The following is a 72,089-nucleotide window of genomic DNA, read 5'->3' on the forward strand; positions in this document are numbered from 1 at the left end:
GTACCTGACAAAAGTTTTAAAGAATGAGCTCACCACATCTGAAAAAGCATCAGAGATTAGTGGATTCTTATGATATTACACTGCCTGTACAGCAATGGATCTCCGTCCCCTGCCTTTGCATGAGAACCACCCCGGTGCAGGAGGCCTACGCTCACAAAGTTGCATGAAACGGACAGGCTACCATCCTATTGAGGCTCTGGTATGAGTGCCAAGGTTGCTTTGATAGATATTTCTCTTTCGATGTCTCTCTTTTTTGGAGAGGAAAGCCCAAAAACTAAAACAGTATCTAAGATATAAAACGTCACTGATCACTGATAGTATCAGAGATTTGATATGTATAGTGCAGACAATGATCAGAGTGAATCTACGGCAGTAGAGATAGATCAGAGACAGTCAGTTCCCAGAAAGATGTATTTCCCTGGGAGTTAATTTTGGATAAATGAAGGAGGGTTGAGTCCATCATACAACATTATCCTGCAGGAAACAAATGTATGGGCCAGAGGTGCATAGGGCATGCTGCCTACTTATCATCCTTGCCAATGAAATAGAAATTTAGAAATGCTGTTTTTTATGATATCAGCTTCCTTTTCCCAGATAGCATTGGTTCCATCAATTTTGCATGATACTGATGGTGTTTGATATCCTTGTATGACGTGGAAAATGATTCTAATTTTGGAAAGCAGAAAAGTAGGCTATATAAGTATGCATTTACACATATAAAACCACAAAGTGTCTGGAGAATAACATGGCATCTTCAGCCAAGAAAGGTATGAACCAATGCTCTTAGAAGAGTCAAATTGCTCTTGTATTTTCTATTTATTGAGACATTGTGATGCAGTTCCTGACAGCAAGCATGACCTAAGGTTGTCAGGAGAAAGAACTCCTTCAGAATCAGGTGCTTAAGTTTATGAATTGTATGTAGAAATGAAGAAATGTATCTTATGAATGAACACAAATGTGTGCTTGAGAGAAAACAAGTAAGCCCTCTCCTGAAGGGTTCTTAATGTCCAAGAAATAAACTTCAATGTAGCTGGCTGGAGCTACACGGTGTCAGAGCATTCTGCACTGTCCTGTGATTTTTGAAGAACCTTTAGAATCAGGAGAATTGGAAGAAAGGCATTTAGAAATCTCCATGACCTGTTTGAAGACTGGAGACTCTGAACAGTTTAAATCTCTAAAGTAGGGTTATCACTAATTCTACTTCCAACCCCACAGAGATCCAAGATGGTCTTACCTTTGTGGGGACATGACTTAGCCAGCAAAGATGGTGGATGCAATATAAATAGTTCCTGCTCCAATACCTGAAATCTACATCATCTGTAACATAAAATTCATTTCAACATAAATAGAATGAGCGGATGCTGTGCTGATATCCTGCGGCTGCACTAGCCACTCAATCGGATACCCTTATGGATGCCACCAATGAGCATAGTTCCTCAAATGGGTCTGGATTGATGAGAGAGGCTGATGACCCGGTCTAGATGTATGGTTGTGGTGCCACACACTGAAAGGGGCTGAAATGGTCTGGGAAGACCAGACCTGCAGGAGAAATCATGGGCAGAGAAAGGTAGCCAGTGGGCACAAGAAACAGGCTATGTGTGCTGGCACGCCTACCTGGGATGTGAGTCCCAGTGGAGGAGCATGTGTAAAGAAGGGCTTGTAGCTGAGTCAGCTACCCTGTCGTGGGATACAATACTGGTGTGGGAGGATGGGGCTTCTTCCTCTCAGGACTATGTGGGTGCTGCTGGGGTGAAGGTAGAAGGCATGTTTGGTCTTCCCGGCACCCTTCAAGGCCTGGGTGCCATCAGCCAAACCACTCCTGGTGATGTTTGGTGAGATATCAGGTTGGAGTCAATGGGACGTATGCCGCACCAGACAGAACAATAATAGTAGAGTCTCACCTGACCTCAACAACAACCACTCCCTCTACCTTTGTTCTTGGCCTTTCCCCTTTTCTGTAACAGCCATTGATGCACCAAGTTTGCACAAGGGTTGACATACTGTGAGGAGAGCCTCCTCATTATGTAACTACTCTTACAGCCCTAACTGGAGGATTGCTTAGTTCCTCTTTCCTCAAATGCCACATCCCCTCTTTTTACATGATGCTTGAAGCCATTCAGAAATATTGATTGTGCCGCAAATATTTCGAACTGCGATGAAATGTATTACCACTTACTACTTTGATGCCAATCCTTAGTATCTTAAATCATGGGGAAAGACAAACCCAACTTCTTCAGTCTTGAATGGACAACCTGCTATTGACTAATTCACCAAACCCACCAGCTCTGAAGAGACCAGTACTGTCAATTAATGAGGGCAAAATGTAATTTGACACCATATCTGCCATCCTGAAGCCATCAAGGACTATCTCCCCTCCTTGAAATCATAAATTGTGGAAAGAAGCACAGATCTCATTCTTTTGTGGAAAGATCTCCACAATGTGGTTGACAGAGTGATGGAAACAGAGTAAGATTACTGATAGAGAAGACTTTGTATGCATCTTACAAACCCAAGTATCACAAATACTCCACACTACAAAATAAATCATGGGTCATGGCGAGGATGTCAAAGGATGCTTTCAGCAGATTAATATATGGACTGTGGGTAAGCCATAGGCAAAAGAGGGATGTCAACCATCCCAATTCATCATGACTGAGCTCCAATCCCGGCTGAGGGCTTGTCACCATGTTTCTTAATGGAGCGAGAATAGCAATTGCTTGTGGCTAAGTTCTTTGCAGGTGCCCCCACAAAACCCTTCATCGTCTGCTTTCTCAATTGCAGGGACTGCGAGGCAGTCCTCCAGGTGGCAAGGAGGAACGGGATCCCCCAAATTTAGGACAGGTACAGACATGTTCTTCCCTGACTGTATTCTTAAGTTTCAACATCAAGTGTTTACAAGTTTCACCCTTTATGGAAGTCAAACATAAACTTTGGACTATGCAACTTACCTATGCAATAGTAGAAGGCCAATATTTAGTTTGAATACCCTTATATAAAGTTGACTGGTGTTATTCATTTCGATTAACTCCACTCTCCCAATAACATTTTTCTCCAAGAAATGAATTTATTTGGTTCCAACTTTAGATTTATTAGATGACATGGCTACAGTAAAGTATGTTATGCGGGGTTTACATCCAGTATGTATGGCACTGCTGTTCTGTTTCATAAGCCAACGCCTTTCAGCATTATTTACTCTGTGCAGACCCCTTGGGCAGATATGTTTTTGTCTCAGGTCTTATGCATGGTAAACGATGGGCACTTGTCAGCATTCACTCCTCCTCAGCCCTTCTTGCTGGCTCTTTACAAGCACTTATTATTACTCTGGCTCATCTAACACGTTGATCACAGGAGAAGATTTTAATGCAGTCATGGACAAACACCATGAGGTTTGTCAGTCAGGAATATCACCTACCCACAGACCTACTTATCTCCCGGGCAATTATCTGAAGCATGGCCTTCATGAAAAGGGGGCATAGCAGGCTTTACCTTTCATGCAATGGCACAGAACAATTTCTCCAGGGTTGATTATTTTTTGTGCTAAGCGCAGAGCTCATGTGCAACTCTTATATAAGGTTTCTCCCCCAGGGTGTGTCTGATCCTTCACTCCTTTTATTGGAAGTGAGTATGGCTGCGTCTAGGCCCATAAGATGATGGCGGCTTAGCCTTTGCCCTGTAGAATCTATGCTAACATTGTGGGAAGCCATCAAGGTTGTGATTGGGGACAGGGCAATGACATATGACAGGCAATAATGCTGCCAACAAGATGCAGCAATAGCGGCGCTAGAAAATGACACTCTGCAGCTTGAACGTGAAGCTCTTGCCTCCAGTGACCTTTAAATTCTGCACAGCATACAAAATACTGGACCTTTGTTGCAAAACTCCATGCTTAACTCGGCTATGTGGACATAGTTGGCTTCACAGAGCAGGCTATACTGGCATGGCAACAAATCAGGTAGACTGCTCTATTGGCGACACACATGAAGTGGGCCATGCCTTATCACGTCCATTAAAGAGAATACAGGTGCCCTTATTACTGGCACTAAGCAAGTGGCAAATGCACATACTGCTTATTATGGGACACTATGCTGCCCATGCACCATCAGAGGGAGAATAATTTAGACTGCTCATAGATGATCTCTCTCTGAGGGGCCTATCTCTTGCAAAATGCGAGACCATGTAGTTGCCCATATTATTACTGAGGCTATTTCATATCTCCAGCAAGGGAATGGATTTCTGACTGAAATCTTCCAAATTTCTCATCTATTCTGACTCCCCCCATTCACATGCCATTTATGCAGAAGCCGCCCATTGTTGATGTCTGCCCCATGATTTGCGGGGAACTACAATTTTGGTCCTCCAAAAAACCTGGAAAGCCTCCAGTCCTATAATCTTCGTGCTACATACTGTCCAATGTCCCTCATTAATGTAGAGGGAAAGATTCTTGCCAGGTTCTCGGGAACCATATGGTGGGATCATAACCAGAGATGGGTTTCACCCATGGAATTAGTGGTATTTGGCGACTCTCCGTTACTCTTATAGGACTGAGTTTTGGAAAAGTTCTGACAATCACGCATGGCAGAAGGCTCCAGAAGTGAAAGCATGAGCAAGATTTGCCATCCCTTTGTGCAATTTTCTAATGTGAGTAGTTGTGGATGATCACGAGAGTTCATGATCTGAGGGCTGCTTCTCGAGTAAATTTTCTGCCGGTCGAGTAGATTTTCTACTCGAGTGGCAGCAAATCAACTTGAGTGGCAGCGGGCTCTTGCACACCATATGGTGCCATTCATACTGATTTTTCAGTGCTGCTTGCACTACTGACACTAAATTTCAGAGCAAGCAGCTCAATGTGCATATTTCTCACCTGTTCATGGAACTCCACAGAATCTCGTAAAGTTTTGATGAAACTCTTCTGGGGAGTGCATCTCAAATGAGTTCCATCCACCCCTAATCATAACATCATTGGTCCACCAAGACGAAAATGGCTTTATCCTAGATCGATGGGCAATGTATCAGACGGCTCTGTCCGTCCTCCCCTTTGCACTGGCTATTTAGGCCCTGGCCACAGGGATATCCAAAGACACCTTGTTTTGGGGATTGGAGTGAAAAGATCCACTAGAAGATTGAGTATCTTTTTCTTGGATGATATTCTCCTATTTATTAGAGCACTTTACTTAGAGGGCCCTCTTGTCTCCTAGATATTGACCCTAAGCAAAGAGGCCTTTGCCTGAAGGTTCATTGGAACAATTCTGCTCTGATACCCTGGACAGATGAAGATAAAGAGGTGCCATGTCAACCATGACCCTGTAGTTTGTGAATCAGTTTTCAGCACCTGGGGATTTACATACCACTGTATCTGCATCCAACATGGACACTTAGGCCCAAATTTAAGAAAAGTGGCTCTGCATTATATTCAATGCCAGCACCTCCCAAATGTCACCATGTGTGCGTCGTATTAAACATCCGGCGCACCATGGCACAGGTTAGGCACAATAGCCTCAATATTTTTGATGCTATTTTAGTACATTGCAGGATTAGTGCCACAAATGTTGGCACAGATCCTACAAGGTACATAGGGGTCCATTATAAATAATGGTGTGCCTCTTTTAATGCCTGCTCTTTGCAGGCATTAAAAATAGCCACTAAAAATGGTACAGTGGGATCTCATAGATTCAACTGTGGTATGTCTGCGGTTCCCCTAAAAGGGGAACGCCCCCTTTGCATACATTATGCCTGGCGCAGGTAGTTACAAAGTGGTGCAATGTATGCATTGCGCCATTTTGTAAATCTGGTGTGGCAAATTTGGCCTCGTTGAAAATGACACTAATGACACTAATGTGGCGCAAGGATGCACTAAGCCTGATTAAATTTGGGACTTAATATCCCCCAACTCATAGCTGAAACTATTAATTATCTTAGAAAACGGAAAAAAAGAGTTGTCAATCATGGGGAAAATTGCATGCGTTAAAATATATAACTTCCTAAGCTTCTATACACTCTCCAAAATGTTCCACAAAACGTTCTAAAGTCCCTTTTGATACCCTCGATTTGTATTTCCTTTCCTTTCTGTGGGAGTAGACAGCCAAAGACATCTGTGGGCAAATTCAGAAAGCGCACATCCCTTTGTGGATTGGGCATGGTCGATGTGTGACTCCCCTGCAGTTCATCACAGTGTCAATTAAGACACTGAGGCCCATATTTATACTTTTTGACGCTAAACTGCGCTAACGCAGTTTAGCGTCAAAAAATTTAGCGCCGTCTAACGCCATTCTGAAGCGCCATGCGGGCGCCGTATTTATGGAATGGCGTTAGCCGGCGCAAGCAGACCGGCGCTGCCTGGTTTGCGTGGAAAAAAACCACGTAGACCAGGCAGCGCCGGCGTTGGGAAAAAATGACGTTAGGGCGTCTTAAAATGGGGCAAGTCAGGTTGAGGCAAAAAAATCGCCTCAACCCGATTTGCGCCATTTTTTTACGACGCCATTTCATGACTCCTGTCTTAGTAAAGACAGGAGTCATGCCCCCTTGCCCAATGGCCATGCCCAGGGGACTTGTGTCCCCTGGGCATGGTCATTGGGCATAGTGGGATGTAGGGGGGCACAAATAAGGCCCCCCTATGCCACCCAAAAAAAAGTAAAAAAATATAAAAAATAATACTTACCTGAACTTACCTGAATGTCCCTGGGGTGGGTCCCTCCATCCTTGGGTGTCCTCCTGGGGTGGGCAGGGGTGGCAGGGGGGGTCCCTGGGGGCAGGGGAGGGCACCTGTGGGCTCATTTTGAGCCCACAGGCCCCTTAACGCCTACCCTGACCCAGGCGTTAAATAGTGGCGCAAATGCGGGGTTTTTTGACCCGCCAACTCCCGGGCGTGATTTTTGCCCGGGAGTATAAATACGACGCATTTGCGTCGCCGTCATTTTCTTAGACGGGAACGCCTTCCTTGCATCTCATTAACGCAAGGAAGGCGTTCACGCAAAAAAATGACGCTATTTGCCAATACTTTGGCGCTAGACGCGTCTAACGCCAAAGTATAAATATGGCGTTAGTTTTGCGCCGAATTTGCGTCGAAAAAAACGACGCAAATTCGGCGCAAACGGAGTATAAATACGGGCCTGACCATTTTGCATTCTGCCCTGAAAGTGCTGAAATTACACTGTAGGGTGAAATAGGAAACCTCCTGTGCCTGGGAGACTGGCTCCTCAGTAGTGGTAGAGCACCAGATTACAGGAGGTGATATACTACTGGGATCTCCAAACTGGGAGATGTCTGGAAGGGAGACCACATGAGTTCCTTCGCGGAATTAAAAACAGACTTTCACATGCAGAAATCGCAATTTGTTTTCAGCAACATCAATTTAGATACACACTGGTCCCCCTCCAAGATTGAGTAATGTAGCTCCCCGGATACAGTCCACTAGAAGCTAGAGTGATAATTGAACCCCAGTGGAAGGAAGTATATTACATAAATTTACCATACGTAATTCGTCCACACTCCTGATCCACAGCTACCCTTGCAAGAGGCATGGAATGCTGGCTTAGGTTCCCTAGATGATGATGACTGTTGTGCAAAAGATACGCCCTGTAGTGTATACTGCTGATGTCCCCAGCTTAAATAGGTTTTGGCAGATCTTTAGACATGTTGGCTTCCGACTAATATATTTAGGGCTGTACAGGTTTTCGATAAATGTCTCACAGAAAAAGCAATAGTAAAAGAAATTCGTACTTCTGGGTTGAGAGCTAAAAGACGTACGAGGCAAGGTTCCCTCTTTCACCAGCACCTTTCCATCTCTTTATGAAGCCATTGGCACAGAAAGTGTTTCAAGATGCCAAGGTTACACCATTGCTATAGTGGGTATAGGATTAAGATATATTGATGACTTAATAGTATGTTCTTTCAATCAACAAATACAAAAATCTCCTGTGCTGACAAGGTACTGTAGGATGATTTTGGTGCAATGTTTGAATATGATGCTATTACACTATAACCAGATGACGTAATGTGAAATTATGCATTTATGTCTGCTCAGCTTTGAACTTAGATAATATACTTAGGGATAATACTTAAATCTGATAGAAAAAAGCTTAAGTGGGGCAACCTAAAGAAGATCAAAAAGTTACTTGAATCCCTATTTTAAAAAAATGGCGTTAATTACCTCTAACCTTGATTGGCAAAATTAATATAGTCAAAATATTATTATAATTTTCCATTTGACACGATTCCACTCGAGTCTGGAAAAAAAAGAAGAAGATTAAAGGGTGCCATTTAGCCGCCTAAAGGGATTATTCTTTCAAGAAGAAGCATACAGAAACTCAGATAAATTATGCAGTCTACTTCATGGACTTCACTAGATCCAATGGTACATGTGGAGCTGGACATGAGTTCACAGGGATGGAGAGCACTAACATCTGGGGTTGGTCAGATCTTTTCTCTTTTAAGGTTGGGCATCAAATTTGAGCAAAAATCAGATAATTGGGGTGAGGCTCAATGCTGTATCTAATCAAACATCCAAAGCTCCAGCGACTTTAAGCGGCAGACCTATGTAAAAAGAGGCAACATTCAGACAAAAGTGCCTGAAGAAAGTTAAAATCTAACTGATTGTCAATTGATTAAAATTGTCGGCAAATAATATTAAATGTATCCATATAATCACATTTCAATGAAATCATGTCAATAAAATAAATAACATTTCTTATTAAACACATTTTAAAATTAATCATTGTGAGCTTAAAAGGTTTCTAAAACAAAATCTATATATTTGATCAACGTGCCCATCATCAATTAAATTTTCACCATTCAGAGTGAAGATTAGGGCTTCTTTCCATGTTCATATATGAAACTCAGTGATCCACTGTTTCTGTGTTCGGAGTTTAGAACTAACAAATTATGTCAATAACGTTTTTATCGCAATTTTAGGTAATATGCATTAATTGTCCTACGATACATGTGCTACCCAGCCAGATCTCAGCTCGTAAATAGAAATTAGGAATCGAAATTATAGAATTTTCGTCTACCTTAATTAATTATCACGTTACTTAGGTAAGTGGCAGAGCCAAACTTCTATTGTTTTCTTTAAGAACATGTGCAAAGTGTTTTGCTCTGGACTCCTTTCTGTACAATAGACAAGAGTTGAGGCGGGCAGAGGACGTCACTGTGTTTTCTGAAAGCTAGAAAGGCTTTTGCCACCCAATAAGCTTCCATATAACAAAATTAATTTAAGTAAGAGCCACCATAATAAAAAACTCCAAATGTTTCATAATTTCCAGTTAAACTAAAATCTGGCAGTCTGCTGAGGCAGTCTTCAGAGGAAACTAAAACTAATGAAACATCTGCATTATGTGTTTTTTAAACCTTTATTTTAACTTTTTTTCTCAGTTACAAAAACATAGTAAATATAAACATAACTCCCCAACAACATGTTGCTCATCAATCTTTCCCCTGCATTCCTTGGGACACACATCAGCATTGTATGAAGCAAGTACAATGGAATTTTTGCATAGACCAGGTCAGGGGTGTCATACAATCATGATGCTTTTAATACTTCTCCTGGAGTCCGAAGCATCACACAGAAGCTAACATTCAGTCATTGCCATTTCACCCTCCTAAGATCTAGAGTCAATATCATAGCTAGATTCACTGTTGCCTTAGCACTGGAATGAGTCCATAACGTTCCTCCATGTTGTGATATCATCCTGGACCCTGTCGTCTGACTTAGATTGCCTAATGTGGTGTTCCTCAGCCACCACCCATTCCAGGACATCCTTAACCAACATGTCCACAGATGGTATGAAGGAGCTCATCCAACTGATGGCAATCCTCTTTGCAAGCAATAAAGCCAATTGCATAAATGAATAGGGCATTTTATTCCTTTGGGTTGTTTTACTATGCCAAGTAGGCACACACATGGTGTAGCTAATAGTGGGAGTGCCACCTCAGTCCCCACCCACAGTATAATCTCCTCCCAGAACCTTCTCACTTCACTGCATTTCCATGCCATGTGTGTAAATTGGGCATTCTCTTAACAGCATCTGGGCCACTGGGCCACTCCTGTCAAATAAATCTTGCTAAGGGTTTGCGGTGTCATACATGTTTGGTGGAGATAATTGAAATGTATGAACATGAATCTTGTTAATGGAGACTCATCAGCCCATCGAGCATGCCTGTTCCCATTCTCCATCCGAAAGGGACTCCACCAGCTCCCTCTTTCAGACACATTGGGCATGCAGTGGGAGTTGGGCACAGTCTCCCCCTAATGGCATTTTAGAAAAGCGTGATTAGGTGTCTCCCCTCTGCCCAATGAAGTAGCCCACCCAGTCCCGGTGAGGGCCTTTGTGGGACTGGGAATGTGTTTCATGCTTCCCGCACTGTGTTCTCAATTTTTGCATAGTGCAGGAACTGATGCGCTCCCAGTTGGAAGGGGTCCTTAACCACCTGCAATGTGATAAACATTTACCTAGGAAATAGGTCTCCGTCTATCTCGCAACTCCCTGCCTTCCATCTGTCCATAGACATACCCAATTCTATTGCAATGAAAGGGGCCAGGTCCCAGAGTATCAGGTCCCTGTCGAAAGGGGCATAATCCAGCATGTTCTTAACAACCTTTTCCAAAACGGCAGCTGTTTGATACACAAGGTAATGTACTGGGAAGTCAGCACTCCCCCTTTTCGTGAGGAGCCAAGCAAGCGCCTGCCCTCCTGTCATGCCTCGCAGTGAGCGTTTTTCTTCTGTTATTATGCCTCCATGATCCACTCAGCTGCATGTCGCAAATGCGATGTGTAGTAATAGTGTTGCATGTCCGGAAGTGCCAGGCCCCCATCCTCCATGTCTCTCTTCAGCACCAATAGAGCCACTCTGCTGCAGCGACCCGCAGACACCAGTTACACCAACAAACTGTCTAGTTTCTGAAAGACTTTTTGGCGTGTGGGACAGAGTGAATTCTGGACAGCATAAAGAAACTTCTGAAGCCCAGCCCCCACTCGTTCTATAATGCATTGAGCCTGTGTGTCTCTGTGTGAGCCATCCTGCTCCCCAGGTATTGAAAACTGTCAGTCTTCCAGCGGAATCACAGGTCCGGTAGGTGATCCTGGGGGAGCACCACCAGGCCACCCAGAGAGAACAGAAGTGTTTTATTTTTATTTAACCTCAAGCCCAACATTTCTTCAAAGGCCTCTAGCTGGTGCATCAGATGCAGGACCTCCTACCTAGGGGATCATATGTTTAGAAGGTCATCATCCGCATAGAGTGATACTACATGTGTTTTGTCTTCGACCTTTATTCTGATTCTTACATGTCCAAGCAAAGCTGAGCTGCCAACGGCGCTAAGACCATGCGAAGAGCATTGGTGAGAGGGGGAAGCCCTTCTGGGTGTTCTCCTGAAGCAGACAACTCTCCAACAACACCCCTGCTATCTTACGAGGGCTGTGAGTGCTGTATATAATACCCTCATTGGGGCTCTGAACTCTAAGTTGAACCCCAGCACCCTCAACACTTCCATCAAGAAAGGCCACTCCACTGTGCAAAGGCCTTTAGAGATCCACTACAACTTAGGCCAGTTCCTGTTACTCCACAACTACTGTGTGCAGGATGTGTGTCAGTCTTCAAATTTTAAGAGCTGTTCTCTGACCCAGGATGACCTGCATTAGTCTTCCTGCACTATGGTCCGAATCACCGTCTTCAGTCTGGTAGCTAACAGTTTGATCATGGTGAGGGGTCGGTATGTGGCCGGTTTGGCATCATGCCCCCCTGGCTTGAGCATCATGAATAGCACACTCCCCTGCATGGATGGGGGAAGGATCTGTCTTTCCTGTGCCTCCTAAAAGACCTCCAGTAGGTGCTCAGCGAGGAGTATGGAGTATGTTCGTAAGAACTCTGCCAAGAAGCTGTAAACTCCTAGAGATTTGGATTGGTTCAGTTCCTTCATTGTGCTCCTCACCTCTTCCAGTGTGAGCTCCAAATCTAGCTCCAGAGCCCCTTCCGAGTCTAGCCCCAGGAGTACCGCCGTAACAAGGCACCTCTCCAGCTCCCCTACACCAACCTACTGCCCTTGCTCTATACTGTCGTAGTTGGACTCTTGCTCAATGCAAGACTGCTGGTTTACGGATGACAGTACTTATGTTTGTAGCTGACTATGCCAGTCCTACAACAAGTTGCAACGGTCGTCCCAACCCTCCGAGCTCACAAGCGGCACCTCACCAAAAACCCAAACAATAAAAGGTGATTTTTGGCAGCCTTTACGCATGGACTCTAGAGTGTGACATCTCAGGGAGTGTTGTGGTTAAATGGAGGTGACCCCTTTCTCACATAAACACCATGTCTCAATCAAACACAGGCAATGAAGAAGATGCAGTAAAGTTTCAATAGGTTTTATTTAGCAAAACTGCAACCTGCAATAAGTTGTATGGGCTGCAATGATTAGGATAATTAACAGTACAAGAAACAGAATGGTAAAGATAAGAGTCATTAATACAAAGACCCCCACCATCTTGCAATGACATGAAGTGACATGAGATATGATATATGTCCTAATATCCTAATAATGTGAACCTAATCTCTAAACCAAAAGAGAGCTAGGTGTGATAAACCTAATCTGCCAATGCCATATCTATGAGAAGGACCTCCAACCCTAGGTACATTGGAATGAGGTCTCTAGCTCAGACTCTATAGGGACACGAAGACTGGGTCAGCGTCAAGGCGACGTGCAGCATCGTTCGCAGCTATGGCATCTGGTTGGAATTCCACTGACTATCTGTTTAAGTGAGGAGTTTTTATACAGATCTGCTTGGACCCCTGACATAGGTCTGTTCCCAAACAATAGATAACAAGACATACTTGGGTTGGTAATTTATATAAACAATTCCCTCGAAAAGCATGAAGAACACCTACAGTTTGTTTAGCTTTGTCGCTTGATATTGACGCCTTAGCACAGTGGCACTGATAACGCAAAACGATACATGGGCCTAACTAAAAACAAGGCAGCCATCTTAAAAGATTTAATTGAATGAATGCTCTAAAACAGAGCAAGCTAAGTGGGGTAAAAGTCACTAGGTGACGGGGGCACGAGTCTGCAAGCCAAATGCTAAGCTAAATCCTGTATACCATTACAACAAACTAGGATTCACTACAATACATCTCCCAGAGATAAGTCCACATGGATGTTACAATGGCACACCTATCAGTGATGATCTGTCCCTCTGGGCCCCTCAGATGTAAAATGCGGAGTACCTTCTGTTCTCTTCGCATCATCCAGGCTAATTGTATCCCTGATTTGTTGCTCTCTCTGTGTAAGCATTGTCTGTAGTGTGTCAGTGCGTATTTATCTAGTGCAGTGGTTCCCAAACTGGGTGCCTCGGCTCCCGGGTGCGCCATCAAAACTAGCCAGGGGTGCCTGTTTAATGTTCAAACTGGACATAGCTCAGTGGTTCACGAACTGTGAGCGGCGCCCCTGGCTAGTTTTGATGGTGCACCCGAGAGCCGCGGCGCCCAGTTTGGGAACCACTGATCTAGTGCATGCAACTGGTCATGCAGTTTCCACTGTGTCTCCATCCCCTCTCTCCCAGCCTCTAGCAAGCCTGCCTCTCCCTTTTGAAATTCTGCCAGTCAGGTCTCCTGCTGGTCCACCACTGCCTCCACCTGACCTTGTGTCCCCACTGTGGACCCTACACAGTAGCTCCAGAACACCACCTTCATGGCCTCCCATTCTGTGGCCCTAGTCTCTGTTGTGCCCCAGTTGTGGTCCAATAGGTCTTTTAAAGCCTCCACCAGAGATTCCCTGCAGACCACATCCGTTAGGGTCTCTCTGGGTAAGTGCCAGACTCTACTGCATATGGACTCCTCTCTCCACCTCACCCACAGCAGTTTGGCACAGTCTGAAAGGAATCTCCCCAAGTGTACTACTATGGTGTGATGCGGGACACCTGCAACCAGTATTCTGTCTAATCTGCTGCTGTGTGTCAGAGTGACTTGTATATGCGTGGACATGTGGCTGTATTAGTCACTAGCTGTTAGAGAGTTTCAGGTTATTCATAACTGTTAGGAGTGACCTGGTCATTCTTGGTTTTGCACCTTCTTTTGGTGGATGTCTATTCGTGCCATCTTCCACATAATTGAATCCCCCGCCCATATGATCTGGGAACCCAAGCAATCCTGTAATAAATCCTGTACTAGTAGGAAAAATCTTTCATTGTCCTGGTTGGGTGAATTACTATAGTAATGGCCCTCCCATCCAGCATGCCCTGTACCAGTATGTAAATACCCTCTATGTCAGCCTCTGAGGACTATGGTGAAAGGACACCCCTGGGACCACCCAGACTGCCACCCCTCTGGTGTAGAAGAAGTACATTGCCACTTATAGCTGACCCCTCCATTTTTTCCTCAGCTTCTGTATTTCACTAGCCCTGAAGTGTGTTTCCTGGAGGCATGGTATGTGTACCTTTGTGCGTTTCAGGAATGGGTGAACCCGATACCTCTTCTTATAGTCTCTCAGGCCTTGGCCATTCCAGGAAAATATTTTATTGGTTGTTGCAATGATGCATCATGTTTCCATACCATCTGATGCCATTCCATGGTGGCCTGTATCCCTGTAGCCTGTGTTTTCCACCCTTTCCCTCTGTAGGGGAATTGATGTTGTACTGTGACTCTGTTACAGCTACTTCTCCAGATCTCAAACACAATATATGCGATAACTGGTCCACCCCCTCCCCGAGAAAACAAAGTGACCAAAAACAACAAGTAATGTTACCCATCATATAAGGCTGACAGGACTTGCAGCGGAAATCACCTTGCATAAGAAAAACAAGGCCTACCACATTTCATGGGAAGGGTACTCCATGGCCCGTGCAATGCTGAAGAAATCCCAGTTTACATAAGGATATTCCGTTGTGATCATTACCCAGTAAACACCAGTGAACGATCAAAGGCTAACTTTGCCTCCCTCCTTGTGACCATACAGCAGGCTCAGTACTGTTAGAAGGGTGAAACACCAAGACTCCTCATCAGCTTCCCTTCTTGTGGTGGCCTGACACCTGACACAACCACACCCCAATACAAAGGATACACAGTTCAAAATGTGGTCCTTCAGATCCTGGAGGTATCTGGCTCAATCTTGGATATCTTCACTGGGGATGCCGTCTCTTCCCCCAGCCCAACCTTGGAGACATCACCCTGGATCACGATTCACTGGGCTCCCCCCAGATACCGGCTCTCTCCTTGCATCTTGGAGCCACCATCCTCATCTCGGCTCCTTCGCTGTTCGCAGTCAACTCCTCGAGGGACCCACCTGCTCCCTCAGTGCTTTGTCCACATCTCCAGCCATCTCCAAACATCATCCGGGCAATCAAAGAAGTGAGACTTTCCATCTGATATCACCAGTAGCCTGGAAGGATACCAGTGATTGCTTTTTCTTCATATTCACATAGGATTTCCGGTCCCCTTGGACCTGTTGTGTGCATTCAGGATAGATGGAGGTTTTATGTTTTTTTTTTACTGAGCTGCATCTGTCTCTTGAGGTGCACGCAGAATGTTGTCTCTGTCCTTGTAATTAAGGCCCGAGGCAATAATCGCCCAAGGAGGCAATCCAGAGGGAGACGGCTCAGTCAGCACCCTGTGTGCTCTTTCAGTAATAAAGAAATGAAAGAGATCTTTTGGTTGTAGCACTTCCTGCAACCATTGTACAACAAATCATTACGTCGGGGGAGCCCAAGTGCCTGAGATTGTTCCCTCTGGATCTCTCTTGATCATCTTTGACCTGGTCCTCTTATGTACCTGTCCATGGCAGCAAAACTTCCAACTACTTCTGTAGTGAAGCCATTTCCAGTTTAAGTCTGCCGAGGGACTCCTTGGCCACATGCACCTTTTCCATCATGTAGCACAGATCAGTGCAGAGTAGATTGACTTCGATAGACACTGTGTTGATTTTTTCTTCCAAATCGGTCGTGGAACATGGAATCGCCAACAGGATGTCTGCCCTGGATGGTTTGTCAGCCTCCCGGTCGTGGCCATACTCACAGTGTGGGCCTCCCTATCGTGTCTGCCTGGCCCTGCCTGACTGCGGTGTATTATAGTGTCCCATGGTGCTGCCCTGGGAGTGGCCTTGGGACCGGGTACTATCCACACTGGATGTCAGATGCAACCGTCGGCCCTTGTCCCCAATGCACCTCTTGCTGGAGGAGTTGGGGGTTGAGTCTTCCTTGTAGGTCCTCTCATTGTTCCATGCTTGTGCTCTGAGAACCGTTATCTTTTGAGTTATACCTCAGATTTGATCTGTCTTTCAAATGGAACTCTCATTGTAACATTTTCGGCCACTCCTTAAGGTAACACTCCTCAAGTATCAATAGATGATTAGCTGCACCTAATCATGTCAGAACTGCTATACTTTGTGTGGAATGCTCACTTTCCATTTTGTAAAAGATTTGAGAAAACAGACGTTGAATCAAATGTATAATACAGGCAACATTCCCAAATGAAGATAAGTGAGTGCAAGTGGAAGAAGAAATATTGAGTTTTGTGCTACTATTTAGTGTTCATAAATTAAATCAAAGCAGGGGATTTAACAGGTGCACTCCATCAGGTTTCACCCTTTGACATGGTGGATAAGAAGAGAGAATATTCCAGTTTTCATCCACTATTAATTTAAATTTACATCTTGTCAGACTAAAATTAAAATTATTAGACCTTGTCGGAAGAAAGTGTCTTGGCTTTCGTACCAAGTCCTAGTCAAACAGAATCACGGCCTTATTTAGGGCCATATGTATGAACACTTTTTCCCATAGACACAGAATGGGTAAAAACCTTTGCTACATCTGGCCCTTAGTTCGGCGGATTGGGACTCCATCAAAAATGTGGTGGATGTTTTGACCAAGGTATTACAAGTTCATTGTAGTCCATGGCACTTGTAAAAGGAGCAAGAAATACCCTCCACAGTTCGATAGGGTGCCCCGTCCATCAAAATCCAAGTAAGCCAGTTAGGCCAATGATCCCATATTTCTTCCGCAGGGTAAAAGAAAGTATAGTAGCAGCAATCTGCTAAGCTGTCTTTCCCAGTCTCGTGTTTCAACAAAGAAACTGAACAAATGGCTGACTACAGAAGTTTTTATCTCTCTAATTCAGAACTTTTGTCAGCAGGGGGTATCACAGATAGTTTTATGCTTTGTATTGGAGCAAGTCACAAAGCAATTACATGACCTAGGCACGCTTCCAATAAACAATCGAATACTCTCGCTATTAGGAGGCCCATCTCGGAAGTGCTAATATATTCAAAACAGAAAAAGATATTAAACAGGCCTCTTAAAAAATCAAACGTTTATGTTTTAACTCTGCATCAACGGGAGAGGTCAGACGTTTAAGTTTAAGGAAACATTACACACAGCAGGGATGGAAAAAAAAGATGGCCTATTCCGAGGGGCAGTGTTTGATAATCACATAAATCTGGAGGTCAGGATGTCCAGGAAAATTTGGGCAATTCATAAATCCCTTGTACCTCTGAACAAAGCTAGATTTCCCTTACTGAGTTGCTATATGTGGCCGCAGGTTTGCATCAAAAAGTATACTCCAGCCAGGCGTCATATTTAAGCTATGATGCTAGCCGGCGGTAAGGTGCAGTTAGTTTCAATGTTATTGATGCTAACTCGGTGGGGGAGGCGTGGGGGAAACTGGAGGTTGTGCGTAAAAGAATGACACTAGTCAGGTTAGAATCAAAAAAATTACTCTAACCTGATTATCATCATTATTTCCATGCACAACCCCCATGGATATGACTCCTGTCTAAGTAAAGACAGAAGTTATGCCCCCCCCAGCCCAGTGGGCATGGCCATTGGGTTCAGTGCCATTTAGGGGGCCAAACTAGCCCCCCCCCATGGCACTTTGCCAAAAACAAAAAGAAAAAATACTTACCTGGACTTACCTGGGATGGGTCCCCCCATCCTTAGGTGTCCTCCAGGTGGGTGGGGGTGTCCTTGGGTGCAAGGAAGGGCACCTGTGGGCTGTTTACATGGTCTCTGACCATGGAAAAAGGACAAGAGGTCCCCTAACCCCTACCCTGACCCAGGCATTAAATAATAACACAAAATTAGCGCCATTATTTAAGGCCCTCCTCCGTGCATGATTTTTGCATGGGAGGATAAATAAGGCGCTAGGGCCTTTGAGTAATTTTTTGCCCGGGAACATCTACCTTGCATCTCACTGACGCAAGGTAGTTTTCCGCAGGCAAAAAATTACTTTAACTCCAATAGTTTGGCGCTAGACATGTCTAGCATCGAAATATAAATATGGAGTTAATTTTGAACCGGATTTGCATTAAAAAATGATGCTAATCCGGCACAAACAGAGTATGAATATGGCATAAATATGCCCCCTAGTCTTTCTACCCTGTACTGTGGTGCTTTTGAAACCCAGATTGCTCTGCCTTCTTGGAAAATATCTATATTACATCCAATATATGAACAATTATATCCAAAACAAACTTGCAACTATATAATGCATGCATTGCTAGATGTGGAAGCTAAATACTCTAAAGTGTAGCTAAAGAAACTAGAGATTTGAGTGGAATAAAACAATGCACTTGTCCACTTGTCCTTTCAATGTTAATTCACAAACACTGAAAGATAAAACATGCAGCATCGTTGTTTGTTTGTTTGGGGGTTATCGGATTCTCTTTATTGGAGTAAATGCGTATTATTATGGACAAATGTATCTAGGTGGGGTGTTTCTGACCGGTTCTTGAAGGCCATCCAGGTAGTGTACTGGAAAACATGGGTTCAGATATATTATTCCTCTTAACTGTGCAACGTCCACCGTGGCCTAATGTTCTAAGGTAGCGGGAAATCACTCTTAATTGTCTCTCATAAGTGTCACATCATCTTTATCTACAGTGTAGTGTCAGCAAATGCCAATAAGAGTGGATTTAAGATTAGAGAACTCTCACTGACGTGAAACAATTACTCTCAATAAATCACTCATCACACCCTCTTTCTCTGAAATAAGAAGAACGTGATAAAAACAGTCAGGAATCCTCCTCAGTTCAGTGTTATCGAAAGATGTGCAGCCACTTCAAAGCACTTACAGAGTAAACAAAACAGTTTCAATATGAGAGTGGTCAGACTGCATGGAATGTGAAGCATGTGGATCAGAGAGAGGGGGTCCAACCAGAAGTCCTGGTGAGGACTGATTCAGCAGTTAATTGTTGGAAGCTCATGATGTCCATTTCATGAATTACAAGCTGAAGTCTTTTTTTGGCAGTTTTATGTAGCACAAACTCCACCCCAAGGTATTGGAGCATTTTACATGAGCACCAGTTTCATTATACAAGGACACATTCATTTTTGTAGGCACGGGAAGATGAAGTGATTTGTCCTGGCTCACAGGATTTTGAGTCAAGGCAAAGACTGAACCTGGTTCCCCTTTTCCAGCGCCAGCAGCTCTCGCCCTTACTCCAAATCCTCTCCCAAATATCATTCTCCAACGAAGCTGGCTGTTTGTTTTTGTTAGTACCATGTTTTGGATGGGTTATATTTTGTAGTGTGGTATTCCAAGGCACAATAAAAGAAGTGGGTTTAGTTGGTGATGCATGACATTCTACTCACTCAGTCGCAAATTGCTTCATGTTAAGAACAATTCCTGTTGTTTTTTTAATATGGTTATAAGCCTGAATGGATACTGTATGTAAACCATGTACCTGTTCAACAACCAGGCAACAAGCAGGGCCAGACTGGTAGATTTAAGCAACCTCAGCAAAAATGTTCAAACCAGCCCCACTCCCTCTCCTTGCTCTATCGCTCTCTTTCCATCCTTCCTTCCTTTCTCTCCCTCCTCTCTGTTTTCCCCCTCCGGTCTCTTTCTTAGTCTCTCTCTTTCTTCTAGAGTCCACGCTGTACCGGCTGCAATTAACATCTGAGAGGTGGAAAAAGTGACAGAGGCACCAGCAGCTGGCCTGAGTCTTGAGAAACTGGCCTTTAATGGCTCCAGCACCCAGGGCAAATGTTCAATGGAATAAATGGCCAGACCGACCCAGGCAATCAGGCAGAGTCTTGGATAATAGATGGCCAACTGAGTCATTGATGAAAATGAGGGTATGGCTGCCAACTATGATATATCTTCCAGAAAGGACCTAGTCCAGTCTACCTCCAGATTTCCAACTTGTGGAATATTTTGTATAGCATGGCAGTAATATCCATTTAATATCCAGAATTAGATTGGAAGCAGAGTGGATTTAGAGCAAGGGGCTTATTGTTTACACACAATAGTTGGGACAACGCTTCAGCAAACTAAGTGAATAACACCCAACTCTTGAAGCCATCCACACAAAGACCCTAACATTGCAGGCAAATAAGATTTCGACCTGTGGTTGGTTAGTTTGAATCAGCTTGTATTTTTTTTCTTGTAGGTGGGTCACGACTGTTCTCTTGAGCAGGACTATTGATAACCAATTTATAAATATCGCTAATAGGGGAAGCAAAAAAGGCCTTTGGTATTGTGTGTCAAATGGATATCTGTGGGTGAACCTGATTGTTCGAACTTAAGGAATGAAGCAGTGAGTTGCTTAGATCATGTAGCACTTAACACCCCAGTTTGATTTTCTCAGGTCACAAGTTGTTTTGTATTGCATTATATTTCATTTATTTAGCGCTTCGTACCCCTGATGAGTAGTGAAGTGCTTACTAGTCTTTTTTTTCTTCTTTTTTTTTCCTTATTCTCCTCAGACTCCAGGTCTGAGCTCCATTCCATAATCTATCGCACCCTCTTGTGTATTGAGAAAAACCTGTGCCAGGGACAGGGAGATCAGTTCTCTTCACCCCAGAAAAATGGGAAGGGGGCCTTGTGTCTTATAGAAAAACAGGTGCATAATCATTGGACATCAACCTTATTACCAGCTCCAGACCCTATGGACACCTCGGATTTCCTCTCCACTTCACCAAAGGAGCCCACAATTTCTCTTTTTTCTTACTTTGTGCACCCGCTTCCAAATCCAATTAGGGACACATGAAAGAGAGCACTCAGCCATTCCCTAAACAAAGGGAGAGATGAGGACACCTATAGATGACAAATTTCTCTTATCACCAGAATAATCGTATAAAAGAGCAGGTTCCTCCCTCCCCTGCTCTCTGACTCACATTCCTGAAATTGTCCGAAAATAATCAAGGGGAGGCTTACCCTAATTTCCCACCCCAATATACTCAGGAGCGTTTCACACTTCTGACCAAAAAGAATAAACCCCAGGGCAATCCATGAACATTTAAATATCCGTAGCATTCTTCATTCTGTATTTAGCACACTTTACCACCTCACCCGTCTTCATTCTAGAAAGCCTGTCTGGAGACAGATAAGCCTTGCGTATGGAAAAGAGGTGTTTTTTCCTTTAGGGGGGTTAGGTTTAACTATACCAAACAGGGTGCTCATTGGCTCTTTCTACCACTCTTGCACCTGGGCCCGCGGCATATAATCACCCCACAAGACGTCGGGCAATTTAAAATCACCGTCCAAAGCTTCTTGAGTTTCCCAATACCAGACCAATATTTTTTGACTAGCAGAATCTCCAAATAACTTATCTTCCAAGGGGTTCCCTAATCCGAACTCTGCTTGCATACTTCGAGACCAACCATACAAATGAATATACTTTATTCTAGAAAGAGACCCCCCCTCTTCTCTCCCATAACTCATCCCATGAGAGCTGGGATCCATCCCTAAAAAGGTCCCCCCAATACTCTATGCTGGCCTGCCTAATAGGTCTGGCTAACACATCCTTCAGACATTCTGGGGTGCCTGGTGAATCCCACAAAGGTGCCCTTTGAGAATGATAACCAATCTTCACTGCTGATCTCAACTGATACCAGCAACTGGCAAGGTCCTGTAATACCTTCAATCGTATTTTTTTAAAGAACTTTGGATCTCCAAACTTGTATAAAAAGGGCTTAGATGCCTCTTTCACAGCATCTACAATTGCTTTAAACATATCCCCTATTGCTGTGGTGTCTGGGTAGGAGAAAAGCATCCTTGAGGATCTAAGTTGAAATTCCAAAGCATAATACTGCAGGTCGAGCAATGCTAACCCACCCTTTTTCCAGGACATTGTGGGCCAATTATACGCCCATAAAAAAGCATTTATAGCTTGCTGAGTTTTACCTAAATATCCTCTGTTCAATTGTAGTGGAATTGTGCTGTGTAAAAAGTTTAATTTAGGGAGAATCACCATCTTAACCAGATTAAGCCTACCCAGGATTGTCAAAGGGAAGTGGACTCAACTTTGCATTAACTTGCCGCACTCTGACAGTAACCTTTTTTGATTCGTCAATGCAGGTTGCTTAATATCCTGTGTGATCTGGATACCTAAATATCTAATCTCCTGCTTTCCAAGCCATTGCTCCTTCGTCAATTCCAGGGTAATATCTCTGTCTTCCTTGCATTCACGCGATAACCGGATACTTTACCAAAACTCTCTGCTAGCTCCAAAAGCACGGGAAGGGCTATAGTAGGATCTGCAGTATATACCTAGAGATCATCCGCATATAATGAAGTCTTGACCTCCCACCCCTTCTACCTGAAAGGGATCCTGCCTTAACTTCCTCGCAAAGGGCTCCATATACATATTAAACAACGAGAGATAAAGGGCAGCCCTCCCTAGTGCCCTTGGTGATCCTAAATGACTTTGTAAGATTCCCGTTCACCAGAACCTTGGCCGAGGGGTGGCAATAAATCTGCTTAATAGCCCTACAAAATCTATTGCCCAAGTTAGAGAGTCTCAGAATTATATTTAAGTATACCCTGTTCACTCTATGAAAAGCCTTTAATGCATCCACGGTTATAACAGCAAGAGGGGCTTCTTGAGTAGTAGCCTTGTCTATAGCCCTGATCAAGTTAAATGTTAGTTTGTGCAGATATCTGCCTTTCATAAAACCCTTCTGGTCTGGATGTATCAAAACGTTCATTTTTCTACTCTGACTATCCACCAAAATGTTGGCAAAGATCTTACAGTCACTTTTTAATAAAGATATCGGGCTGTACGATTCACACTATACCGAGCTTTTACCCGGCCTCAAGATCAATGAAATAACCACCTCATTCCATGAGGCCAGAATATGTGCCCCATTCCCAAAGATTCCTTCAAACAATTCTGACATAGCTGGTATGATTGACTCCCCCAGAATCTTGTAAAGTTCAACCGGAATGCCATCTGGGCCTGCTGCTTTACCTCCCTTACTTCCTTTCAGAACTATCCTTATTTCCCCCTAGGAAATTTGTTTATTCACATCCATCTGCTCCTCTTGTGTGAGACTCGGTAGCATATCTTGCCCTAGCCAAGTACCCACCTTGTCTTCCCCCACCTTGAACCCCTCTGAGTAGAGTTGTGTATAGAATTCTGAAAGGCAGTCTCTATCTCCTTACTATTCATAGTTCTTCCCCCCGGGAGATTTGACTCAATTTCTTTAACATAGTTTCACACTTGAGCTGTCTTACTCTTCCAGGCCAGCAGTTTACCTGCACTTTCGCCATACTCGAAGTGAGCTAGTCTACACACTTCCAACCTACTAATCACCCTGGCTTGCAATATATCCTCTAGCTGCTGCCTCAGATCCCTCAACTTGTTGATCAGAGCCTCCTTTCCTACCCCCTAAATGGAGTTTGTTAGCTGATTCTCATAGCTTGTCATTTCTTGTTCTATGTGACCGATTCTATTCCGATACTGTTTGTTTCTATAACTCACCAAACTCAAAATTTCCCCCCTGATCACTGCTTTGAAAGTATCCCATACCACCGACATCAGAGCTGACCCCAGGTTTATCTTTAAAAAACTCTTCTGTTTCTGCACGCAGTTTAGCTACAACCTTGCTATCTGGCAATAGCAAACGGTCTAGAGTTCATCTCCTAGTCCCTGAATCCTGAGCTACATTCATGTTTAGAACTACCGCCTTGTGGTCTGGCAAATAGACTATATTCTCCACCGAATTGCCTAACTTCCGACCTACCAGGAAATAATCTATCCTGAGGTATGACCATACTTTTTGTTATCGTAAAAGAAACCCCTCCTCAACCCGATTTTCAACCTCCAAATATCACATAACCCCAATTCCCTCATCATCTCTCTTCAGTATTGTAGGGACTTAGGCTTACCTACAGATTTACACTTAATTGGTCTGTCTAATTTGTCATCTAAAACCACATTAAAGTCCCCTGCAATAACAATTTGATCTGAAAAGTCCAATAGCTGAAGAAACATCTTTCTGAGGGGTTCCTTCTCATCACTATTCGGGCCATAAAACCCCACCAACGTGATCCTTCTGTCACTAAACTGCAACTTAACTATGGGCCACTTTCCTGCCATGTCTGACTCCATCTCTAATATCTCACAATTGGCCCGCCTTTTAAGCTAAATATCTAGTCCCTTGGCATTAAAATTATGATCAGTGCACACACACTGCTGAACCCAATTCTGAGTCTTAAACAATTCTAAACACTCTTAATTAAATGTGTTTCTTGTAAAATCAGAATCTGTGCTGGGGAGTCTCTCAAATACTGCAATATCCTATCACTCCTCCCCCTGATTCTCAAACCATTGACATTCCCTGACAGAATTTGAATAGTAGAGCTCTCCCCCCCCGACACTGCACAGAGCTATCCCTTCTCTCCACTTAAAGTAATCTTAACTACGATGAATGAGGATTTTTTTTCTCTCTGAACCCCCCTGTGTTCCCCACTCAAAGTCACCCCTTCCCCCACCATCGTGATTCCACTGACCTATCCATCCCCCATTCCCTGCCCATGGATAACCCCCCTGTAGTATGGACTGGTGGAAGTCCAGTTTTAGGGCGGACCCTGGGCTCTACGGGCATTTCCAATCCTTGAAGCAACTAATCCTTACTTTCCTCTCCCTTCATGCTCTTGATATCATCTAGCAACTCATCAGCGGCTTTGGAGTCTCTTATGTTATACATCATGTTATTATGTATTACTCGGAGTGTGGCGGGAAACTTGAGTTGTGCTATCGCTCCTAACTTCTTGAATTCATCCATTTGCCTACCCAACTCCCACTGCTTCGCTATAGTTACACAGGAGAGATCTGACTTAATCTCAAATGTGAAATTTTCTCCTTAAATCGATTTTAATAGTAATGCCTTTGCTAATATTTTCTCCTTTAGCACATACGTATGAAAATGAACTACAATTTTTCGGGGCCTTGTGATGTGTTTTTTCCAAAAGGGATCCCCATGGATCCTCTGAATTTTGCCTGCAATTGTTTCTTTGCTTTCATCCAATGAGACGGCTGACTTAATAAGAGCCAGTATATAAGATTTGAGATCTGATGCTTCTGCAGCTTCTGGCACATTTAAAATTCTCAAATTGTTCCTCTGCGCGCTATTCTCCATCTCATTTTGTAGCTGCTGCTCATTACCTTTCAATACTTGAATTTGAAGCACTTACTAGTCTTGAAAAGAACCTTTATAAACTTCAAAAAATGGTTTTATTTAAAGCACAAATGACTTAACCTCGTATCTTTTGAGCTGATGAACCTAATTCAAATAGCATACTAGTTTTACTATTTTTTAGGTGGCAGACGTCATAAATTAAAACGCAGGCTGTAGAGGTTACAGATCAACATTGGAATCATGTGAGTAATCTGACAGTCATAGGTTCAATATCTTTTGGCTGATGCTAACATTCACCGTTCATATGTCGATTAACAGAGTGCGCTTATAATATTATCAATGTGCTGAAAAGTCTAAGAGCAAGTGGTAATAGGGAAGCATACGTTTTTTTTATGCAACAGCTGAAGTGCACCCCAAAATTATTATCCAAAACGCCCATGGTCTTTTCATATTTGGTGGAGAGGAGCTATTCAAATTGCCTGGTTCTCAAAGAAAGTCAGAATCTTACACTTCTAGGTTTGCTGCTGGAATAGCGCTTAATTTGAGCTGATTGTTGCAAGTAGCACTAATGTTTTAGGTCCACAACTTATTTTCCATAATTAGACTTTGACCCAGAACAAGAAACAGAGGAAACCTCTGCTGTTTGACAGCTGTCACTTGCTGGAATCAGAGTGTTTGCTCTGAATTGGAAGTAGCTGTCAAAGGTCCCACCAAGTAAGACCAAACAGCTATGTCCTGGGGGTGGGCACCACAAGGCATAGCAGAATCCAGCCCTGGGGGGTGGCGATCATCTATGGCTCATTGAGGGGGGGTCACGCACCCCACCATGCACAGTTTTGCCTTCAGTAATTTGACTTCAAAAGGTTCACTGATATTTTTATTGAAGTTATGAAAATCAAGAGTGCTGTAATATCTGGGGTAATTAGCAGTGCATGACGAGGGCACGAGTTATAGTTACTGGAAATAACTCTAACTATAATAGCTCAAATTCTCTGGTTTTGTGCGAGTAAATTCAGAACCTGTCTATAACATCCCTGTAACCTTTGGGTTTTTAAGTGAATTTCTAAGGTCTTTTTAAATTTTATCTCCTAACTATGACATCCCTGTAACCTTTGTTTTTTCTGTTTTTTCATTACTATACGTTAGTCCAATCTTCGCCACACACGGCCTTAGGCCATGTGTGCGAGGGTTGATTGCAAGGCCTGACTTATGGCAAGTTCCTACAGCCACCCCCCCATAACCACCCACCACTGTGCTGTGCATGGCCTTTGGCTGTGTGCAATGGGAGGTGGCTGCAGGGCCTGTCTCTTGGGTGTGAGAATAGGTTTGAGAGTGGGTGTGGGAGTGGGTGTGAGAGGGTCTATGTTGGTGTGAGAGTGGGTGTAAAAGTGTCTGATTGCACTCCAATAGATGAAAGATGCAGTGACCTCCACAAAGGATTTAAGATCATTTTTCAATTAGGAATCTTTGCCAAGCCCAGGAGTTAGGATCATTTATTCTTTCCAGAAGTGGAACTTCAACTGGGGCACCTGCTACATTTATATTTGTAAGTGCCTCCCATCCCCTAGGGCCCAGCCATCTCTCCTGGGTGCCCTCTAGGACACCCAGTGTGTAATGGACCTGCAGGGAGAGCCTCAAACCCCCGCGTTTCCAGCCGGCTTCCCACCTCCTGCGGGAGCCGGCTTTGCTGTTACAGACAAAAAGCATCTAAACATGAACTTTCTGTCTGTCATAGCAATTGTTTCCTTTGTTTCCCTGCCCACATCTCTGCAGGCAGAAAAACAAAGGAAGCCTCTGCTACCAACAAGCAAGAGCTGCTGGACAGCTCTTGCTTGCTAAGAGAGGAGTGTTTGCTCTGACATGGCGGGAATTGTCAAAGCTCCCACCAAGTCAGAGCAAACAGCTATGTCCTGAGTGTGAACACCCCGAGACATCGCAGGAGTTGGCCCTGGCGAGTGGTGGTCCCAGGGACAATATTGTCTCATTGAGTGGGGGCCCGTGGCCCCCTTCAACATTTGAATCCTCCAGAGGGAGGTGGTGGTGCCCAGGGCTGGGTGTTTGCAACAGACCCCCTTCATTATTTCAATTCAGCCCCAGTGAGGTGGCGGTCCGTAGGGCTGCGGGGGGCTGCATGGCATATGTTTATGTATCCGTCATAGAGTATGGGGTATTAGACAATATAGGTGAGGCCTTCAAATGCATTACCATGTGTAGAATGGTGACAACAGGACTTGCTACAGTAAGGGGCTTATTTATAAGCCCCTCTGTCCCGCCAGAATGTCACATTCAGAGACAGTCCTGTAGCACACACAGCAAGGCCATGTTTACAAGCCCAAGTAAAGCCACCTTGGCTGGCTTTTTATGACTTTGTAAAAATAGCCCATAGTCTTCCTGTCTTTACTGTTGTGTGATTACTCCCCTCCTGTGTAGAGTAGCCATACTAATTGGACAGAGAATGCAATGTGAGCAACTACAGTAGAATTGTGCAGTGCATCTGACATGCATTTGTAAGGTTTACAATCCCCAGCCATGTTCACCTATGAATCCACTACTACATATTTTCACAGACTATGACAATGTAGTCATGGCTCCTCTGTCAGCCCATCTATCATGTGCTCCATCGTAGATTGGCAATATACTCACCTTAACATTAGTCAGATGCTACTGCACATGCTACAAATAAAGTCTAGCTTTCTGAACTATCCTTGATATGATAAATGTTGTCTTTGTGTCAGGGATGCACATTGAACATGGCATTGCACACAGCACACAATCCTTGCACTCCACAATAAGCATTCAGGATGACACTCACCGCTAACATCCGGATCCTTGAAGCTCTCCACCTCACCGACTGTGTATGGGTCTGGGGTACCTTCAAGACATAACACAATACTTTGCACCTTGAATGAAGAACACATACACTGTGGGGAAGTGAAACACAGTGCATATAAATAGCAATTGGCTATGTTACTTTTCAGGTTGTAATGAATCAAATGGCACAGTTGACAAGCCTTAATGATACACATTGGTAATGCAGGATGAAGTGTACATACATATGTTGAGCCAAAACATGCATCTGGTGGCCAGATTGTGGAACCAGATCAAATATTTCACTGCTACAAAATGTCACAAATGTGGCTGACTTTCATAGTTCTGTACACCTTAAGAACTCACATACCACACTCTGCAAAGTATTGCAATACCTGTGCCTTTCTCATAGCTTTACATGTCCCTGGCTAGGCTATATACAGCACAAAGTAGCCATCCGTGTTCCTTTATTTAACTGAGATCAGTACCTGTAAGTGCTACATACTACCTGCCATTGTCCTGACATGTTCTTTGCAGTCCCAATGGTGATATTTGAAAAATTGGACATCAACATGAATGAGATATGTTGAGATGTGACAAATGCAGCCTGTCAGACATTTGGAGAAAGTTATATGTGACTGGGGTTCCCTGTAAAATACATTGGGCCATAGTCTTCATGTCTTTACTGTTGTGTGATTACTCCCCTCATGTGTGGAGTAGCCATACTAATTGGACAGAGAATGCAATGTGAGCAACTACAGTAGAATTGTTCAGTGCATCTGACATGCATTTGTAAGGTTTACAATCCCCAGCCATGTTCACCTATGAATCCACTACTACATATTTTCACAGACTATGACAATGTAGTCATGGCTCCTCTGTCAGCCCATCTATCATGTGCTCCATCGTAGATTGGCAAAATACTCACCTTAACATTAGTCAGATGCTACTGCACATGCTACAAATAAAGTCTAGCTTTCTGAACTATCCTTGATATGATAAATGTTGTCTTTGTGTCAGGGATGCACATTGAACATGGCATTGCACACAGCACACAATCCTTGCACTCCACAATAAGCATTCAGGATGACACTCGCCGTTAACATCCGGATCCTTGAAGCTCTCCACCTCACCGACTGTGTATGGGTCTGGGGTACCTTCAAGACATAACACAATACTTTACATCTTGAATGTAGAACACATACACTGTGGCGAAGTGAAACACAGTGCATATAAATAGCAATTGGCTATGTTACTTTTCAGGTTGTAATGAGTCAAATGGCACAGTTGACAAGCCTTAATGATACACATTGGTAAGGCAGGATGAACTGTACATACATATGATGAGCCAAAACATGCATCTGGTGGCCAGATTGTGGAACCAGATCAAATACTTCACTGCTACAAAATGTCCCAAATGTGGCTGACTTTCATGGTTCTGTACACCGTAAGAACTCGCATACCACACTCTGCAAAGTATTGCAATACCTGTGGCTTTCTCATATCTTTACATGTCCCTGGCTATGCTATATACATCACAAAGTAGCCATCCTTGTTCCTTTATTTAACTGAGATCAGTACCTGTAAGTGCTACATACTACCAGGCATTGTCCTTACATGTGCTTTGCAGTCCCAATGGGGATATTTGAAAAATTGGACATCAACATGTATGAGATATGTTGAGATGTGTCAAATTCAGCCTGTCAGACATTTGGATAAAGTTATATATGAATGAGGTCCCCTATAAAATACATTGGGCCTCAGCGGGCAAGAACACTGATGGATTCTGTTTTTAAATTGTTCATAATCCTTCACTCTCTGTGATAACTAGACGCTGGAGACTTTTGACCTGTTTCATTTAACACGTGCAGGATGCGATCGCGACTCTTTTTAATGCACCAATTTTAAACACTTGAATTTTAGTACTTTTCTCTGTGGCGGGGGAGGAAATATAATTTTACTATGCTAAGGCACTTTGGGGGTCATTACAACCTCGGCGGACGGTGTTAAAGCTGCGGTAATACCGCAAACAGGCCGGAGGAGAAAAAAAGGAAATTATGACTATGGCGGAAACCGCCAACATAGACAGCCACTTTAACACTCCGAACGCCACGGCGGTACAGACAAGCAGCGCGGCGGTCACCGCCAACAGACAGGCGGGAGACAATGTACCGCCCACAGTATTACAACAGGCCAATCCGCCACCTTTTCCGGGGCGGATTCACCGTGGATGAAAACACGGCGGAAACAGATTTTGCAATGGGAAAACGCTCACCTTAACACACTCCACGAGGAAGGAGGGCACCATGGAGCCCGAACTCCAAATACTCCCTTCGCTTGTCTTCCTGCTCCTCTACGAACATCAGCAACGGCGGAGCCGAAGACAACGGTGAGTACTGCACCTACGACATAGGGGAGGCAAAAGTCAGGGACACACACACGCAACACCCCCACCCCCACCCCGAACCTCACCCACTACAACATACACACCAATGCATATCCAAACATCACAGTAACAACCCAGAACCCCCCCGGAAGAATGCAAAGACAAAAGGGAATCAGTATAACTATTGTAATGTATAAAAATACAGTAAGCTCATATATACAGAAATATATATACACATTCCAAATATATACATCACGATTAGTAGTGCAGGTATGCACAAGTAAATGTCCATGGACACTGGGCCCAAAATGCATGGGCGAGGCCCACACACGATACCTGTCCAGAAACGGAGAGAACACTGCAGGGGCATCAGATAGAAATACAACAGGCACCTCAGGGGGAAGGGAAGAGGGGGCACCTCAGCCGGATGAGAGCAAAGGCAGATCCACGACGGGGCTCCATGCCCATTGATGTATCCTGGGGAGTGCAAAGCCACAGTCTCTCAAGTCTCTACAGTGGGTGGGTTGCCCACTGTACCATCCTGGGGAGTGCAAAGCCACAGTCTCTCAAGTCTCTACAGTGGGTGGTTTGCCCACTGCTTTATCCTGGGGAGTGCAAAGCCACAGTCTCACAAGTTTCTACAGTGGGTGGTTTGCCCACTGTACCATCCTGGGGAGTGCAAAGCCACAGTCTCTCAAGTCTCTACAGTGGCTGGTTTGCCAACTGATTAACCCTGGGGAGTGCAAAGCCACAGTCTCTCGAGTCTCTACAGTGGGTGGGTTGCCCACTGTACCATCCTGGGGAGTGCAAAGCCACAGTCTCTCAAGTCTCTACAGTGGGTGCTTTGTCCACTGCTTTATCCTGGGGAGTGCAAAGCCACAGTCTCACAAGTCTCTACAGTGGGTGGTTTGCCCACTGATCAATCCTGGGGAGGGCAAAGCCACAGACTCTCAAGTCTCTACAGTGGGTGGGTTGCACACTGTACCATCCTGGGGAGTGCAAAGCCACAGTATCTCAAGTGGATAACAGTCTTCACTGGTTCTGGAGGGGGACTGGTGCCCAGAGTGCTTCATCCTGTGAAGGATTCGGGTAGTGGATGCAGTTCTCCACTGGTTCTGGAGGGGGACTGGTGCCCAGAGTGCTTCATCCTGTGAAGGATTCGGGTAGTGGATGCAGTTCTCCACTGGTTCTGGAGGGGGACTGGTGCCCAGAGTGCATCACGCTCCTCGTGACGGTCCCAGTTCCGTCACTGTCCCAGCCGCACATGGGCTAACGATGCTTGAGTTGGCGGTGCTTGCCCTGTTCAGCGGTGCTTGCCATGGCGGTCTTTGCCCTGTTCAGTGGTGCTTGCCATGGCGGTCTTTGCCCTGTTCAGCGGTTCTTGACTTTGCAGTTTCTGACCTGTTCAGCGGTGCTTGCCCTGTTCAGCGGTGCTTGCCATGGTGGTCTTTGCCCTGTTCAGCGGTGCTTGCCCTGTTCAGCTGTGCTTGCCATGGCGGTCTTTGCCCTGTTCAGCGGTCTTTGCCATGTTCAGCGGTGCTTGACATTGCTGTCTGTGACCTGTGCAGCGGTGTGTGGCATGACGGTCTCTCAGTGCCCAGCGGGGCTGTGGGTGCCGGGGCCCTCCAGGGCACTGACGCTGGCGGTGGTCTCCGGACCAGTGACAATAGTGCTCCCCTCCAGGGCACTGATGCTGGCAGAGGTCTTCGGACCAGTGACGATTGTGCTGCCCTCCAGGGCACTGACTCTGGCGGTGGTCTCCGGACCAGTGACGATAGTGCTGCCCTCCAGGGCACTGACTCTGGCAGTGGTCTCCGGACAAGTGACGATGGGTCTGGCGGTGGCGTCCTGGCCAGCGGGGAGGATGGCGGCCTTCTCCGCCGTGCTGCTCTTACCAGACTTTGGAGACTTCTTCTGCCCCTTCACCACCTTGGGAGGGGTCACAGCTGACTCGACACTCCCCCCGGGACCCTTGTGGGCGGCTTTGCCGGCAGGAGGCTTCACCCTCTTCCGTCGGGCACTGTCCAACTTCTGGTGCTTTACAGGGGGTGGACTGGCAGTGATTTGGCTCTGTGTCACACTGGCTGCCCTGGTGGCCGGTGCACTCCACATACCTCTAACACGCACCACTGGTACCGGACTTTTTTTGGCTGAGGTGCTAGTACGGGACCTATGAATTGGAGGGGTGGGGGTGGTGGGACAGAGGTCAAGGTTGCTCAGGAAAAGTTTCTGACGAACACTGGGACGGGTAGCTGGAGGGGGTCTGGGAGTGGAGGAAGAGGAGGTGGTTGTAGGAGGTGTAACTTTAGATGATTTGGGTGCAGGTGCAGGTTCTGTAGGCTGTCGTGAGGGGGATGGATGTTGGCTGTGTGGGTGTCCGCGTTTGTGTACTTTGGGAGGGGGCTTCACAGACACACTGGGAGAGGACACAAGGGGCGTGTAAATGGTAGTGGGGGTGGTGAGTGCAGGTGAGCGGGGTGTGGTGCTGGGTGTTCTGGTGCGAGTCCTAGTGGCTGTAGTGGTAGTGCATGCAGGTGAGAGTGTAGACGAGACTGGGAGGGAGGAGGAAGACGACAAGAAGGGGGACACAGTGGAGGCAGTGGATGTTGCTGTGTCTGTATGTGGGTGATGCTTGTGTGAGTGCCTGTGGCAAGTGTGTTGCCTATGTTTGCCTGAGCTGCCCTTGTGTGTTGAGGTGTGTGCAGGCGGGTATGATGGTGTGCTTGGGATAGGCTGGGGTACAGGGGATTGGGTCTGGGTGGAGGAAGTTGGAGGGGGGAGGCTAGACACAGGGACAATGGCTGCCATCAGTGCTGAGGCCAGAGATTGCAGGGTTCGATGATGAGCAGCCTGACCAGAATGAATGCCCTCCAGGAATGCATTAGTGCAGTGGTTCCCAACCTTTTGACTTCTGTGGACCCCCATTTTATCAATACTGGAGCCCGGGGACCCCCACTGAGTCATTACTGATAGTTGGAACCTAATATTATTACATTTTCTAAGCAGTCGCGGACCCCCTAATGAGGCTTCGCGGACCCCTAGGTTGGGAACCACTGCATTAGTGTGTTGCAACTCCCTTTCTACACCCTGGATGACATTCACAATGGTAGACTGCCCAACAGTGAGTGACCTGAGGAGGTCAATGGCCTCCTCACTGAGGGCAGCAGGGGTGGTAGGGGCAGGGGCTGAGGTGCCTGGGGCGAAGGTGATGCCCACCCTCCTGGATGAGCGGGCACGGAGCGAAGGCTGAGGGGCTGCTGGGAGGGCGGTGCTGGTAGGGGGGGTGGCGGCTGTACCTGTAGAAGTGGGGGGCACAGATGGTGCTGCCACCACAAGGAAGCTCCCATCGGAGGACAAGTCCATGTCTCTCTTTGCTGATCGGGTGACCGACGTAAAGCTCCCCTCGCCCTCCGTCCCACTGGTGTATTCTGTGTCTGTGGTGTGGCCCTCCATGGCCATGTGGGATGCAGCCCCCTCGTGCTCCGGTGCCACTGTACCTCCACCTGATGATGCTGATGCACAAAAGAACAGGGAGAGCACAAAAAGGTGTGGGGAAACAGAAGAAAGACAGGTTGAGTGCATGGCTTACAGCTACCGTTGGCGGACAATACAGACACAGCAGCCCACTGCACTACGCCGTGCTCTTGGCCTCTACAGATGCAGTTCCTGGGATATGGCCTACATGGGTATGAGTGTCATCTACCCACATAGATGACACAGGGGCATGTAAACCTGCACTTGGCACTCTACAGAGGTCGGGTGGAGTGCCACATGACCTGGATTCAAGAGGGGCCTAGCCTACGGAACTCGCCCTGGCCTAGGGAAACCCACAGCCCTCCTCCCCCACCCAGACCCCTCCACTGCGCGCAAGGTCATGAGAATGTGAGTGTACTCACCCCCTTGTGTCTGCTGTGATGCCCTCATGCGCCCATCCAACTCTGGGTAGGCCACCGCCAGGATCCGGAACATCAGGGGGGTCTTGGTTCGACGGGCACCCCTCCCACGTTGGGAATCCATCCCCAACTGAGCCTCCGCCGTCTTCTTGCTCCAGCGGCGAATGTCCTCTCAACTTTTACAGCAGTGGGTGCTCCGTCTCTGGTGGACCCCTAGGGTCCGGACATCCTTGGCGATGGCACGCCAAATATGCTTCTTCTGGTGGGCGCTGACCTACAAAACATGTACAGGGGAAGAAAAGAAGTCATTAGCAACAGCATCGTCAAAGTGAGTGGCCCTCATCCCTGCCCTTGCCATGTGGCACATGCAATCACACTTCTACATGCTCGCAGGACTCTGCCCCCTTCCTACTGACATCCAGCCCTCTCCCCCCAGGCATAGCCCATACAATGTGCTCCCTGTGTACTTACCTGTTGGTCTGGAGGACCGTAGAGTAGCGTGTACTGGGGGAGGACCCCGTCCACAAGCTTCTCCAACTCCTGTGCAGTGAAGGCAGGGGCCCTTTCCCCAGACGCACGAGCCATTGTCTCTTCCAGACCGAGGTCACAGCAGCACTTGCAGTGTAGGTCCTCTCCTGTCGAAGATCAGGTATTGAGTGATTGAACAGATAGAAAATGGTGGTGACGTCCGCGGCGGTGCGTATTATCACCGCCGGCGCACTTCGTCATTGGCTCCTGGGACCCATAGGGTCCAATGTTAACCAATGCAGCATTGCGCCGCGGTCTTTGACCGCCTACCGCGACGGTGTACAACACCAGCGCAGTTCCCTCACATCCCATTGTCCCACTTTAGAGGTCAGACAGCCGCCATTTCAGGGGCCCACGTGGCTTCATTTACAACTGCGTCACACATCCCTAGGCCTACACTCAACACACATACACGAAGGATATTGTATTTAGTGTCATGTTCTGTGTAGCTGTGGGTACATACCTCAGAATTTGTTGACTCTGTGGTCGCTGTTGTCCTACCTGGGCACCGTCAGCTGGGACATGTGAGGAGATGGCGGAATCCTCCGGTGTACCGACCGCTGGTGGACCTGTTAACAATGGAGGAGCGACATTTAATCATCACCTACAGGTTTGACCGTGCCACAATCCAGGAACTGTGTACCCAATTGGAGCCAGACCTGATGTCACCAATCCGCCATCCCACAGGAATCCCCCCTCAAATGCATGTACTATTAGTGCTCCATTTCCTAGCAAGTGGGTCATTTCAGACAACAGTGGTCATGTCATCAGGGATGTCCCCGCCTATGTTTTCCAACGTGTTGTCCAGAGTGTTGTCTGCCCTGCTGAAACACGTGAGGAGCTACATCCTTTTCCCTCAGGTGGAGGATTTGGCTACAGTTAATGGTGACTTCTATGCCCTGGGACATATCCCTAACATCATAGGTGCCATTGATGGGACCCATGTGGCTTTGGTCCCCCCCCACAGGAGTGAACAGGTGTACAGGAACCGAAAGAGTTATCATTCGATGAATGTACAGATGGTATGTTTGGCAGACCGGTACATCTCGCAGGTAAATGCTATGTTCCCTGGCTCAGTGCATGATGCCTACATCCTGTGGAATAGCAGCATCACGTATGTGATGGGTCAACTCCAGAGGCACCGTGTGTGGCTATTAGGGGACTCTGGTTACCCCAACCTGTCATGGCTATTGACCCCAGTGAGGAATCCCAGGACCAGGGCAGAGGAACGCTACAATGAGGCCCATGGGCGGACTAGGAGGGTGATCGAATGCACCTTCGGCCTCCTGAAGGCCAGGTTCAGGTGCCTCCATATGACAGGTGGTTCCCTATTCTACTCACCAAGGAAGGTGTGCCAGATCATCATTGCCTGCTCGATGCTTCACAATCTTGTTTTGCGACGCCAGGTGCCTTTTCTGCAGGAGGATGGTCCAGATGATGGTGTTGTGGCAGCTGTGGAGCCTGTGGACAGTGATGAGGAGGAAGCAGAGGAAGAAGCCATTGAAAACAGGGACTCTGTCATACAGCAATATTTCCAGTGAGCACACAGGTGAGAACAATTTTTTTACTATTACATTCACTTTCACACTCCTACCTCTATCCTGTCTGTCAATTTGAAGTAGTATCTGCTAACTGAGTGATACATTTCCATTACAGTTTCACAGGTGTGGTTACCAACGTGTGCCATCTGCTTGCATCCTTCATGGACTTGTGATGTGTGACATAGGTATGTTGACATTACTATTGAGAACGGATTTTGTCACTGTCATAGCTAATACACCTTTTCAAAATCACAGACTGACTCCAGATTGTTTTGTGGTTCAAGGGTGTTTATTGAAGTGCTAATTATTGGAGGGGGTGGCAAAATGGTGATGGGTGATGGTGGAGGAATGTCCATGGCAGAGTCCAGTCTATTAGTCTCACAGGTGCATTGCCCATATGGGCATAGGAAGTGGAGCTGGGGCAGTTCCAATCTGGACAGGGTAACAAAGTGGGACAGTGGGAGGACAATCAGGGTGGTCTCATTTCCTGGCAGGTGTCTTGCCATCTTGCTCTGTCCTGTTCCTGGATCTCAGGGACCGCTTGCGGGGTGGTTCTCTGTCTGCAGGGGGTGGGGTGCTGGTGTGGTGGTCCTGTGGCGGGGCGTCCTGTCCACTAGCGCCGGCAGAGGTGGTGGGAAGTTCATCATCCAGGCTAGTGTCAGGGGACTCTTGGAGTGCCACGGTGTCCCTCATGGTCTTTTGTATGTCCTTCAGCACCCCTACGATGGTGACCAGGGCGGAGCTGATGGTTCTGAGCTCCTCCCTGAACCCCAAATACTGTTCCTCCTGCATGCGCTGGGTCTCCTGAAACTTGGCCAGGACCGTTGCCATCGTCTCCTGGGAGTGGTGGTATGCTTCCATGATGGAGGAGAGGGCCTCGTGGAGAGTGGGTTCCCTTGGCCTGTCCGTCCCCTGTCGCACGGCAGCCCTCCCAGTTCCCCTGTGTTCCTGTGCCTCCGTCCCCTGGACCGTGTGCCCAATACCACTGCCCCCGGGTCCCTGTTGTTGTTGGGGTGGTGGGTTATCCTGGGTTCCCTGTAGTGGTGGACACACAGCTGACTGATGTGTCCTGGGGACGGAGGTATGGGCCCGCTGGGTGGGTGCTGTGCTGCTGTTACCAGAGGGTGGAAGGTCAGTGTTGGGCTGTGCCTGGGCGAGGGGAACCGACTGTCCCAAGGCCCACGATGGTCCGGGCTGGTCATCAGGATCCAGATGGCCAGAGCTGCTGTCATCACTGTGGGCCTCTTCTGGGAGTGGAGTGGACATGTCTGGACCCTCCTGTCTGGTGACGTTATGTAGTGGTCCTGCAGGGGTATAAAAGCATGATTATTGCATCTGTGTGTGTCATGGTGTGCAATGGGTGGGTGTGTGTGTACCCCAGTGCAAGCATTCCTGTGTGGGGGCTTGTGTGCTGATGGTTTGGGGCAGTTATGGGTATGTGCAGTGGGCATGCTTTAGTGATGGGTGTCCATGCTTAGTTGTGTCATGCAGGGCTTGGTGTTGGGATGGGTGGTTTGTGTTATTAGTACATTAGTGAGGAGTTGGAGTGATAGGGGAGGGGGTGAGGGTGGGGGTGTGTGATAGCATGCAGGTAGGGTGGGGGATTTGATAGTTGAGATTTGAATTACCAGTGTCCATTCCTCCACTGACTCCTCCGAGGCCCTCTGGATGCATAATGGTCAAGACCTGCTCCTCCCATGTTGTTAGTTGTGGGGGAGGAGGTGGGGGTCTGCCGCCAGTCCGCTGAATTGCAATGTTGTGCATGGAGACCACTGAACGCACCTTCCCCCGTAGGTCGTTCCACCTCTTCCTGATGTCCTCCCGATTTCTTGGGTGCTGTCCCACTGCGTTTACCCTGTCGACGATTCTTCGCCATAGCTACATCTTCCTGGCTATAGAGGTGTGCTGCGCTTGTGATCCAAATAGCTGTGGCTCTACCCGTATGATTTCCTCCACCATCACCCTGAGCTCCTCCTCGGAAAACCTGGGGTGTCTTTGGCGTGCCATGGGGTGGTGTAGGTGATGTGTGGGGTGGTGTATGTGGTGATGAGTGTGGTGATGTGAAGTGGTGTGTGGAAATTTGTGCGTGGATGTTGTGTGGGTGATGGTGTTTTGTGCCTCTGTGTGGTGGGGTTCTCTATTGCTGTGCTCTCTCTCTGTCGCCTTCATCTCTGACTTTGGGTCGTAGGGGTTTGTGGGTGATGTGGGTGTGTGTTTTATATTGTGTTGGGTGTGTGGGAGTGGTGTTTGTATGTGTATCAGGTGTGTGTATTTCGAATTGTCCAATGTGGCGGTGTTTTGGAGATGTGTGTGTATTTTGAGTGCGGCGGTGTGTACTGCCAATGGAATACCGCGGTTGAAAGACCGGTGCATGGATTCGTGGCTCGTAATAGCATGGGTGTGTTTCTGTTGGCGTGACGGTGGAGGATTTGTTATCGCCGGATTATCACTGACCTTTGGTGTGGCAGACTTGTGTGGGTGTCTGAATTTCGGCGGATTCCGAGATGTGTGTCATAATAGCTGTGGCGGAATTCCGTGGCCGCGGCGGTGTATTGGCGGTCTTCTGCACGGCGGTAAGCGGCTTTTACCGCCAATGTTGTAATGACCCCCCCTTGTGTTTTTATTTTCACGGACTAAAAGGGCAGTAAAAGCCTGTAGTCCTAACGGTGTTTGTCTAATTGCATTTCTTTGTTTGGGGTGAGGGAGTTGGACCAGTCTTTTTCCTGATTGCCAGGTCTCCCTCCAACTCATGTATCAACAAACTCTATTTAATAAGGGCAGGCCGCGGACGTGCAGTGGGTAAGAACGCTGATGCAATTCTATTTTACAATTGTTCATAATCCTTCACTCCCTGTGATAACTAGACGCTGGATACTTTTGACCTGTTTTATTTAACGTGTGCATGACACGATTGCGACTCTTTTTAACGCACCAATTTTAAACACTTGAATTTTAGTACTTTTCTCTGTGGTGGGGGAGGAAGTGGGGAAATTTTATTTTACTATCCCTAAAGCACTAAAAGGCCATTAAGAGCCTCTAGTCCTAAGGGTGTCGGCCTTATTACATTTCTTTGTTTGGGGTGAGGGTGTCAGACCTGTTTTTTTTCTGGTTGCCACACCCCCCTCCAACTCATGTACCGGCAAACTTTATTTAATAAGGATAGGCCATGGAGCTCAGCAGGCGCAACAAAGGCATGCCTAAGGCAAGCCCGCCAGTGCCCATCCACACCTGAATGGGCCCAGGGGCCAGAACTGCTGCCGGTTTCAATACAAATGCTACCTGGATACAATATACAGAGGCACACCTTAGAAGTTATATGCCTACATGTAGCAGGAGGGATAAGGATGCCCCTTTCCCTCTAACTGAAGGAGGGAGCCGCAGGTATAGCACCTGATAACTCGAAGATTGCTCCAGGATAGACCACCCAGACATACCCATAAGACCCACCATGATTGACCCTCCCAGAAAGGCAGAAAAATCCACTCACAACGTAATGAGATGTGGGCTGATTAATGTCAGATCCCTAATAAAACACAGCCTGGAGATAAGGGATGTTATTGAGGAATCTAATTTTGACTGCCTATTCCTAACAGAGACCTGGGCTAGAGTTGACTTTAACCCAGACTTTTTCACAGCACCTCCTACAGGTTATGGTGTAGAAAGAATAGATAGGCAACATAGGAGAGGAGGCAGGGAAGCAATCATTTTCAAACAGAACTTGGGCTGTAGCTTTACCTCTTTAACAATCACATGTGATACCTGTGAAGGCGGATATTTTAAGATCAAACAAGGAAATATGCTCAGAACTGAAGGACTTTTAGTGTATCGCCCGCCAGGACTCAAGAAGAACTTCTTAGCAAATTGGACCTAAATCATTGAACCTCTTACTTCTATGAACCATAGTATAGTTCTTGGAGACCCTCACCCTCTTTGATTCCATGACCTGCTTACCGATAGTGCGCATACTGGGAGCCACACACTTGATGGTATTTTCTCTACACATGAGTTCACCACAATAGGAAAGTGCAGGCAACACGAGTGGGTGGACCATTGTCTGATTACCTTTAAGGTTAAACACAAAAGAGGGAAGAAACTTAAGCAGACCATCACCACTTCCAGTAGATATTGTAACTGCTTACAAAAGGAGGATCTTACCCTAGCCCAAGAGAGAAGCCAAGAAAAACTAAAGGACAGCACAGTTTAGAGCATGGCAATCTTTGACTCATGGTTTAAAGAAGCAATCAACACAGTAGCACCTTTGAGGATGATCAAACCCACAACTGGGGAAAAAGTTTGGCCCCCTGGTACACCGACGAGCTTAAGACTCTCCAGAGATCGTGCAGAAAACAGGAAAGGAAATGGAAACTCGATCCGAGTTCGATCGAAAAAACAAAACTCAGAGAACTGTGATGCACTTCTAAAAGTGCCATAAAACATGCCAAGTCATGTTACATCTCTGGGAAAATTAGAAACACAGGCAACGCTCCCAAAGAACGGTTTCAAGTAATCAAGGCATTAGCAGCCCCTATCCCCCTCAGGAGCTAGAAAATTCACAAAAATTCTGCAACAGAGTAGCTACCTTTTTCAAAGACAGAAGTCATGAAAGTTTTTGCTTTATTCTCATCCCCCCCCAACTGGCCCCAGGAGCACATGATCTGGAATTTAATAATACACCAGGGAGTTAGGCGACTCTGTCAAAATTCTTACCCCTAACAATTACTAAAATGATCTCCTATTTGTCCAAAATGTGCTTGGGTTTTCCCAACGATACTTGTCCCCCCAGAATACTGCAAATGATCAGTGAATTAATAGCAGCACATCTAGAAAAGATCTATGCATATATATTAGAATCTGGAAATGTTCCCAACACTTGGAAAGAGACTGTCATTATGCCAATTAAAAAAAGCCGGGAGAAAACCCAGTAGACCTCAAACATCTGTGCCCAATTGCTCTCCTTACAATGCTGGATAAAATATAAGAGAAGCATATCAATGAAGAACTTGCTATCTTTCTGCTGGCACATGACCAACTGAAAATCTCCCAGCATGGATTCCACAAACACGATTGTACTGAGTCTGCCCTACTGGTCACCACTGATATGATAAGAAATCAGGTTGACCAAAACGGATACACCATTCTGATTCTATTAGATCTGTTAGCTGCATTCGATACCATATCACCCCAAATTCTGATCCACCGCCTCTTCAAGGCAGGTCTGAGAGGCTCAGCTTTGAACTTGCTGGAGACCTTTCTCCAGGAGAGACTTTTGTTGGTTATCTGTGGGGATTTCTGCTCGCCTCTTTACAAACTTCCTTGTGGGGTCCCTCAGGGATCATCTTTGAATCCAACCTTTTTCAATCTTCACATCACCCCCCTGGCCAATTTGATTTGTTCCTTTGACTTCCAGGTGTCCTCATATGCTTACGACACCCAAATCATTGTTACCATGTAAGATAGCGTAGACATCACAGCTGGCAGATATCAAACTTGTATGAGAGAAGTCAATAAATGGATGAACCGGAATTGGTTAAAATTGAATGGGGACAAAACCGAAGTTATGGTCTTTGGTGTGAACCCAACCATTTGGAACCTCAACTGGTGGGCCGAGACCTGTGGGACCTTACCAAACCCCAACAGCTGCTGTCAGGAATCTTGGAGTAATTTGTGACTCAGGACTAACCTTGATACCCAGGTAAAAAAAATACAAACCCATGTATCTGGCTACTCAAAATTATCAAGAAAATCCTGCATTTTATCCCACCAGAATTTAGAGTTATGGTAGTCTTGGCCATTATTGTTTCCAGGCTAGACTAACGCAATGCCCTTTACATGAACATCAATGACCTTGCCCTGAATAAGCTTCAACGTGTTCAACATTCGGCAGCCAGACTACTACTCAGGATACCCAGGTCTGCTTCCATTAAGGAGGGCCTCAGGAGTTTGCACTGGCTTCCAATTAGGAAACGTATCACCTTTAAGGCACTGTGCATGGCGCACAAAGCTCTTCACTCCCAAGGCTCCAAATATTTACAAACTGCAATTACCTGGCACACACCAAATCACTCATTGAGATCATCAAACCTCAGATTAGTGAAGAGTCCAACAAACCCACAAAGTAAAATGGGGAGATAGGGTCTTCTCAACAGCAGCCGCTAAACTATGGAACTCTCTTCAAAATGGGATCAGAGCAATCCCTTCTCTGCTACCTTTTCATAAGCATCTTAAGAAGTGGCTATTTTCCGTCTAGATCTATGATTGCTTTGGCTCTATTACCCGCATAACGCTTTGATACCTCCAGTCTGAATGCGCTTTATAAGAGTCACAAATTCAAATACAGTCGGGCCTCATTTACAAGAGGCATGAACATCTGGAGTGTCATTTATAAGAACCACTCCAGTGGCCCAGCACTCTCAATCTTTTGTATGAGATCATGCAAAGCCACCCTGCATTGTTTGGCATGCATTCAGAGGTATGGTTTAAGGCAAGGCAGTGCAAAGCAAAGCATAGCCATAATTTACATCAAGGAGGCATTCATTTTCTATTGCACAATTGCTGTCCCAAACAAAAAATATTTGTTTTGACACCTTCTCAGTATCGCAAATCTATGTACAGCATGGAAGGGCACATTACTGCATGCCTAGCCAGGGGAGGCATAACCAGGAAGATCATTGGCAATTATCTTTGAGGGTTTTGGTTTGGATGTGTGCTGCATTACACTGCACACATCAAAAATGGCAAACACTATTAAATATCTTTGTGCATGAAGGTGTCCTTCGAGTACAAAAACAATCCTGTCAACAATACAGACACTTGCACCATGGGGCAAAGGTGCCTGGGTTTGCTAAAGGCATCAATTAGAGCATCTGAGCAGGCATAAAGCAATAGAATGCCCTACATTTCTTGATGTCTGACCAAATCTGCACTTCAATTTGATGCTGGGCAGCACAGTCAGATACCTTGTTGAACTTGTGAATTACGCTCCCACAGAGTTTTTCTGAAACCTTTGTGTGCCACTTATGTTCTGCTATGGCCAATTACAACAGTACCTGCTAAATTCTTGAGGTGCAAGAAGCACCTCTGGAGCTGACCTGTAATACCTGGGTCAGTATCAGAGAAGTGGCTCCGGGGTGTTACGGGCATGTGTGTCTGCTTTATGCTTCCCTGGACCACTTTGGTATTACCAAAACTGGTCACAGACACTTGGGTGGGCATGTCTGTGACACAGATAGCATTGGGGCATATAAAGCATTAGCGTTCTTGCCACAGGATGTTCCTTCATTTGCATGGCCACATGAGGGATTCCCTTCGCCTCTGTCTTTGCTCCGTATATTAGGAGCGGATACAGAGGCAAATAAGGTGTCAGGAAACACCCTGACAGTGCACCTCCTAAAAGGGGGTGTGCTGTCAGTATGCCCCTAATATCTGACCTCTGAAGGGGTTGAAGGGGGTATTCTGTACCTCTACAGACATCCACTTGCAGGCGGGTGAAGTCACCCACTGCTCCACCCTACAAGGGGAGCTATAAACACACTTAAAAGTGCAGGCATCTTGGTGCATGCACAGTGAAACACAGAGATGCTGATTTAAGCATGCTTCATTTTTCAGGTAACAACGCTGCCTCCAGGGCAGTGCAAGTGTGCAGCTGCCTTGGGTGCAGGTCATTACATGGAATGTAGTGACATTTTATCTGTTTGTGCACAACACACCTGTTTTCATAGACACCATGATGCAAACTGAGTAAGTGTGCACTATGTATAACAGAGCCACTGGTTAGTGTGGGCTAATGGCAGTCCACTGTTTTAATACCTCTGTGGCATGCTTCATCTTTAAAACATATTCTTGTGGGGGCATGACACTTTTGAACAAACACATATGTGAGCCATATAAACTATGAACACAAATCATCTATAGGCAGATGAGACAGAGAGAAGCACTCACAGAATCTGTGTATGTACCAACTGCTCCATCAACTAGCACTCCAATATAGCTCAGGAGGTCACTCTACCCGCTAAACACATCCACCCAGCAACGTTTGAGTTGGTGGGGGGTCCATTCAATGTTGAAGAGGCAAATCATATGTTGCTGCACATTCTGCGACCTGGTCTTCTGCTCCAGCATAGGGTATCCTTGGATCACCCTTCCACCACCAGCTATTATGTTAGGCAGATAGTGAGTTTTGAGCCACAGGAAGCCACTAAAATCCTGGACATTCATATCACATACCTTTCCCTTCCCAGTCATGGGTCCCTCCCCAACAACAATCTGACTGTCAAAAACCCTAAACTACCCAAAAAACCCACAGCTAACCCTAAGAACAATAGAACAACAAAAGTCAGACACCCAAGAATGCACAGCGCAAACAATACACTAAACAAATACAAAGGCTCAAATTAAACTTTAGGGACACCAGAGGGACAGCACACAGTACAGCAATTGCTAAAAGACACCAAGACACTGTCCAGCACAGCCAAAACACACCCTCTACCAAGCAAAAAAAGAATGACCGTGAGGCAAAGTGAATGCATCAGAAATAGGGAATACCACTTGTCTAGTTTCCATGCATTCTCTCTCTCTTTTCCTCGTTTCTTCTTGTTAGCACCGTCACATTCTATCTCACACACTCCTAATTGTCTTCATTCTTTTACTCTTTCTGTTCACCTCACCCATAACGCATGCATACCATGCATTATGAGGAGGCCAGAAAGTAAGATTTAAATTTGACAGCTGGGAGAAATGAAAGTTCCAAAAGATGACCTAACCTGAGCACAGTGAAAGATGCCAGAGTTTAGGTGTTGGTAAATTGTAGAGTTCCATCCTCCCTTCACCTCGACAGTAATCAGCTAACCCTAAATGCGTTGATCCTTACCAGGAGTTTGACCGAAGCAAAATGCAACAAGCACCCATTTGCAACTGTTCCAGTGTATTTTGCTAGTTTTCAAAGTTTTTGTGTGGGAAATAGGAACATCGGAAGAAGTGTAAAGTGCATTTCTTTTGTGCCACTGGACGTAGGGCATCATTCGTGATGCCAAAGGGCAATGCGCACCCTTATATCTTGCCTGTCTGTATTGGGTGGCAGCTCATACATATTGATGAAAGGAGCTCACTACATGCTTAGATGATAACACAGAAGAAGGAATCACAGTTGTGCAGCCTTTGGTAATTTTGGGAAAACGTAAATGTGAATGGGACTGCACCAAAAAATGAGTCCCATATTACACAAAGGGACCTATTCACAAAGCTATTTTGGACTACGTACAGTAGTACTTCTGTAGTACTTTTTTACCTACTTTTACATGGCTTTGTGAATTGGCCTCTAACGTCTAAAACGGGAAAACAATTGGAATATTCATCTACAGATAGTACGAATAGAAAGGGCTCTGCGAGCTTTGCACTTTTACTAATAAGGAGTTTGTTCTTTCAGGACCGATTCACAAAAAGCACGTAAGAGTATGCAAAAGAGTAATTTTTTGCTTGTGCATGCGTGTACACATTCTTAAAGGTTTTAGGGCCACATGTACGAAATATAGGTTTTGTGACTAGCTATTTGCGAGTCGCAAAACCTTATATCCAACAGTGTCAATGACTGTTTGCAATTCGCAAGGGGGTCGCAAATGACCAACCTCATGAATATTCATAAGGTAGGTCACAATTTTTGACCCCATCGGGAATGGCCGCCCTCACAGGGATGGTGGCCTGCTGGAGACATCAGACCGCCATGTCTGTGACTGCTTTTAAATAAAGCTGTTTTTTTTTTTTTTTAAATGCAGCCCGTTTTCCTTGAAGGAAAACGAGATGCATTTCAAAAACAAAAAATGAAAAAATGTATTCACTGCCATTCACAAGAGGGGAGGGGTCCATGGGGACCCCTTACCGTTTGCCAGTGGGTTAGCACCAGTTTTCCCTTTCCTGCACCAGTTTTTTTTTCTTGCACAACCACTGGCTATTTTAGGTGACCTTAATCAAATGCATGGTAGGAGGTCCCACTCAAAAACCTACGCAGAACTGTTGCATCCATATTTACTAGATTTTGGTAAAGTGAGGCACCGTTGGCAAATGACGCGCTGACTCATGTTGAACAAACATCAGGCCAGGTCCTGCTGAGGGGGCTATTTTAGTCATGCTGTGCCTCCGTCTGGGGATGTGCAGATGGGGTCATGACTGATGGCTGCAGACCATATCATTTGTCAGCTGTAAAGCCAGGAGGGGAACAATCAGATAATGCTCATAATGGTTGCTGTGCCCAAGTTCATTTACATACTGTTTTATGTCCTCAATGTTTCAATCACTTTTCACACCATATGGGAGGTATACTGACATTGTTGGACGTACACACACTTTAATTTTTGGTATGACTGACACTACTACACATACAAGTGTCCTGGCCTTGGTGTTACACTTAATATTTGTCTAACTTGTGAGTGCAAATACCATGACCATGCTGAGTCAGAAATCTTATTTTTCAGTTCCGACCTCATACATATTGAAATTCTCAGGCAAGTACTGATGATGTTGTCCCATTTGGATGTGACAGTAGTAGTCACTGTTGTTCAGTAGCTACAGCCATGGAGAGTTTATAAGTGCATATTACTGTGCTAACTACGATTGTTTTGCGACTGCATTCGTGGTCACAAAACAATCATACATGGGACTGCCACCCACAGTTAGGAAGGGAACACCCTTTCCTAATTGCGACTCACAAACCCTTTTTGTGATTCAGTACATAGTTTACCGAATTGCAAAAATGGGTCTGTACATCCCAAAATGCATTTTGCACGTCGTAAACGGCCCAATTAGATATTTGCGATGTGCAAAATGCTTCGTACATGTGGCCCTAAATTCCTTAAAGTCTCAATTTTTCTCTCTCATTTGCTAGTATGGCTATGAGACCTCATACAAAAAATTATATAGTTGAAATATAAGCCCTTTTGTGTCTTTTAATGGTTTAATTAGCCATTTATCCTAATGACTTCACATCATGATGATTTATAGAGTTCTCTCTCCAGGAGCATCCTGAACACAACCAGTTCTCCATCATATTAGCTGAAAAACCTCTACAACCTATGCAGCTGCTTTTCCACTGTATCTCTACTGGTACCTATAAGCATCTTTAAATTACATGGTTAATGATTCTTACTCAGACACAAGCTTGTGCAAAGGTACCAGTGGTGAAGGGTCAGACCAGGTGAATTAATGAAATATCTTTGGTTTGCTGGTGTGTTTTCGATTGGGATATGAAATAACAAGACCACTCCCTTCCTCTCTTCTACATGAGGGAATTGGTCAAATTAGCATCATGATCTCAAATGTAGGGAAAAGCCCAAAAGAGTTGCAGTATTTTCTAGAGGGCAATGAATGTCATGAACGCTAGATGGAGTGTTGCTTTACAGCATGCATAAACAATGTATTCTTAAACATGATTATATGGTGTTTTCCTTACCATTATCTCTCTCTTTCTTTTGGTCCCTGTTACAAAGAGGGCTCATTTTCTCTATCTGCACTATAGTGCATTATCAATTGAGCGTCCAGCACAGACCAACATGGTGTGTGCACTCACTTACAAAAAATTTGTTCAATGTGCTGACATGAACTCGCACCTACGCTGCAACCAGCACGCCAGTTAAAGATGGCATGGCTTTTTGAGGTGTCTGGTCCACTTTCACTTCAGGCGGTGGAACCATCCGCTGTCTCAAGAGGGTAGAGATCACACTGCAGTCATAGTGGGGAATGTGGTATGGTTCCCTGTGACCCTTCTTCCAGGAGGTCAACCTGAGGGGCATACTGACTGTGCATTAGCTCATGTGTGATCCACAATTTGTAATGTAACATGAACATAGGCCAAAGGCTTCAGTTATTTTCATGAGGCCAAGCTACCAGCCAAATAAGAAATACAAACTCACGAATATGTTGAAAGGGAACACTTTGTGGGCATTTAAAACTCACTCAGGACGAACATGCATTTACCCCCTGCACATTAGTTGTAGAAACAAAAAGGAAACTGCATGTTACCTCAAGGCATGTCAAATTAGTTAAAATTGCTGGTGATCCTTCAATCTGCCAAATGAGATGAAAGAATCAAAGATTGGACCCTATGGGGTACAGTGACCAATGGTGATGTACGCCGGTGGTGACGGTATGCACCGCTGCGGACGTCACTGCCATTTTCTATCTCTTCACTCACTTGCTACCTGACTTTCAACAGGAGAGGACCTGCACTGAAAGTGCTGCTGTGACCTGTGTCTGGAACTGACCATGGCTTGTGTCTCTAGGGAAAGGGCCCCTGCCTTCACCTCGGCGGAGTTGGTGCGACTGGTGGATGGGGTCCTACTCCAGTACTGAAAGCTGTAAGGGCCTCTAGAGCAACAGGTGAGAAAAACTGTGAGTACGATGCATGGGGCATGAATGCTTGGAGTGCTGTGTGTGGAGGCCTCAAGTAGGGCGTGTGTGGTGGATGGTGGAGGTACTGCATGTACGGTGGTCCATGTCTGTGCTAATGGGGATGGGAAGGGGCATGGTGGGCCATGAGTAAAACAGTCAGGACGGTCAGACTAATATCTTACCCTGTGTCCATTTCCCTGCAGGTCAGCGCCCATCAGAAAAATGGTATATGGTGTGCCATCGCCAAGCGCGTGCGGACCCATGGGGTCTACGGGAGGAGGAGCACCCATTGTTGCAAACGGTGGGAGGACCTGAGACGCTGGGCACGGAAGACGGCGGAGGCCCAGCTGGGGATGGCCTCCTAACGAGGAAGGGGTGCCCGTCGAACCCTGGCCCCCCTGATGGCCTGCATACTGGCGGTGGCCTATCTGGAGCTGGATGGGCACTTGGGGGCATCACAGCAGCCGCAAGGGGGTGAGTACAGTGCCCCAATATACAACTTGCGCCTGGTGGTATCCGGGTGGGGGATGTGGGCCTTTGGGTGCTCCTAGGCCAGGCCTGATATTGCAGAGTAGGTCCCATGTTCGGCAGGGTTCTGGTGTAAAATACCTCCAACCAAGCTAGTAGGCATCCACTACCTGGCAGAGGTCTGTGGGTCTCAGGTATGCTGTAATTGGCGTTAGGTGTCCCTATCCATGGGCTGATGACTAGCATTGTGACTGGTAGTGCATTGCCTAGTGCTTAGGGCTGTTCCCTGTATGTGTGTGTCGTGTACGCCAATGGTGGTGCTGTTGCCGCCATTGACCAAGTGTATCCTTTGTCTCTCCTCCCCCTTTTTGTATTGTCACCCTGTCCTTATGTGCATTTGCATCATCTGGCGGAGGAGCTGAGGCAACGGTGACGGAGGGAGCTGCATCCCACAGGGCCCAGGAGGCCGAATAAACCGACGAAGAGGGCACCAGTGGGACAGAGGGTGACAGGAGCACCACAGCAGAGACAAGAGGGGACAGTTTTGACACAGATTCCTCCTCTGATGGAAGCTCCCTCCAGTAATACCCCCTCTTTTGCTGGTACTCTCAGTACTACATTTCCTGGCAACTTTCCAGGTGACAGTGGGCTTGGCTGCAGGAATGTCCCAGCCAATGTTCTCTAATGTGCTTGCAAGGGTTTTGGTAGCCTTGCTCAAACACATGTGCAGCTACATCGCATTCCCCCAGGTAGATGATTTACCCGCTGTGAAGGCTGGATTCTATGCAATGGGACATATACCACATGTAATGCATGTAATTGGGGCCATTGACGGGACCCAAATTGCCTTAGTCCCCCCAGGCCCAATGGACAAGCGTACCTCTGTGCCCACCCAGCTACAGGTACAGCCTCCAACCCCGTACCAGCACTGCCTTCCCAGCAGCCCCACAGTGAGTTTCCCGTGACCGCTCACCCAAGAGGGTGGGCATCTCCTTCACCCCAGGCACCTCAGGCCCTGCCCCAGTTTGCCCTGCTGCCCTGAGTGAGGAGGCTATTGACCTCCTGCAATCCATCTCTGTTGGGCAGTCAGCCATTGTGAATGCCATCCAGGGGCTGGCTGCCCAAATGCAACAGACCAATGCATTCCTGGAGGGCATTCACACTGGCATGGCAGCCCAACAGAGATCAATCCAGGCTCTGGCCTCCTCTCTGATGGCAGCCATTGTCCCTATTTCTAGCCTCTCCCCTCACACTTTCTCTACCCAATCCCATTCCTTTCATCCCCAACCTATCCCAAGCACACAGGCAGACAAGCATGCACCCAGGACAACACCCAAGAGTGGACATGGCAAACACAAGCATCACACTTCATCCGACAGGCACTCAACCAAACACCATCCAGATGTAGACATACTAATATCCACTGCCTCCACTGTGGCCCCCTCCTCCTCATCCTACACCTCCCTCCCAATTGTGTCTCCACTCACACCTGCATGCACTACATCCTCATCTACTACCCCAATCACCAGCACACCTATCAGCACATGCCCCTCACTGACAGTCACCACCCCCAGTTCCATGCACACGTCCCCTGTGTCCTCTCCCACTGTGTCTGTGCCCCCTCCTCCCAAAGTATACAAACGCAAGTACTCAGACACCCAACAGCCATCCACCTCACAACAGCATCCAGCCCATGCACCTGCACCCAAACACAGCAGACAGGCACCTCCTACAACCACTCCCTCTTCCTTCACTCCCAAACCATCTCCCTCTTCCTTCCTAAAGTCCCTAAGAAGCTTTTCCTCGCCAACATTGACCTCTTCCCTAGCCCTCACCCCCGTCCCTACGTCAGGCCAGGGTGGTCAGAACCCAGCCAAGCACCTTAGCCACCCAGTCCAGGAGCACAGTAGTGTCCACTGCTACACCAGGTGGGAGAAGATCCTTGGCACCAGGCAGCCACACTGATACGTGCCTGAACCAAGTGCTGCAAGGAAGGGCTAGGAGGCACTCCCAGCTGGTAAATGGAAGGGCAAGGAGCAGTCCTCGGCTGCTGCCAAAAGGAGCAAGGAGCCATCCCCAGCTGGTAGCAGGAAGGGCAAGGGGCCTACACCAGCAGGCAAAAAGGACAAGAGGCCTGGTGCTGGGACTCAGTCGGAGCCCCCACTACCAACCATGGTGGTTCAGACATCAGAGGCTGCAGGGGATGGGCTGGAGCCTCCCCCCACCACAGCTAGCACCGTCACCAGCACCACTGCCAGCAGCAGCAACCCCAGTGGGCAGCCATCAGAGGCTGCAGGGGAAGGGCTGGAGCCTCCCCCCACCACTGCTAGCACCTCCACCAGCACCGTCACCAGCACCACTGCCAGCAGCCCCAGTGGGCAGCCATCAGAGGCTGCAGGGGAAGGGCTGGAGCCTCCCCCACCACTGCCAGCACCGCCACCAGCACAACTGCCAGCAGCAGCAGCCCCAGTGGGCAGCCGTCCGAGGTTGCAGGGGAAGGGCTGCAGCCTCCCCCACCACTGCCAGCACCAACACCTGCACCGGCACTTTCACCACTGAGCAGCCATCACCGCCGGCGGACAGTGTGTAGTCCTGCATCCATGGGCTGTTGTGCGGCCTGGCCCCAACAAATCCTGTGGGTCTGACACCCAGGTGAGAGACTGTGACCTTGCACTCCCCAAGAGCTGCATTACAGGGCATGTTGCCCCCTCCAGAACCAGTGGAGAAGCCACCCACTCACCCCATCCTTCCCAGGATGAAGCTCACTGGGCACAATGCCCCCTCCAGAACCAGTGGAGAAGCCATCCCCTCACCTCATCCTTCCCAGGATGAAGCTCACTGGGCACAATGCCCCTTCCAGAACCAGTGGAAGCAGTCACCCACTTGAGAGACTGTGGCCTTGCACTTCCCAGGACCAGGCAGTGGGCAAAACACCCACTAGAGAGAGTGTGGCTTTGCACCCCCCAGGATCAGGCAGTGGGCAAATCACCCACTTGAGAGACTGTGGCCTTGCGCTCCCCAGGACCAGGCAGTGGGCAAATCAACCACTTGAGAGACTGTGGCCTTGCATTCCCCAGGACCAGGCAGTGAGCAAATCACCGACTTGAGAGACTGTGGCCTTGCACTCCCCAGGACCAGGCAGTGGGCAAACCACCCACTTGAGAGAGTGTGACCTTGCACTCCCCAGGACCAGGCAGTGAGCAAATCACCCACTTGAGAGACTGTGCCCTTGCACTTCCCAGGACCAAGCAGTGGGCAAAGCACCCACTTGAAAGACTGTGGCCTTGCATTCCCCAGGACCAGGCAGTGGGCAAATCACCCACTTGCAAGCCTGTGGCCTTGAACTCCCCAGGACCAAGCACAGGGCATATTGCCCCCTCTAGAGCATGTGGGCAAGCACCCACTTGAAATACTGTGGCCTTGCACTCCCCGGGACAGAGTGATGGGCATGTTGTCCCCTCCAGGACCAGTGGTGCTGTACCATCTTCTGGCTGAGGTGCCCTCCCATTCCTCATCCCCCTGAGTTGCCTGTCTATTTTCGACCTGATGCCCCTGCAGTGTTCTCTCCGTGTTGTTGCAGGAGTGAGGTTTGGGCCTTGGACTCTGTGGTGTGGTCCTGTGGCCCACGGACATTGAGGACTGGGCAGTGTCCCTTGCATTGTAAATATGTATATAATTTTTGATTCTGATTACAGCCTTTTTACACTATAGTGGTTGTCCTTGCATTATTTCTGAGGGGTACGGGTGTATTTGTTCTGTTACTGTATCTGGTTGTGTGTGTGGTGTTGGGGGTGGGGTGTTGTGTGTTGCGTGTGTGTGTCACTCTCTTTTTCCTCCCCCCCTCCCCTGTGTGCTAGGTGGCTGTACTCACTGTGGTCATCTTCACTGGCGTTGGTGTTCCAAATGGAGAACAAGGTAGAAGAGTATGGGGAAGATGTGCAACTCGGACTCCATGGTGGCGTGGTTCTTCCTTGGGTCTCCAGAGGTGAGTCGTTTCCCTTCTGTGCAGTATTTGCGTCAGACTTTTGATGTCATTGGTACCTCCCCGGAAAAGGTGGCGGATAGGTGGATCATATTACTGTGGATAGTAGATTGTCTTCTGCCTGGCTGTTGGTGGTTACCGCCGTGGTGCCTGTTGGTTTTGCCTTGGCGGTCGGTGTGTTAAAGTGACTGTCTAAGCGGTTTCCACGGTGGTCATAATTTCATATTAATTACCGCTGGCCTGTTGGCGGTATTACTGCCGCTTTATCACCGACCACCGGGGTTGTAATGAGGGCCATAATCTTCTCCAAGGGACGCATAACAAAGCAGTAACAAATATAACGTCCCTCACTCGCACGGCGACCTCTTAACTATCCACAATCCCAAATTGTGAGAGTGTGTTGTCCTAAAACATCCACCATTATATTCAGGCTGAACCTGGTGCTTTTGGTGTTTCTTGAGTAGCACAGAGCTGATGCTTTATGAAAGGGAGATTCACAAATTGAATGTTGGAGTAATAGAATCATGAATGATGATAGTAAGAATGTTTACATTTGATAGGAAGTATTTCACGTTTAGGGTGCTAAGAGGGGGTGAAATTGATTAAAGAAGCAATTTACTTGATAGGGGCATCAAAAGTGTGAGCTGGTGAACCATGAATCCAAAACCTTTAAATTGTGTTTAGGGAAAATGTTGTGTTCAGTGTAGGGAAAAGGAATAAGAGGATAGAACACGTTCTCAAACACTAGTATGTGGACTCAGAAACTGTCCTGCCAGTGTTCAGGACAGTATATTTTCATCTGTCCAGACTCAGATGTTCGTAAGGAGAAAAAGCCTTAAGAGAGATGGTTGAAGCCATCGTCTTTATCGCCTCCCCAAAACATGGGTGTTACCAATGTATATGTCAACTATCTCTTAGGAACTCCTGCAAAGGACACATGCAAATGGTATAATTTTTAAGTAGTTATGACATATAATTAATATACAAGTGAGAGGAAACTCTAGCCAGGGGCTGTAAATAGTGAAGAAGGGTTTTGTAGTTTAGGGCATTCATTGCTGTAGAATGGCAAAGAAGGAGGAGAAGTGTGAAGCCATTGGAGTCAACATCCCAGAGGTTGTAGTTCAGTGATACCATGATTGTCTCTGAAGCATGGATGGCCAGCTGGAATGAGGTCCAGGAAGCAATCAGTGCCAAAAACGAATTGGAGCCGAAAGGTGACAACTGATCCCAGAGCAGTAGAGATAGCAACTGTACAAATGTTTCATTTAAGAGGGTCAGAGATAATAGTCTGTGAACCGATCATATTGCAGAGTTAAGTCACGATGGACTCGCAGCAGACAATTTTCTTTGCGAACTCAGAAAGAATAAATGTTGCTAGGTAACTCCTAAGACAAAGATTATTGTGAAGGGATCTTGTAAATAGGGCAGCGTTGATTGTATTTTGTGGAAACATTTATTTGTTCACTTTTGACTATCAGGTATTTTTGCAGCTCGATACATAATTTCTTTAATTATTAAGGATGAGAGCCAATAAAAAATGGGGCGTGGAAGTTTAAACAAGTCATCAAAAGTCTCAAGAACTCTGAGAAGGTTTGGCAAGCCTGTTAGAAATCACATCGTTCGGCAGGAATGTTAATAGCATAACAGCTGACGGATGCTTGCAGCGATTGTGTGGGGAACTGTTTGTCACTGGCATTTCTTTAAGTAATGCTCAAGAGGTTCTACAGCAAAATGACAAGAATTAAGCCAGTAAACAAAAGAATAAACTGAAGAACACAATGGGCCAGACTCCTTAAGCCCTTTTCTGGTGTAAACTAATGTCTGGATTTACTCCTGCTAGGTATTCAGAACATGATACGTTTACTGTACACGTTTATAGTGACTCATATATTTGTGTACATTCAAAGACTTCGATTCTTCAGAGATTTGCTACTTTCAGGTGTAAATCCTTTTTCAGGGCAATAAGGGGAACCGAACACCTCCAGATTTCGTGGGACGGAAAGGAAGGGGTTTCTCCACTAGAAAACATGTTTCCCTTTAGAGAAAAACACACAAATGTGCAATTTCATACTGATGTTAGCATCTCCCACAACAAACGTTCACAGTATGTGCACTGTGAGAATACAAATGCCTAACCATCTCACATGGCATTCACACTAGTATGTCAGGAAAGGTCGTGAATTATAAAATTAACCAAATCTGCATTCATTCGTAGCAGTACCTTTAAGGGTGCAGATTCACTGCTTTTCGTAATTTAGCCTGTTTATTTGCTTATAATCTTTGCTTAATTCCTGTGGAAGTTTTGTTTCCAGTGAATGTGGTCACTGAGCATGAGGTACCCAGCAATGTAACTCAAAAGAGACAACCATGGCACAGAAATGCCTCTCCATACCACTCACCACAAATGCATTTTCCAGCACCTTCTCCCTATTTTTACCGTTTGTGCCAGCAGCCTACCTCAGACAGCAAGTGTAGAAAAGAAGACTGGTTTTCCTGCCAAAACTGTCTTTAAAAGAAGAAGCCAAGCAAGGCAACTTCATTTCCCATCACTGATCAGCACAGGAAATTACATCCTGGCATCCTGGATTCCTCCCCCTCCCAGGCCCTAATTAATGACAGCTGCATCATGGTTGCACAGTGGACTCTTGGAGTGGGCACACTGCTGGTGTGCCATAGGTGCACAAAAAGCATGCCTGTCTGTGCCTATCCATGCCTGGACTACATCCAGCACCAGAAATCCTGATCCCAACAATGCCCAGTGATATTCTGCAGCACTCCTTAGGTCGCTAGACCCTAAATGCCATTACCCCAACTTCTTTTGTGCAACACCTTACACCATGGTAGGAGCACTCATCTGTACCTATGGTTGTTTCTCCATCATCCACCCCTCCACCCCCACACAAATGCTAACAACACCCTCAACACACCCTCTCAACACACACAGCACACAAGCACCAACAATGTCTACGCTCCCACCCTACACCATACTTCATAGCAAACCATCACATTAACTCCCACTTGCATGCATGCTTCTCAACACACGATCACTCAGCAAACACACAACCAAAAATGGGACCTTCTTAGCAGCAACCCATCAGACATCCTCTTCATCACAAAGGTCTGGCTCAACCCCTCATCAGCTCCCGGCATTGCTACAACAATCCCAGAGGGCTACAAGATAGCTCAACAGGACTGACTTCACAAGCCAGGAGGAGGACTCGCTATCATCCTCAAGGAATCTATCAAATGTACAACATCCATAGAGAATGCCAGCCCATTCATGGAAGACCTCCACTTCAAAATGAAAATCTCTGAAAAATTCACCCTGAATGGAACCCTTGCCTACCAACCACCCGGGCCCCAAGCCACCTTTACCAACCTCATCACCAACTTTGTTGCTCTGCTGTCCATCTACTCCAGAGACTACATTCTCCTCTGTGTCCTCATCTTTCACCAGGATGATCGAAATGACCACTGCTTCACAGCACTCCTCGAAAGCTTGAGCAACATGGGGCTCACCCAGCTTGTCACAGAATCAACATACACCGATAGGCACACACTGTACCCCATCTTCACCACAAACAATATCCTCAAATGCACCTCCACCAGACAGCTCACATGGACCCACCACTCCATCATCCACTCCCAAATCAAGTCACCTCAAGTCCACCCCTCATCAGGTTCAGCACTCCAAGTCACAACAGGAGAAAATCACAGAAGCAGACTGGCTTAGCACCCTCAGCACTGATGAACTTAGCCCCACAGACAACCTCACCAAGAACAGAAACAACTTTAACATTTGGATCAAAAAGTGCGGAACTCCTTTGTACCCATTAAACCCAACATACCTAGTAGATCAAAGAAGCTGGCCAGCTGGAACACAAAACATCTCTGAGACAACAAATAACACTGTAAACAGCTAGAAAGGAAATGGAGAGCCAGCCACACCATGACAGACAGAACTACCTACAAGACTGCCCTCAGATGCGGTTAGCAGCAAATTAGAGGCACTATAAAAAAAAGCACTAAAGGACGGCATTGAAGGAAGCTCCAACAGTTGCAAGGCGATCCTCTTGATTGTCAAGGATTTCACCTCGCCCTCAACCACTGCCAACAACATTGTTGCCTCCCAACAACTCTGCAACAACCTATCCAACCTCTTCCACAGCAAAATCACAAACTACTACAGTAACTTCACACACCAACCCAACCCCGAGGAACTCATCACTAACCTACCCACCACCTTCCAAATCGGCCACCTGACTGAATGGGCAATCCTTGCTGGAAATGACACAGAGGGAATTATGTAGACCATCCACTCAGGGGCCCCAGTGGACACATGCTCCAACCACATCTACAACCTGGGAACATCACCAATTAGCACCACCCTGATTAACATCATCAATACTTCTATCATGTCTGCCTCTTTCCCGGATGAAGGGAAACTTGTAGAAATTAACTCCTTGCTCAAGAATCCCACAGCCAACCCAAATCAACTGAGCAACTTCGGACCCATCTCCCTGCTTCCCTAACCAGCAAAAGTGGTGGAGAAGGCCATTAACAAGTAGCTCACAACCCACCTCAAACTTCATCATTTTCAGGACAACACACAATCAGGATTCAGAAAGAACCACACTGCTGAAACAGCACTCATCGCAGCCACTGATGGCATTCAAAATACCTGAACAGAGGAGAAGAAGCAGCCCTCATCTTGCTCGACCTCTCCGGGCACTTCAACACTGTCTCCCCAACAGCCTCATCAGGAGACTTTATGAGACTGGCGTACAAAGGTCCGCACTTGAATGGATCTGTTCCTTCCTCACAGGAAGAGCCCAAATGGTCAGGGTGCCAATCTTCACATTAGAGACCAAGAATCTAATATGAAGTGTCCCACTGTGCTCAGCCCCATTCTTTTCAACATATACATGACATGACACGCCATTATCATCCAAAACAAAACATGACTGTCATCTCCAACACTGATGACACCTTACTCATACTCTCCCTGACAGACAAGACAAACTTTACGAGAATCAACTTCACCAACTGTATGACCATGGTAGCAGACTGAATGTGAACTAACTGCCTGAAGCTTAACTCCATCAAGATAGAAGTACTGGTTTTCGACAAAAAGACCTCCCCATGGGATCCCACATGGTGACCATCAGTGCTAGGACCAACACCTACACACCAGGCAAGAGATCTAGGGATTATCCCACATGACAAGCTTAGCATGGCATCTCAAATCAATGCAGTGTGCACCTCCTGTTTCCATGTCCTACGCATGCTGTGAAAGATCTTCAAATGGTTGCCTCAGAACTCCTGACGGACCATCATACAAGCACTCATTACGAGCACGCTGGACTATGGCAACACTCTCTAGGCCAGAATCTCCAAACAAATCCAACACAGACTCCAGACCATCCAAAATGCAGCTGCAAGACTCAAACCCAACTTCCTATGCCGCACCCACATCACACTGTACTTCAGAAAACTTCACTGCCCCCCCCCATTCACAAGTGCAGCCATTTCAAACTTCTCATGCACATATAAAAAGCCCTACACAACATATGATCAGAATACCCGAACAGCTGCATACACTTTCACCAACCCACCAGACACCTATGCTCTGGCTCACTCTCACTTGCACAAATGTCCCACATCCGCAAAAGGAAAACTGGAGATTGCTCATTCTCCTACATCTCACTAAAGACATGGAAAGACCTCCCTCAACCTAGCATAGCTTCCTGCTCACCCATTGAATCCCTCAAGAAGCTGAAGACCTGGCTCTTCATACAAACATATTGGGACCACACATCTACGCAACTTGCCTAAGCACCTAAACACCCTCTTGGGTGATTAGGGTGCTACATAAATCAACATAACATAACAAGATGGTGCACTTAATACACAGTTAGGCAGTACGTCTCTAGACTCTGTGCTCAGCACGTAACTGGGTGTTCTTGCCGTCTAGATCACAATGGAGTTTATGTGCTTCTGGTAACTTGGATGCATGTTCTGCAACTGAAAGGACCATTGGTAGGGAAGAGAAATGGTTAGAGTGCAGAGCCTTGCATCGGATGAAAGTTGCTAAACTTGGTGTTCTTCTTCTGCTAATTAAAAGCCGTTTCCAAGATGATGGTCTGTTCAGAGACTACTGCCTTAGGTTCCCAATTCATGGTGAAATTATATCTTTTCTGTGTTGTCAATTCCTCTTTGAATCACATATAAGAAGTCATTGATGAGTGATGAATATGTTCAAACACATTTGTTCCCTTATATTTTGTTATATTCATCACCCATTTGTTATATTTGTGTTCCGGGTTTTTGCTAGTATGCAGCCAAATGTCCAATTGAATTTCCCTTTGGAAATCCTTGCTCAGCTGTTTTCTCTGCCCTGGTGGCAAGGAGAGTTGGGTTCCTTGCTTATCTACTTCTGCGTAATTCATTATCTTCCATGAGGAAATGCTAGATTGACATGGAGATATTTGCTCTTAGTAAATTGTTTTTCCTAAGACCCTCTTAAAGAGGCCCGACACTTTTTAAGTGTACTATTAATTTTAAGGTAACACCATGGCTAATGTCAGAAGATGCCCTTTGCTTGAGTAATCAAGAAGGAAAATCGTCAGACCGACCATCAACCATGACTTCCCATATGTCTTTTTCAAGAATGGTCCAGTACTCAGCATACTTAGTGGTTCTATTCTTCAAATATTTAGTTATTTAATAAGGACATAATTTGACCATACTTTATGTATTTCCGAAGACAGCAGGGATTCAAATATTCCTCGTTTCCACTGTTTCCCTCAGCCAGGAAGAGGAAGAAGAGCAACAAGCAAGTGTAAGATTTTTACTTTTTTCTGAGAACTTTACTATCCATTTGCTCTTTTTGAGGTTCTGAAAGCTTGGAAACTAATATTTAATGGTGAGTTAAAAGCATCTTTACTCCTCCTTGACGCGAAACACCTACTTATGTTTGCTCTAGTAATTGTTAAGGTACAGTTAGGACAATTTTAAAATATTTGTGAAATAGTTTGTTCTTTGAACTTGCTGTTTAAATTTCTTGTTTTAGAGGTGAAAAATAGCTGATTTCGACCATTATTCCATATTACAATGGCTTTGATGTAAAAAAAAAACTGCCTTATAAGGAAAAATAGTCATGTTTGGTTATTCTACATGTCTGCCCTTGGTTCTACCCAGGGTCGTGTTATTCCTCAATTGGTTTCTTCCTTTTCCAGGTCATACGGGTCTCAGACGTTAGCTGCAACCCAAGGTTTAAGGAATTATTTTCCATTTGTTTCCTTCTCTGTACCTAAGAAGGTCCTGATTATCCTAGCCCTGCAGGACCAGAAACCATAGACCATGGCCCTCATTATGAGTCTGGCGGTCCATGGACCATCAGACCCACAGTGGCGGGTGGACCGCTGCGGTAGTGGCGGTCTGGCCGCCATATTATGACTGTGGTGGAGGCACCACAGTCAAAACGCTGTCACCGCCAGGCTGCCGCCACTAGACCGCCTGGCAGTATTGGCATTTCAAATCCACCAGGGCAGCGTTGCAAGTAGCGCTGCCCTTGGGATTATGAGTCCCATTACGCCAGTCTAACTGCCATTGAAAGGCTGGCGGAATGGGGGACTCAGGGGCCCCTAGGGGGCACTGCCCTGCCCATGCACTTCACATGGGAGGTGCAGGGGCCCCCATGCACAGCCCCTTTGCGCATTTCACTGCCCAAATTACGGGCAGTGAAATGGATGGGTTCTGCTGCACCCGCCACACCGCCATACTGGCGCTGGCTCAATTAGGAGTTGGCGTCAATGTAAAGACCCTTTATCCCGCCGGCCCAGTGGGAAACTCATAATAGGTCCGGCGGGGACTTGACCACCCTCGCGGTCAAGTGGTGGCAATGAGTTCTGCAGTGCCTCCCGCCAAACTCATAATGACTCCCCAAGTCTCTTAAGGACTATGGTCAGGAAAGGTATTATTACACTTTTTTTTCTTGCTTAAGACATCCAGAGCTTAAATTATTTAATAAATTTGTCCAAGTCCCATAGTAGGACAACACTGGGTGATTCATGTCACAAGAACAGGATGAGTTGCTTGAATCCTGCGACTCTTTAACCTGTGTCTCAGCTTGTGTGCAATTTATAGGGATGACACATAAAGTCTACTCTTGGTCTTGCCCTGCTTTCCATTGGATATCAAGGCCCATATTTATATTTTTTAGAGCTGCATTTGTGCCACTTTTTGATGCAAAAATGGTGCAAACGTACAAAATTCAATGTATTTTGCAAGTTTGCGCTGCTTTTGCGTCAAAAAATGACACAAATGCGGCACTAAAAAAGTATAAATATGGGCCCAAGTGTTTCAGTGTTAAACAGGCTTCACTATAGAACTGTATGTGTCGCAGTGAAAGAACAACCTCCTGCGTTACACAGGTTTCCCCACTCTTTACATTTCTAATTGAATATTGAAAAATTAGGCAAAATCTGCATGCCTCTTTGGGAGTAATAAATTGAGTAAGATGCCTAGAATCTTTTTGCTGTACATTCTGATGATAGGTGGCTACAAAGTCTAACATGGAAAATACTTTGAATTTACCCAAAGTTGCCGCCATTTCATGCACATGTGGTAAAGGCTGACTCTCAACAACCACCTGGCAGTTTAATTGGTGTAAGTCAATGCATAGTCTGATTGCTATCACAACATGCTACAACCATGCAGATGCTGAGATGGGCTCAATTAGTTCTTCATCTAACCATTTAGTTAACACAAAATCAACTTCTTTGCTTGCTGAAAGTAGTACATTTTAAACTTTCTTCTTAATAGGTACAGCTGTGTCCTTAAGTTTAATGTAATGCTGGGAACCTTTTAAACATTCAAATTTTTCAGTGGAAACTTTCTCGTAATCACGTAGAATGCCCTCTGAATCGCCATCAGAAATTTGAAACACATAAAGTGCCCTGCATGTGTTTTTCAACATTTGCAGACTCCGTGACCACATATACTTTGGCCGTAGTTCTTTTGTCTTTAAAATTCAACTTGGCATTAAAAAACTCCCTCTAGTTTTATTTTATGTTCATCACAGGCATCGGGTGTGATGTGACTAGGTTGAAGTGTCTCATTCTTTGACAGTTTATTCAACTATTCCTTGCATATAGGAATTCGAGAGCCGGTGGCGACAAGAATGTCTTCTTGCAGATTTATTTGCAAGGTATATTTTGGGTGCTCATTAGTATTGCAGTTGTCCAGAACTGCTACTAGTAAAGCAACATCTTCCAATTGCTCATTGGTATTAGGGGACTCGTCATCCTTGTCTTCAATTGTGAACATTTTCTTCTGGCGAACAGTAGCCTGACAAACAATTGCTACAAATTTCAAAACTTTTTATCCTTTGACTTCATTTTTCTCTAGGTGGTCCTGGAGTTTCTAAAAAAAGTATCTGGCTTTGCCACAGCATTCGTTACTCCAGTCATAGTTACAGAATGTAAAGCTAGACAATTACATTGACATAGTGGTGTACCAGTCAATGGCAGGGTATGGAATGATTTGTACTTTGATGAGAATCAGCAGGATTATAATGAGGCAAATACACAGTACATTCTTACACAGCCCATAGTACCTGGAAAAAAACAGAAGATGGCAGGAGAGAGCACACAGCGAACAATATGGTCCAAGTGTTCCTGGTGGACGATTCCAACAATACCACACTAGAATTGAGATATAGGTCAGTCAGGTGGGTGAGGAAAGAGAAATTAGATTCCTCTCAAAAGGGGGTGACAGGTCAGTTAGAGCAGCAATACCTTGTATAATACTGGCATTTGTGATTGAATTGAAAATTGAGCTGAAACACAGGAGGAAGTTTCTGACTGTTGCGCTGTGCAACGCTGCCTAGGGATCATGAGTCAAGTAATGCAATGCAGAGATGGGGGTTGTGGGTGAGGCTCATCTTTCAAGGTGAGGCGCAGGGGACAGTGATGCAAAACTCCAGGAGTGAACTAGACGGAGCTGGGACTATTTTAACCTGCACAGCACAAAAGTTGGTCGGAAGCAGGGCAGAACCACCAGAGACTGATGCAATGTCCAAGGATGGGGGGCTGATGGCATACTAGCACAGTTGATGATCGCAGGTGACCTGCAGGCGCAATGTGATATAGCGCTCATTGTCAAATGGCCAATGACCACACAAGCCTCAGGTAAGAGTAATTGTTTGTAAACTGGCATCACCAGAGTCTTCCCTGAGAATGTCACTAACCACCCACCACCCAACTGTCACAACCTTGAACATTCTAAGCATAATCTTCATGATGTGATCCACAAACACAAAAACATGAGGAGGAAAGGAGGGAAAGGGATGGAGAGCAACAAAAAAAGGAAAAAGCCTGTAAGTGAAATATATGTCCGTATTACATCTAGCAAGCACACAGAGGGAATTCAAACACTTTACAGGTACTCACATGCAAGGTATGTTTACATAAAATAATTTAAATTCAGCAACAAAGAGGCAGTGGAGAGGGAAAGATGAGGAGAAAAGGATGAAGCAGGGGTTCACCTTTAGATCTATATAGAATATCTTTTGTGTTTTGATTGATTCATTTGGATATTTGTGCTTTAAAATGTACCTTTTTACGCAAATCTTTATGCCATTCACTCATTTTGGTAATTGTTTTACAATTTACAATTTGTTGCATTCTTGTGTTATATCCATGAACTTGACATTGTCCAAAAATGTAGGTCTTAAACTTGCCCTTTGTTTTGTATTTTCTCACTGATTATCCATAATTTGACTTGGTAAAATGTGGTGACTTATCTGGGGTAAAACTGGTGTTTGCCCAAAATAATATTCAAAATGAGGCAAATTTATGTAAAATGCTAGTTCCTTATTGTGCACAATTTGTTGTGCGCAATGTATCCCCATGTCCATTTTTAACACACAGATTCATTGTGTGGTAAAAAACATAACACAAAATTGCATGTTATACCAATATCTGCTCACTTTATCTTAATTAGCGTTGTTCCAGTGCTTTCGTGATAGGATTTTCACCTGAATGACGTCTGATGTATGTATATTTGTGTGTTTGTGACATTTCTTTAGTGCAAACCTAACCAAAGGCAACAGGGGCATTGTAAAGGATCAAAGACAAGCATGTAGTCAATGAGTGGTGCGAGATGTAGTTGGTCTGTGTTGCAGTGTTCTTCAAGGAGGTGCATCTTCCAATTAGAGGAATGTTGGGGCAGTACTGATTGACATGGGAATGGCTTGGGGTCGCATAACTATCTCAATTAAGCAGCAATGTGTAATTATGTTATCACAGGCATTTTCTTAACTAACAAAATGAGAAATGCCGGAAATTGCTCATGTGGTTACCATACACGCCTGAATGTAAGTTAGACGTATCTTGCAAATTCCTGGAAAATTAATACATGTTCATCATACCATATGAACAAAGTAACTTGCACAAATAATGATTCCATTCGAATTTCAATCGGACTGGGTATTGTCTGACAATATTATAAGCGAATCTAATTTAAGAAACTCAAATGACGGTAATATTTAGCTCTACGTAATCACGGAGGCAGTCTAGGAGGTGAAACATTTAGAAACAAATATGTTTCGATAGATTATGATGATTGGCAGGCGTGCATCCTGGATGCTGTCCTGCGCTTCCAGGAAATAGACCTCTTTGTCAGCTTTTAGCAAAGAAGCAAAAACGCAAGGTCAATCCGGGGCCACCGCCATTGAGTTTTCTGGGCCAAGGCAAAACCCACCCCCATTAAATATGAAAATCCATCCATTGTCTCTGCTGTGATTGTATCCTGTCTTTCACACTGCCCACTCCGTACCCATAGCAACAGTAATAGGAGGAGGTGCATTGGACCAAATCATTTGCTGGGTGTCGTTAACCAAGGAAAGTTTTGCTTAAAATATGTGTGATTAATTCCTGAACTATTATCTCTAATTGAACAGGCATGAAAGGGGGCATTTTGTCAGTCTAGATAATCCCATTGCACGGCTATTAGGCCCTTCCCTGAATAAAACTATTATTGCCTCTTGTCTGCTGTTACCATGATATGTCATTGAAGATTTGCGAGAAAATAGGAGTGACTTCTTGAAGCATAATCCACTAAATAGCGGCAGGAGAGTAGTGTCAGGGTGCATAATTGACTGCGGCATTAGTGTTAAGTAACAGCACTTTATTTTCGTGTTCTTATATCATAGCAGTACATCAGACGTCAGTTTATCTGCATGATTCAGTGAACGATACTAAAAAGACATGCTGTAAAGGAATTAGCAAAGCATCAGGCTAGAGTAATTTTGGAGCTGCAGGCACGCAATAAAGAAGTGTATTAGAATTAACCGACACTGTATTTGTCCACACGTGTATAAATGCTATAAACAAAAGCAATCATTTAGACAGATTCTAAATAGAGGGCGCTTGCTTTCCTGCAGGGTAAAAGAAGAAATTAACGTGCTGCATTACAAGATTAACGTCGTGGTGTTATTTTAGCCTTTGCCGTGTTTTTCTAGCTGCATTAGATTGTGCTGAGAATGCGATGGTCATCGGGAAATAACTCAGTGACAGCTGTATTTTTAGTGTAAAAGGTCATTTATTAGGACAGGGTTGCATAAGCAAAATAACCTTAACTTTTATAACGTAAACCGTAACTTTATTAACGCCCTCCCTTTAACATCTGCCTCGCTCATCCTTCCCCTTCAAACCCTTATTTCGTTTCCATTCCCCTACGCACTCCCCTTTTCCTTTCATGCCCCATTTGGTTCGTGCGTACCCCCACTCAGAGCCTTCACCTGCTTGTTTATTCCCTGGAAGGGTGGCCAAGCCCGCATCTGGCTCACCACCCTCCCCCATCTACTGCTCGCTCTCTGCTGCAACCTGCCCTAACTGACAAGTAAACCTCCCCCCTTTTTTGCCCTACCTCTAACTTCCATCCTTCAAAACTCTTCTTCCAATTGCCGGGTGGGTGGGAGGCCAAACTATCCGCACGATGGGTCCGCGCGGAAAGAGGCCGGTCCCTCCACCCCCAACCCTTTTTATTCCCACCCCTAAGACCCACCCCCACTTACCTTACACCCAATCCCCTGTCCCGCCGTCACTTCCTTTCCCCGAACCGTCCCGCGGGGAAGACTAGAGCGTTGCTCTATGCTTCCCGCGGGCCCCCTCATCGGGAAATAACTCAGTGACAGCTGTATTTTTAGTGTAAAAGGTCATTTATTAGGACAGGGTTGCATAAGCAAAATAACCTTAACTTTTATAACGTAAACCGTAACTTTATTAACGCCCTCCCTTTAACATCTGCCTCGCTCATCCTTCCCCTTCAAACCCTTATTTCGTTTCCATTCCCCTACGCACTCCCCTTTTCCTTTCATGCCCCATTTGGTTCGTGCGTACCCCCACTCAGAGCCTTCACCTGCTTGTTTATTCCCTGGAAGGGTGGCCAAGCCCGCATCTGGCTCACCACCCTCCCCCATCTACTGCCAACCAGCACCAACCCACTTGGCGTTGTGCTGCCCCACCCCCCCCCAGACACGCTACTGCACCCCGCGCTACTCATTTCTTGTTTGTAATCCACAAATTCTCTCCCCACAACTCCTCAACCAGCAGTCTCAGATCTGTCAAATAATACGCATTCCCTAGTGTGGACAAGTGCACCCCATCATCTCTGAATAAAGCTGCCTCCTGCTCCGTAATATTTTCATGCTTTAGTATCTTTATCCCCTGAGCCCAGCAGAACACTCTCATCGCTCTGTTAAGTTTCCTTCGAGCCCGTTCCATGGCTCCGTACTTTACTGCCCCTCTCCACACCCTACGTGGAACAAACTCTGTCCACACCAAGCATGTACCATGCAGTTTTTTCTTGAGAATCTCCAAGTCCCTCTGCATGTGCTGCAGTAGCGTGAGTCCTGATAATTTTACCAAATCATTCTCTCCCAAATGAATGATCAACAAATCGGGACATCCCCAGTTCGATAAGTTAGTAGTGATGAAAGGAAGCAGGTTACCCCACCGCATTCCGCTCTTCCCCCACCATAGCACCTCGTGCCGTCTGCTGGATAGTCCCAAGGCCCGACCATATATCTGCTTCTCCGCGAACTTCGCTGCCCAATGTACAAATGAATGGCCGACCAGCCATGTCACCGTCTTGCCCTGCGATGGACCAAGCGCATCTCCTGCAACGGAAAAATAACTGTAACATGTGTTTTTGAACATCCAAAGAACCCCCCCCCCTCAACCAAAAACTTTGAAGCTATCCCTCCTCACATCTCAGGGTCTAACGTATCGTTCACAACACCTTGATCTCCAGCGGCCTATTGCCCTAATCTTTGCCCAGTCCCAACCCAAATGCGCTGCAGCCGTGGCCGCCCCAATTCTGAATGAATGCGTGCCAAAATCCATGGCCTGACGGCCCACACGTCCTAAAGCCATCCTTAATACTCGCAGGAACTGAAAACTGGTGAGCTTGGAGCCTGACCTGTGTGTGAAAACCCCTGCTTCTTTGTTCAACCTGCCTGAAAATTGCCACTTACTCCATTCCGCAACCGGGCAGGCCAACACGTTGCCCCCTTTTTCTAACCATACCCACTTACCCCTGCCTAGTTGATCGGTTTTTGATCGTCTAAGCCAAATCCCTAAACGGCCACCGTGCGCGCACACATCCTTGTAGCGTACCCCCACCGCCCTGCCAACCCCCAGCAACTCTGACACTCGGAAAGCTCCAAAAAACATCCACACCATGCATAGTCGAAAAAGTGCCAATTCGTAATCGTCTGCGCAACATACCGGCAGTACGTGTAACAACTCCAGTAATAACTCAAAATCAATGGGCTCCCTGGCCGCTCTACCCTCTACCGATCTAATCCTGCCCCAACCTTTCAGCATCCTTCCCAGCAGATCGTTTCTTGCCGGGTCGTGATCAAAAAACAATTTCCCATAAAACTATACCCCTGCCAATTTTCCCCCGATAGTGGCTGCTGACAGACCTTTCTGAATCATATGCAGCACAAAACGCAAAGCCCGATGCTCTAGCTGTCTTTTGCTCTGTCCCCAAAAACTTCCTATAAACCGTTCAAAAAACTGAAAATCCAACAAAGCCAGCCGGTAACTTCGCCGAGTAGATTCCGCTAAGGACATCTCCACCAGCCCTGTGATCATGCCCCCCATTCCCAAATGTCTGCCGGGACCGGTGTCTTGTTCTGTTCTGCTCCTGGCGCCAGGTTGCGAAAACGCTGCCACTGTGAACGAGACAGGGAATCCGCAATCTCGTTGAAAACTCCTGGAATATGTACAGCTTTAAATATCACATTCAGAGATAAACATTGCAACATAAAACGGCGCAACAAGCGCAACACCCTCACATCCCTCGCCTTCTGTCTGTTCACCAGCTCGACGACCGCCATATTGTCGATTCTGAATAAAACTGTCCTGTTTGCCAATTCCTGTCCCCATACCGCCATGGCCACCAGGAGGGGAAAAAATTCCAAAAAGGCAATACTTCTTCCCTGTTTTAACCATAATGTTGGCCACGCCTCCGCGCACCACCGGCCGTCCCAGAAAATCCCAAAGCCATGCGCTCCCGCCGCATCCGAAAAAATCTGCACCTGCCACACTGTCTCTTCTTCACAGAACCACATAGATACCCCATTGAAATGTTTCAAAAATGCTTCCCACACTCTCACATCTTCTCTAAGTCCCGTCGACACTCTTATTCTGTGGTGTGGCAAAACTGCACCTGACATGGACAAACCCAACCGCCTACAGAAAGTCCTTCCCCCCCTAACTACCCTGCAAGCAAAATTGAGATACCCCAACAGCTTCTGGGCTGTCCGCAAGTCGATTTTTCGTGCCTCTTTCACAAGACCCAAGAAAACCAGTATCTCCGTTACCTTCTGTGCTGGTAATCTGGCCGTCATAGTATTGGAGTCCAACTCAATACCCAGAAAAGTTAGTACCGCTGCGGGGCCTTCAGTTTTTTCGGGTGCCAAAGGCACTCCCATCTGTTGTGCCGTCTCCTGAAAGATTGTCAGGGCCCTCTGGCACTCTCCTGAATTCTTTTTCCCTACGAACAGGAAATCATCCAAATAATGGGTCACCGCATAGTGCCCACTACTTTTTACAAACACCCACTGCATGAAGGTGCTAAATGCTTCGAACAAAGCGCATGAAATTGCGCAACCCATGGGCAGAACCCTGTCCACATAGATGGCCCCTTCAAACTGCATCCCCAGCAAATCAAAGTCCCCAGGGTGTATTGGTAGCAACCGGAAGGCAGATTGTATGTCGCATTTTGCCAGTTCTGCGCCATTGCCGCACCCCCTGACCAATTTAATAGCATCATCCACCGACGCATACTCCACTCTGGTATCTTCTGCCGCAATGAAATCGTTAACCGATGTGCCCTCCGGCCATGATAGGTGATGAATCAACCTGAACTCAGGCCTTCTTCGGCACGACTCCCAATGGTGAGATCATTAAATTCTGACTTGGCCACTCATAGAATGGGCCCGCAATTCTACCTAATGACAGCTCCTTGTCCAGCTTCTTCCTAATCACTTGAGGTAGTTCCTTCGCAGACCGCAAGTTGTCTGCCCATCGCCTCTCCCGCGGGCCTTGGTAGCTGACCCTGAACCCCTCTTGAAAACCTACAGCTAACTTCAACGCAGCTGCCTCATCCGGGTATCTGTGAAGCCATGGCAAGATAAAATCTACCCTAACTGGAGTAGGTCCCCTTTGGAGCAGGAGCGCCCTGGGTCCCTCTGCCTTTTGAGGCCCTCCATTGCTCGGAGGGGCTGGAAAGTGAAAAACATTGTGTGACCGGATGACGGCCCCCGCACTTGGAGCAGTCGTGTTTAAATTTACAAGGATGTCTGGAGCAGAAACCCTTGTTGAAATTCCAGCACGCTCCTGTCGTGCTAGGTGTTGTTTTCTGTCCCACACCCGCCCCCCCCGGAGCGGGACGTGCCTGAAATGGCTTATAGATCACCGGTAAACCACTTGCTGTATGAGTTGATGCCGTGGATTGCGATGACGCCATCCATTGCATCCATAATTCTGGGTCGACATCCCCCCATGGCTTATCTGGGTTAATGCTCACTCGGGCTCTGAACTCTTCGTCGTAACTCAGCCAGGCAAAACCCCCAAAATGCATCTGCGCTTTCCTAATAATGTCCATGTATTTAAATAGCGCTATAGCTCTGTCAGGGTATTTCTCACAATAAATACTCGCAAAAATCAAAAACGCCGATGTCCAGTTATCCATATTGATTGGGACCCTCGGCCTACGGGCCAGCTCCCACTCCTCCTCCTTAGACCCTTCCTTGGCTTGTATGTCCCTATGTAATAACTTAAAAACGTCCACATACTCGTGTCTCCATATTCTGGCTTTCGTTTTCTCCGCCACATGTGAGCCCAAAGGCATAGCCAATCCCATATAGGGTAGCCTCTTTTTGTGTTCACCCCCTTCCTTCGCTTCTGCGCCTGACTTCTCCCCTGTTGCCTTGTCTCCACCCTCGCCCTCGGTCGTGGCTCTGGCTTGTGTCTCTGTACTTTTTTCCCCTCCCTGTTTATCCTTAGCTGGTACTGGGTCAAGTATCGAACCATCACCTACTCCTACAGACTTGTAAATTGGCGCATCATCCCCTTTCCCGCCATCCCCCCAGACCGACCACCATTGCCCTTTACCTCTTCCTTGTGTAGCCACAGGCCGCGAAACCTTCCGGGCCCCTCGGCCCCGTGCTTGCTCTTGCCTCCTTTCTTGTGGACCACTGCCGTAGTCCCGTTCCTGAAAAATAGAAGCGGAGAGGGGGGTTGCGCCGCTCCTGCGTCCTCTTCCCCTCCCCCTTAAGCTGAGTATCTCTGTCTCCCTGATCTCCCCCTCTTCCCATTCCTCCAGCTCCTCCTCATAATCCAGTTCCAGCACATCATCCTCACACACATCCATCTGTTTACTAACGTTCCCGCTCATCATCATATATTTAGCAGGGTTATCCTCATGGCCCTCGTGGCGTCCGCCACCTCTGTATTGTCCCCGATCCTGCGGAGTAGAGAAGGCCGCCGAAGACCCCTCTAGCGCTTCGGACCAACGTGCAGGGGCCGTGTTGCGCCCCGTTGGCATCGCCTTCTTTCTGCCAACCTCTTGCCTTGGCATTGACCTTCCGCGCCCAGTCTGGCCGCATGCGCCACTGGTACCCACCGCGCTGCCTAGACCGCTATCCATCCCCGTTTCCTGGCCCCTGTCGCTCGGGACCCATACCCAACTACCTTTCCCGGCGTCTTGCGGCATGGTTCCTGTGCTGCCTACGCTATCTGCTGGTCTCTTTAGCTGCCGGCCGTGTGGCACGGACATGTCCCGCTCCAAGCATAATTGGGCCCACCTGTCCTCCGTTTCTGCCACTATGCGGCGTTGTTCCTTAATCCTGGCCTCTAGGTCCCAAGCCTCATCCATATCTAGCCTGCCAGGCCAGGGGCCGGGGGGCGTTGACCCCCCTGCCGGCCCTCGCGTCTCTTGGGACTGCCCCTTACCGGCCCTGCCCTTGCCCAACCCGCCCGTGAGTCTGGGCCCCTTGCCTTTCTTTTTGGTGTTGTTGTTAGCCCCGCCCTTAGGCAGAGACAAGTCCATGGGCATGGGGTCAGTGGGGGGTGCGGGATGCTCGCGCACTAACTCGTCCTGCACGGGGGCTTCTGTCTCTAAAAACTGATCCTGTTGCGGATCTATGCCCCCCACCTGGCGCGCTGGTGCCGTGCCCTCGTCTGATGG

Source organism: Pleurodeles waltl, chromosome 1_2 (genome assembly GCF_031143425.1).
Source record: "Pleurodeles waltl isolate 20211129_DDA chromosome 1_2, aPleWal1.hap1.20221129, whole genome shotgun sequence".
Classification (NCBI taxonomy): domain Eukaryota; kingdom Metazoa; phylum Chordata; class Amphibia; order Caudata; family Salamandridae; genus Pleurodeles; species Pleurodeles waltl.